The 70,728-nt window shown below is 47.1% G+C and overlaps 3 protein-coding genes, 1 long non-coding RNA gene and 2 pseudogenes across 4 annotated transcripts; 3 read left to right on the top strand and 3 right to left on the bottom strand.

Annotated features, from left to right (window-relative positions):
* Positions 1-410: 410 nt before the first annotated feature.
* LOC139038767 (uncharacterized) lies at positions 411-8,897 on the bottom strand. Its single transcript, XR_011491928.1, has 2 exons — positions 8,131-8,897; positions 411-4,761 (listed from the first exon to the last, which is right to left on the bottom strand). It is a non-coding gene; the product is annotated as an uncharacterized lncRNA (long non-coding RNA).
* Positions 8,898-16,814: 7,917 nt separating this feature from the next.
* Positions 16,815-19,763, bottom strand: LOC139038644 (myeloid-associated differentiation marker-like). The gene is made up of 3 exons (XM_070477534.1): positions 19,215-19,763; positions 18,999-19,103; positions 16,815-16,844 (listed from the first exon to the last, which is right to left on the bottom strand). Exons 1-3 carry the CDS (start codon positions 19,761-19,763, stop codon positions 16,815-16,817), a joined length of 684 nt encoding a protein of 227 aa, XP_070333635.1.
* Positions 19,764-23,315: 3,552 nt separating this feature from the next.
* On the top strand, positions 23,316-25,334 carry LOC139038766 (myeloid-associated differentiation marker-like). The gene has a single exon (XM_070478365.1). The coding sequence runs from the start codon at positions 23,316-23,318 to the stop codon at positions 24,252-24,254; it is 939 nt and encodes a 312-aa protein (XP_070334466.1). The 3' UTR covers positions 24,255-25,334.
* A 7,709-nt stretch (positions 25,335-33,043) lies between these two features.
* LOC110152119 (myeloid-associated differentiation marker-like) lies at positions 33,044-43,279 on the bottom strand (annotated as a pseudogene).
* Position 43,280: 1 nt separating this feature from the next.
* LOC110152120 (myeloid-associated differentiation marker-like) lies at positions 43,281-46,717 on the top strand (annotated as a pseudogene).
* Positions 46,718-52,320: 5,603 nt separating this feature from the next.
* LOC110152121 (myeloid-associated differentiation marker-like) lies at positions 52,321-53,264 on the top strand (the record flags this gene model as incomplete). The annotated part of the gene is made up of 1 exon (XM_020915675.2): positions 52,321-53,264. A coding segment is annotated over one exon (720 nt), but the record flags the coding sequence as incomplete, so codon positions are not given.
* Positions 53,265-70,728: the final 17,464 nt, after the last annotated feature.

Below are 70,728 nucleotides of genomic sequence, written 5' to 3'. Positions count from 1 at the left end.
CCCCAGAGCTCTGCTCTTTGTCTGAATGTCCTATACCCACGTAAGGCAGAATTAAAAGCTGAGCAATTCTATTCCCTTTAGAAAACTTCCAGGGAAGAACGGTAGAGACCATAACCTTCAATTCTCCTTCATAATAACTGGCTATAACTCTGGTATGAATTGGAACTCCCCGGGAATTCAGCACTAATCTTCCTAACAATAATCCAACTATCCCCTGTGGAAGCGGTCCCAAAATTCCTCTGGAAATAACAGTTGGTGTCTCTCCAGAAGTAACAATAGTATCCTGACTACTACTTATATCAACGACTGTGTTTCCTTGGGTTGCTGGGGATAATTCCATGACACAGCATGGTAATTCTTGTTGTGGTCTGAGTGCCAGTTGGAAAAGAATTTCCAGACATAAGACAGAATGAGAGGGAAATAAAGTTTATTAGAATGGGAGACACTGTTAGAACAGCAGGCCAACTCAAGGGAGAACCAACATTGAACAGGGGTCTTCAGTCCACTTTTTTACCCAGGGTACAAGGAGTGGGATAGGGTCTTGTGGGTCATTTGCTGATTGGATGAGGCACATATACTGGGTGGAGGGAAGAGTAAGGCAAATACCTTCTCCCTATGGGGTAGGAGGGGAGACAAGTTATACTGCTCAGGAGGACTTGAAATCCGTTAATAGTTACAAGAAGGGGGAGCGAAGGACGACAAGGGTTTGGTTTTTCCATTCCTGCATTGCAAGACTCTCCTTGGTTTTATCCGCTCTTCTGTCCTTGGGTCACCTCATTCCTCCCTCTCTTTATTTTTAAGGCTAATTCTTTGGCCTCTTGATACCCTGCTCATGTCTAACTGTCTACCTATTTCCCTTCTCAGGCATTTGGGAACCCAGTCTCAGGGGAAAAGGGGCGATGACCACTCTGGCTTCTTCAGGCTGTGCAGGGGCGTCGTGGGGCTCTGGGTTCCCTTTGCCTACTCTGTCAGGGTGCATTTATGGAGGGAGATGAGAGTCCATGGAATGATAAGGTGACTTGTTTCAGCATTGTCTAGGTGTTGGTCAGGGAATATTCTTGTCATACTACCACTTGGAGGTTTGTTGTATTCTGGAAGAAACAAACTTAACAAGAAAGTTAGAGTTATGTGGCCCAAAGATTAATAGAAGTAGAAAAGCTGCCCAGGGGCTACCAGGAGAACCAGGACCAGACATTGGTTCATGACTTCAGTGTTTCTCTAGCTACGAGAAGATGCAAGAATTTGGGCTCATAAAATCTTTACCTGAAAACATCTGACTATCTGAAGGCCGGTTCATCTGGGTTTTCCCCAGAGCACAGAGTGCCTTATTCCTGATCTCCACCCTGAACTCCTTTCAGGGGGTGTGGAAGGTCAGCAACTTGCAGTGGTCATGATGTAATCTTTGTAGAGGCAGCTGGCAAGTGCCAACTTCCAGTCAGCAGGGTCCCTTCATAGCCACATATTTGACCATGTTTGGGGGGCATTTCATGGCCATTGTGTCCCACGGTGCTGGGAAGGCTCATTCCCAGGTCTAGGGAAGATTCCATTGATAGGCCACTTAGTGTGCTGTTATTGGACCAGGCCTTGCAAGTAGCAAAAGTCTCTGGACCACTGTCTTACTAGCTTCTTGGTCCAGGAAAATACTCCCTCTTGTTGCTTCTTCCCATATCTAGAGTTACATTATTACAATCATTGATCTCGTATGGAACTGCATATCAGCATTATATCACAGGCTCAGTCACACATTTGTTAACATAAGAAATAATCTTCTGAAACAAGTGACATATATATATGTGAAAATAATATAACTATAGCCAGCAGTTATTAGTAAAGTCATAAGTAAGAATTATAAGTCAAGAACTTTCATTAGGTAGAGCCTGGTATACCCCAGGTCATCTGACTTCATTTGTTAAATGACTATGCTATGCATGCTAAGTCGCTTCAGTCGTGTCCGACTCTGCACGACCCTATGGACAGCAACCCACCAGGCTCCTCTGTCCAGGGAATTCTCCAGGCAAGAATACTGGAGTGAGTTGCCATTTCTTTCTCCAGCCTAGTGTTAATCTCCTGGTTGTACACCATGGAGCCTCCGATCTTTATCTAAAGATTGGTTACTGAGACAAGCCTTAGAAACAACTTAGAGTGTCATTTTTAATAACTTAATTAAATCTGTTAGCAATATAACATAACAAGTAACTATTTCAGAAGTGAGTCTCAGTAAACACTAGACCTTAATTAACAAAACTAGAAACTTAGTTTAACAATTTACAAAACTTAATATTCAGTGATTTTTTCATTATGGAGACATTAACCCTGTAGCCAGGGAAGGCTTTAACCCATCAAATAAAAATGAGGTTTGTCAGGGAGCTGGGAAAAGCCAAGCGGCCGTCTTGGATTTCCCATAGCCCTGACTCTTTGATTTTCAGCTATTGTTCACCCATTTTTAATTCCCCAATTTAGGAGTAGACTGTTGCCATGTTTTAAGGAGGTTAGGATAGCACAAGTCTAACAGTGAGGGGTTATCTTTTGTAGGAGCAGAATGAGCTTTTACATGCACCATAATCTTAAATAGCACTTATTTACTTTACTAAAGTAACAAAAGATTTTAAAAACAAATATAAATCACTTAAAGGCAAAGAAATTAATAATCTGTTATTGAAAGATTCAGTCTAAGAAAACTTTGTTCTCTTAACATAGAGAGTAGACTAAATTCCAGTCTGTTACCAATTTACCAGATAGCAAACAAACCAAATTTATCAGTTAATCTTAGAAAAGTCTTTTCCATAAATCTTGAAGAACTAGCAGTATTTTTCTAAAGGCATGAGAGTGAAACCATACAAGGCATGTTTAAAATCTAATTAAATTGTAATTAACAAAGTAGCCTGGTCATTGCTGTGACTTGTAACACTTTAACATGATAACTAAAATTATAACTGACAACATTTTACCAGGACATATCAGATTTTCACAAATTTCACATAATTTCTAGGATATCTATATAAGAAACATCAACCATACAATATAACCTGAGAAGATTCATCACTCCTCCAACAATACTTCCCATGCAATTTAATATGTCAAATGAACTCAGGTAGTTTAATAGCTCTTTGGGATGTGTCAGGGGCCCTCTGAAGCATCCCAAAGTCAGCTAGAAGTCAAGCTATTTAGGCAATGTTGTCAATAAATATCAAAAGGGTTTATAATACTCTGTCAGATAGAATCATATAGATCACTGTGAAATAATATATTCACTTAGCCAAAGTAAAAAAGATTTCAAATGTAAACATAGAACAGATCACTTCAGAGGTAAAGAAACTTAAAATCCATTATCAAAGAAGCAGTTCAACATCTCAAGAAAACTTTTGTTTATACACAAAACTCTTCCCTTGGGGTCCAGTTTCTATAAAACCTTCTTATCACTTTCTGTACCCGTTTGTTCTCCCATCTTGGAACAGCCAACTGTAAGTCAGACCTACTTCCTTTTCCCTTCATAAAATGTAACTTCATTCCTCATACCTTCTTTACTGAACACACACATCCTACTTTCCTTAAGCAACCAAGAATTGACCTTTATATTAGCATTCTATAGATGGGTGAACATAAATACCAGTGATAATTTCTAAAAAAATTCTAGCAAACATCTCAGGATGGCATCAAATATTATTTATTAATAGTCCAAAATCTTTCGTTTCTCTGTAAGTTAGTATTCAGTCATGAATGTTTCAGAATCTTATTTTATTTGGAAATGACCTAGCTAGTCAATAAACTTCTGTTATTAGTTTATCACAACCCTAGAAATTCAGGTTACCAAAATCTAGGGAAACTGTTTTAGACAGACATTTTTAATCTTAATAGAGTTTAAAAGCTCATATCTCATTTACATTTTTTTTTAAGTTTTTTCACTTGAGGTAGCTTCCTTGCTGACAAACTTGTGACATATATAACAATATAACAATATTTAACTTATAATAAACCTAGGTACAATGAAAATATGCTTAATGTTAATGACTCTTTGACATGTCTATATTAGATTAGCAAACAAACATTAATACTAGATATTTAATATTGAATATTTCCCAGTTCATGTGAATCTGAAATACACTTAGGTGAATTTCTCTTCTACTTAGAAGTTGTCTGATTTGTAAGCGCTTACTTTTCTTTAGGCCAATTAAATTAGAACTCACAACTTCAGCAATATTATAAAAAAACAAAAGACACACACTGAGACATACATAAATCCAGACAGACAGACAGACAGGGATTTCATAGTTTTCTGCCTGAGATTTAAAATATCTCTTAGAACCAGCGTCCCCCCTTTTTTTGCTTGAAGTTCTAATTTGCCCAAGGCTGAGGTCTCAGGCAAAGTGAGCTGTGTATTTCAGGGATGTAGAAAGAGTTAACTTCAAGCTTTTCCCTAGGCAGGGCTTTTAACAAGCTAGTTGTTTCTAATTGCATATGCAAAAAGAACCGGTTTTGCAGTGTCCAAGAAAAAAAAAATTTCATTTCAACCAGTTTTCTCCGGAGTCTAAAGAATATCATGGCCATCCTGTGTCAAAAAGTCATCTTTCCTTTCTGTAGTCATAGTTTTACACCTAAATTATAGACCAAATATGCTCAAATTGACTCTGATATCAGGGGTAGATCAGTTGATAAAATTCTTGGATTGTCCTTCTGGTGGGAAGTGAGGTGTTTGTCCCATCAGAAGAGTCTGAAGGGTTAAGGAAATTTGCAGGAGTGCGGGAAGCTTGGTCCTTCTCCACCCTGAGAAACAGGAATAGTTAGAAGGGAACTCGTTAGGATGTTTAGGAGTGGGAGAAACTTGGTTCCCTCCCCACCTGAGAGAGAAGCATAGAGGAGAGTTTTTGATCCTTCAGGCTTTTGAATATAGGAGAAAGACCTGGACCAAAGGGAACTTCAGAATTCTTTCCTAGAGATTATGTGGATATGAAAGGTGGAGTAGGGGTTGTCTAGGAAACCTGATGGAGACAGACAGAGAGGGAAGGAGATAGGGAGGCAAAAAGACACATGTGGCCTGAGTCGCTCAAATCCAAATTCTGAAGGAAGGGCTGTAAGGAAATTCTGAGTCCTTCCTCTGCTTTTGACAAAAGCTAGTGTGCCGTTCAGAGGCCATTTTGGGGGGGGGGTCCCCAGTTTGTATTGGGGCCAGGACTTTTGCAGGGTCAAAATTTTCCAGTTTCTGAGAATGTAGCCAAGGGGTGAATCTGAGAGAGGCTCCCAAGACATACCAGAACCCACCCTTAGCCTCTATGCAGTAGAACGGGGGTACTGAGAGCCACCGACTGGCAAAAAGTCGTCCCTTTTTGTCTCAGTGACGTCTCCGTGCAACTATCAGCACAAAAATGGTTGACCGTCCCAATAGTCGTGTACAAGAGTGAGAGGTGACCTCTGAGAACCGTTCAGCTAAGGCAACACATGACCTGGGCAGAGAAAGATAGAGATCCCAGGGAGCAGCTCGTGACTCACCACTGGGGGATTCCCTGAAACATGGAAGGCACTCTTGGGATGGCTCAGAGGCAAATCAATCAGGACCGAAAGGGAAAGAAGTGAAAGTGACAGGGGAGAAGGCTGAGGAATCCGCCGTACAATGCGCTGGGGGAGGCGGTGGCCAGGGGACAATGGTCTGTCTCTGTTTTGCTTCAACCACTATGTGCCTGACATGGTGCACGGAAGTTGTCTTGCTGGGGGCGGATGCCCTTGTGGCCTGATCCGTTCTGCGTCCCCCTTATCCTCACACAGGAGTCTTCATGTGGCAGGCATCCTAATGCCTTTTAAGTGCCTGAGCCATGCCCACACAATATTGGTTGGCCTAGTCCTCAGTTGGAAAGAAGACAAAGGAGAGACCCTCACCCATTCGGGTGGCAGCTACTGGGGTTCAGTGAGCTGCGGGGCCTTTGGAACACACCAGAGGGTAACCCTGGCCAGAGTTCCTCAGTTGCTTCCACAGCACTTGCCTGTTCGCAGGGGGTCCCTATGAGAAAGGAAAAATGAGGAGGTGGGGAAGAGACCCCAAGTCCCCATATAGGCCACCAAAAATGTGGTCTGGTGTGGGTTGGAAAAGAATTTCCAGACATGAGACAGAATGAGAGGGAAATAAAGTTTATTAGACTGGGAGACACTGTTAGAACAGTGGACCAGCTCAAGGGAGAACCAATATTGAAGAGGGGTCTTCAGTCCACTTTTTTACCCAGGGTACAGGGAGTGGGATAGGGGTCTTGTGGGTCATTTGCTGATTGGATGAGGCACGTATACTGGGTGGAGGGAAGAGTAAGGCAAATACCTTCTTCCTATAGGGTAGGAGGGGAGACAGGTTATACTGCTCAGGAGGACTTGAAATCCATTAATAGTTACAAGATGGAGGAGGGAAGGATGACAAGGGTCTGCTTTTTCCATTCCTGCATTGCAAGACCCTCCTTGGTTTCATCTGCTCTTTCATCCTTGGGTCACCACAATGCTGACTGTTATTGTTGCTGGCAGGAGTAGTTGGGGAAGACATCTGTGGAGTCTGAACAGGACAGGCTCCCTTGTTTGATGGGGCTGGGAGCTTAACCTGGGAGCCATTTCCCAAAAGCGGGGTGCCATCCTTATGAAATTTAGAACGGCATTGATTTGCCCAATGATTTCCCTTTTTACATTTTGGGCAGAGGCTGGGGACATTCCCCTTTTGTGAATTACCTTTTTGAAAGTTCCCTTTTTTGAACTTACACTCAACCCTAGTATGTCCAGGTTTCCCACAATTAAAACAAGTGCTGGGGAATTTAGGAAGTTGTAATCTAGCCATAGCTTGAGCTAATAAATCCGCTTTAAAGGATTCGGTTCCCACTCCCTGGCATAGCTTAACATAATCATTTAAACTAGCTTTTCCTTTGAAAGGGTTCATTACTTTTTTGCAATCAGTGTTAGCATTATCATAAGCCAACAATTGTAATAGGACTTCTGCTGCCTCAGCATCTGTGACTTGCTGGCGGATTGCCTTTTGTAATCGGGCAATAAATTCAGTATAGGGCTCCTTAGGCCCCTGGACAATTTTTTGAAAGGAAACAGAAGTCTGGCTTTTTGACTCTATTTTCTCCCAGGCCCTCAAGCAACACCTTCGCAATTGTTTTATGGCTTGATCTTTCATATGTATTTGATCTTGCACTCTCCCCCATGGACCTATCCCCATAAGTTGTTCCAAGGAAATAGGGATATTATGAGCCTGATTGTGTGCAGCCTGAGTCTCAGCATGATCCTGCCACCAAGTTCTGAATTGAAGAAACTCCCCTGGGGTCAAGACTGTTTTTGCTAATGCCAACCAATCTGCTGGAATGAGACGATTGCCCTCTGCCACACTCTGAACTATTTCTACCGTAAATGGGGAATTTACACCATAATTTTGTATTGCTTGTTTTAATTCCTTTAGGATTTTAAAAGGAAAAGGCTCACGAACAGCCTCATAGACTCCATTAGGGTTGTTAGGATCGACACCAAGAGCTACACTCTCATGAACAGTCATAGGAAAGGTAATATGAAAAGCCTCTAAATCTCCTTCCCGTTGTGCTTGTAAAATTCCTTTCCGTATGGATGAAAGGTGAGGAGTGGGCATAGACTCTCGACTGAAAATGTTTCCTGCAAAAGCAGGTGGTAGGGGTGGAGGACAGTGGGAAGGAGGTGGAGGAAAAAATCCCTCATCACCCTCCTTGGGAGCTGAGGGAGCAGGTTTTGCAAATGGCTTGCCCTTGCCCTCTGGCTTCACATACTCTGGACTTCGAGGCTTTTCAAAAGAGTCATCATCACTTTCATCAAAAGAATCAGAAGCCTGTAAAAGTTCCAGTACTGACTTAATTAATGCCCACGTACTCCAAATAGAAACAGGGAGCGGAGTTCCTTTTGCATGTTCTTTCTTCAACTCAGCTCCAACCTTTTCCCAGGCTTTTAAAACTAAGGTCCCTATTGATGGGAACCAGCAGCAGTATTTATCCACTGCTTGTAACAATTCTAATAATTGCCCTTCACTAATAGAAACTCCTCCCACCTTCAAGAGGTGTCTTAATAAACAAATATATGGGCAATAGTGTTCTGCACTCTCAACATTTCCCATTTTAACCCTGATTAAATGCCTGAAAGACTTACCAATGGAGATTTCCAGAGGCCTCTCAATCGTCCCAGGTTCTGCGTCCCTGTAGTTTCACTTGCACTCGTAGAGGTCTTTTGCTCCAGCCCCACGCTGGGTGCAAATTTTTGCCTTAACGGTCCGGGAGCGAGCCACGAGAATGAAGACAGAACACAAAATCTGGGGCAATGTGTCAGGGGACCTGCATCCTCTATTAGACTGAGGTGCAGAGTCCACTCTGAGTCCAGCTTTTATTCCAAATTGCAGACTACAAGACTTTCTTTGATCTTATCCTTCTCAAGACACATGCTGTTTTAAGCACGTACTCCTAGATGTCATGGATTTCATTGACATAGTCCAGATATCCTTGTTTTTACCCCAGGCCGTTCCCTTCCGGGCCAGTCTTGGGAACAGTCAGCAAGTGCGTAGGCAGCGTTCATGCCTGGCGCTGACCCGGCATTCCAAGGTCCATGCTTTCATGATCCCAGTCATACTCCCTTCTGTGTCTGGCCTTGGGGCTTGTAACAAGGCTATTATTCTAAGAAAAACATGAAAGATAATCATTAACATAGTTTCTTAATATATGCTATTTTTCCATATTCTATTTCTGTGGAATTTCTCAAGGCTGGGGAAGCACATAATTAGGAATTCCCAGTACAACTCCCTCTCTCCCTCCTTTCACCCTTCCTCATTCTCCTTTCTGTTCCCTTCCCTCCTTCTGCTCTGTCTCCTTCTGGTTTTTGTGGTTACCCACATCCTGTTTTGCCTTTTTCTCTTGCTGCTCTCATTTTTCCTACATTTTCTGCTTTCCGCCCCTTTTCTGGTCATCCTTGGTTTTCTCGTCTCCTGTGTCCTGACTACCTCTCCCCATTTTCCTTCTTCTGACCCATCAGGACCTGATGGTCCTTCTTTCTCTGCCCACCGCCCCCTCCCACTTCCTAAGGTGCTGATTCCACGGCACACAGCCCTCTGTTCAGCTGTTCACACCCTAGGCCTCTGGTGGTGAAGAAGGAATTCATAGGGCCTGGACCCCATCTTAGGCCTGTTCATTCTGATCATGCTCGGCCACCTCTCCAATGGACTCTGAACTCTGTGTTTAGTGCCTATGGAAACCACAACAGAAGCATAAGACACCCTCCAGACAGGGGAAACGTGAAGATTGTATCCAGGTTTCTGATCGCCTAAGAGAACACATACACTAATCACCTCTTCCTCCAGACAGGCCATAAATTTTTCTGTACCTATCAGAGTGTAACCTCGGGCTTATTGATTATTGGCTAATTGTTTAACTGTCTGAGCACATGGCACATGAATGATGGGGTTATTGGGATTGTATTTACCCTTCCTTTGTTTATGTAAGTCTCAAGGAATTTGGGGTGGTGGGTTCGGACATGTACACATGGAGTATAAAAGATTTTCACAAATGCTGGTCGGGGTCCTTGGCTAAGAGGAGACTCTGCCTTGGGCCTACCGGTGTAATAAACTGCACTCCACTATCTGCATTGTCCTTCTGAGTGAGTTAGGTTCCTGGAACGCGTGGCTGCAACAGTGGGGCCTCATTGCCAAAGTGTGTCTGTCCCCCTGACAGTGCCTTAGTTGGTGTGTGTGTCTGGCTTTGGGAGTGGGATGGATATATAGGGATTGGGCCCTGTTTCAGAGGAGAGGGATGTATCGTGTGTCTCCCCTTTAATTTAAAACAAAATCTCTGGAGGTCAATAATTTCCAGTGGGTGAGAGTCTTGAAGCAGAGACCCTGGGTCCCTGGGCGCCCCCTGCTGCTCAGCCCCACCTGAGATTGGCTCCAGAATTTTGGCAGGCTCATTAAACACTGGCTGCCTAGAGGGGATCTTAGAGGAAGCTGGAGGTGAATGTCTTCCACCCCAATATTCTCTGGTGAATCAAAAAAAAGGAGCCAGTAGAGAACCCCAAGGTCTTGAAGACCCCTGTCCACAGTGTTGGTGAGGGACAGTGCTGTAGCCCTCCTGTCTCAGTGATGGAAGCATCATGTCCTGCCTTTGCAGGGAGAGGAGCATGGCCACTGCAGCCTTAAAGGTGATGCTAGCCTGCAGTTTTCTTCTTATCTCCTGTTCAGGGGGTCAAAAATTACTGGGTGACCCTGTTTGTAAAGGGGAAGTCTCTTTTCAAATTTTCCTGGACAGGTGGTTTAGGGGGTGAAGTTTACTGCTTCCGTTGTAATAGGAATTGCAGCGCCTGACTGTGAGGTGACACACACGTGTTTCTGTATGCCAGGTGCTTTCTGCTTCTGCTTCCTGTTTCTCTGAGCCTCAAGCATAGTACAATCTATATCAGTGTATATTATTTAAAAAATATTTCTGAAGTTTCTAGTTCCCATCAGCCCCTGCAGTTAATCACAGAGAAAACCTTGTCCCTTCTCCCATATTGATAATGTCCTTTGTAATCTCAATAGAAAGATGGAAGGAAGAAAAAACTCTACAAGATAAATTCACCTATACTAGTGCCCCAAATTTGCTCACAGCAGAGACAGAGGAGGTCAGAAGGGTCCTAGCCACTTTGCACCCTCACCCAAACCTAGGTTTCTGGGAACCACTGCTACTGATTCCCCACCCAAACCTGGACCACAGCCAGGGGTTGTGGCCCAGCCTGTGACTCAAGAGGTTGGACCCCATCGAGTGCCAATATCTCGTCCCTCTAGCTCTTAAAGGGGCCATAGCAGCACCGGATGCCTCTCTTTAAAGGTGTGTGCCTGTGCACACTCAATGTGTGTTTCTGTGTGTGTTTGTATGTGTGTCTGAATATATGTGCCCACTGTTCCCCTGCATTGAGATGGGCAGCCCTTTACAGTAACTGGTGGCTATGAAGGCCCCACAAGTCTCCCATGGACAGAGCAGTCTGGTAGGCGACAATGCTTGTGGTTGCAAAGAGTTGGACATGACTTAGTGACTAAACAACAGCAACAACCTACAGATATATGAAAAAGCAACAGGAAGGAAGCATTTCCTCAGGACTTGGGCCCAGACCACCTCTTCTCTGGGAGCCCTTTCAGCCTCATACACAGTCAGATGACTTTAAGATTCCACTTGGTAAACAAATACTATTGTGCACCGAGTGAGTGTGTGCCAGGCGCTGATCTAGACACTGGACAGAGAGCAGAGAACAGAACCAAGAGTTCTGCCCTCATGGAGCTTGCACTCTAGTACAGGAGATGTGCACATCAATATATAACGTCAAGTCCGTGGGTGATAACTGCCACATAAAAGGAAAACAGGTGAGAAGAGTTATTGGAGTGCCTATGCGGGGGACAGGGGCAAGGCTGTTATTTTAGGTGCGTGGGCAGGGTAGATATTTAAGAAGGTACTGAATGAAGCGAATAGGCTGTATAACAACAACTCACCAATCCCTGCCTCCGGAGCTGATCTCTATTGGGATCCACAGTCATAGCAAACTGCCTCCTGATCTCTGCTTCTGGATGTCTCAGGACACATCACACTCAACATGTCCAGTCCCACCTCTTCAACGCCCCATCCCCAACATACACTGATCCTTCCTCATCTTTCCCATCTCAGTCAATAGCACCACCTTCACAGACGCTCTTCATAAAATACTTGTGAATCCACACACTCGTCTTCATCTCTAGATCCACCTGAGGGGATCCATCCATCCCCTCACCTGTACTCCTGCCATAAGCTTCTAGTTGCTTTCTCTATTTCCATCCTTTCCCTCAAAGTCTGATTTGGAGTAAAGTCAAAGTAAGATACTTTGAAGGCTTCTGTTTGCTCTCTTAGGATGGAACACAGATTCCAAAACATCACCTCCAAAGCCCTGCAAGTTCAGGCCCCTTTCTACCTCTCCAGCCTCCTCACCTCCCTCCCTCCAGCCACTGACAACTGCTTCCGATTCCCCTTTGTTATCTCAGGGCCTTTCACCTTACATGTCTACACACCACCCAAACCTGAACTGAGATGAGAACTCAGCCTGGCACACGGTAGTCAGTCCAGTGCCCAGTCAATGCCACTCTAAGCCTCAGTTTGCTCATCCAGAAAATGGAGATCATAGCTCCTGCTTTTAGTCATAAAGGTTGTTAACTGCACCTTGAAGAGAACATCTCTGGCCACTTAAGCAGAGAATAACTGTACTAGAAGGATGCAGGATAGCTTGGAGAATGATTAGGGAGGGACCAGCCTGACTACAGGCTGAGACGAGGAAGGAGGGGTGCTGGGCAGCCAAGGGCAGCGGGTCCAGGCACTGTGGCCATTGGAAGCACACACTGGATGCTACTGTAGGCCCCACAGAAGGAATTCTGATCTGTTTTTGTTTCTGTGTATCACCTGTTCTGTGTGTCCAGGCCCCACTTATGGGGCAAGTCAAACATTTATCTGGCCTTTCAAGATTCTTATCGAGGGTGAGGCCCAGTCTCTCGCCAGGACTCACACAATGAGTTTGTTCTCAAATATGGCAGGAAGTTCACATTCTCAGTGGTTCCCCTCTATGGCAACATCCATCACACAAGGCCAAGTATTGTTAGGAATATTAAATGAGACAAACTATGACTCAGCGATTCTCAAAAATGTCCCCAGATGGCAGAAGGATGGAATGTCTCCCACTCAGGAGGTTCATCCTGGAGCCTGAGCTGTAAGCTTATATTATATTCATTTAACAAACCTTTGTCATGTGCCAATGGGGTAGTTATGGACCCAAAAGTTATAAGAGGTATAGCATTCACTGCATATCAGGTCCAGCTTTAAATTCATCTGTTCCTTCCAGCAGCCCATGAAGTTTGTACTCACTGTCTCCATTTTCACAGGTACAAAGAGCTTAACTGGCCAAGATCATATACTGAGTAAGTGGCTGAGCTGGGATTTGAACCCAAGGACTTGAGTTCAGGATATTAATTTCTGATTGGCATTGACTTTGTACCTTATACCCAAGAAAGATAGAGTAGTCAACATTTTCTCAGCAGCAACAGACTGACTGGCTGACTTACTACCTCCATATCATTTCATCTTAAGGGATATTATTAGTATTATCCCCATTTAAAAGATGATGAAACTGAGGCTCAGAGTGTATATATACATCATTTGCAACTCCCTGACAGTGTCAGGATTTGAATAAAAGTGTCTGCCTGCAAAGCTCAGCAGGTAATAGAACCTCAGGAAATGCTGAGTCCCTTCCCTCTACTCTTGGGTCCAAGAATCATCTCCTGGCTTCTGTCTGTCCTGCTCTGATCACAGTGCCCCACTCAGAGGTCCTGCAGCAGCGCTGCCATCTCGGCCAGACCACTTCCTGTTGACTAGCCAGCCAGAGCATGCCAGAGAGTGTGGAGACCTTATATAGGCATTGATTAGAGCCTCACTGCCTTCTCCTCAGCTCACATGACTCCCTACAGGCACCTTCAGACAGGAGCCAGCCACACAGACAAGGGACACATGGATTGGCAGCCAGCACTACCACCCCCAACCAGGCTGGACAGCCAGGTGCCTGAGGCCACAGGAGAGAAGGGTCCCTCTTCTCTCCACTCAAAGCTGGACTGAGGAAGTCATCTCCATGATTTTCCATGAAAAGCCAGAGAATGGGAACAGCTGTGTCCCGGGCTCTGTTTTGGATGCGGCTCGGGACACAGTCTGGCGGGGCATCAGCTGGTGTCATCCTGTGCAGAGAGGACTCTGGCCACTGCCCCAGGAGACAGGGAGCCCAGGCCAGGCAGGGAGCAAGGGAAGGGCCTGAAGCTTGGGCACCGGGCAAATGGGGGATCTTCTCCATCAACTGTTTGTGCTAAAGGGCTGGGGGAGGCCCTCATCACACAGCAGGTGGGCTTGGGGGCCACAGTTCCCCCTCCCCAGATTCCTGGACCCAAGGCCCCTCCCTTCCTTCTGCCTTTGGAGATAGGCCTATGCGGGCATCTCTCAACGCCCCCAGCTGCTCTGTTTTGGAGTCAGAACCACATGTGACTGTCGCCCGGCTGTGGCCCCTGATCTACCTCGCTCTCACTCTGGGCTTCCCTTTCCTCTTCCCCTGCTGAGATCAGCCTCTTTGTTCTCTCAGCAGGAAAGACTGTGTGTTTCCTAAAGGAAACAGGAGCTCTGTAAACAGAAAGAGAGCATCCAGGCTGCTGAACTGGATTTTGAAGGAGAGAAAGTGAAGAAAGTGCAGGAACAAGGGAGTCTGGGAGACTTCAGACTCCTGGAAGCAGTGGAGTCTGCTCCTGGAAGCAGTTTATTTTTGAAAAGCATCGCTGGAGATTTGGACCCCTGGGAAGTGACTGAGAAAACCCATGTTATGAGAGAGAAATATGTTCACCGCCAAGCAGAGGTCGTGGGGAAGGAGGGTCTGTGTAATCAGGAAGGATGTGACCAATAAACCAATAAACTGACCAATAAACCCAGCAGCCAAGAGGAAAGAAACAAGCTGAGAGGGTAGACCGAGGGGAGGGCTATGCTAAACAGAAGACCTTTAAATTTCCATTTGTGCTCCAAAGTGAAGAGACTGGACCTTGTCTTGGAATTGTGACAAATGACCTTTAACTCTCCAACGGGTGGGATGGAGCAGCTGCCCTCATGAACCACAGGCTTGGACAGCGAGTCTTTCTGGTGAGCTGGCCCTCAGCAATTCTTTTACTAAAGCATAGAGGCATTTCCCTCCTCCTGGAACAGTCTCTCAGGAAGCTCTGAGGGCTGTTCTGAGGAGATAAGGAGGGGCGGGCAGTGTGTATGTGACTTGGGGGAAGGAGGACATGCAACCGGCACACAGCTCCGTACAGGTTACTGTTCTTCATGAGGAACAGATATCTTGCTTAGTGGTTTTAGTGCTTTTCTGAGTATGGGAGGATGCAAGAAACTGGGCTCATAAAAAAGTCTCCTGAAAATATCTACGTTTCTGAGGGCCAGTTCCCAGAGCACAAAGTACCTCGTCCTGACCTTTTCCATGACTTCCTCTCAGAGCAGATTTTAGGTCAGTGAGCTGCAGTGGCTAGTGACTTGATTCTTGTAAAATCTGGTGGTGGGTAACATTCCTTATCACGCAATCTGCTCTGCTTCTGTCTTAATTTCAATCAAGATTTGGGAGAAATTTTGACCATTTTGTCCCCGGGTGCTAGGAATGCTCACTCCCAGGTTGGGCAAGGATTTCATTGATAAACCACTAAAAGTGCAATTACTCACCTAGTCCTGTTAATAGGAGCCAAATCATCTGGACCACCTGTCTTACTAGTCCCCCAGGCTCTGGGAAGTGGCTCTCTCTTGTTGCTTCTTCCCCAGTCTAGTCACACTGTTACAATCATGGTTGTTATAGAACTGTATATGAGGTCAAGTGTTTCAGTTAGCTGGTTATTATCATTTTTGTCAGAGGCTCAGGGACACATGTGTTAATGTAAGAAACGATGCTCTTCTATAATGGGAGAATACAAGTAATATAGCTAATGACATTAATAAAATCATAGGTAGGCAGTATCATATAAAGATACAAGGCTGAGGTTAGAGGAATAAAAATTGATCTTTGTTGGGAGCCGCCGGGATGCACCCAGTCCGTAGTCATGGAACGAGAGAGGAACCTGCAAGGCAGCTCTCCCTCACATGGGGCTGCCCCGGGGGCCCAATATGTCCCCTCTGGAGCTGCAGGGATAAGAAAGGAACCTGCAAGGCAGCTCTTCCCCTCGAGGTTGTCCCAGGGGCCCAGTATGTCCCTTTCTTCCTTCTGTCTTACTGTTGTTGGGCTTTCTATTAGTTTTTGGAAATGATAATATATAGTAATAAGGCCTCACTGGAAAAGTCCAAGCCTTTTTGGAAAAGCTCAAGATTGCTCTGGCTCAGGACACGACCATAAACATCAAATCATAAAAGAAAAGACCACAGGTATAGTTTGGCTGCTTGCTTAAAAGATTATAATGTTCTAGAATAGAAAAGTAGAGGTATTTAGATTTAGAAGTAGATATACTGCTTTAGTTTACTTGCTCCTTGGTTGAGAGGGTTTTTACTATTGCTATTTCCTTGCTGCTATTTGTTCATTGTTTCCCTTTCTTTAAACAACATGAGATATTATGGGTATTTTTGTAAAATTAGAAAATGGGGTATATAGGATTTTAATAGAATATTTATCATATTAACCAGCTTTACTGCCATTATCTTACTATTAATAGAGGTGTTTTGCTGCTTTAGAGGTATTTTTGCTGTTTAATAGTTAATCATTGTAAATTGAGATTTTGTAGTTTCAGGTAAAGAAAAATATCAGGTTTTTCTCATGGTACTATTTTCAGAAATGTCAAACATGTTACTGTGACCCTTCCCATGTATTGTTTTATTGTCCAAAGAATTTACACTATACCTGAGATTTGTATAACGTTGTTTTTGTTAGAGTGAGAATATTAGGCCATTGAGGCAAGAAGACTATGTGTGGGACATTTAAGTATAAACCCTATAATTGGAAACGTTCTAGATGAATGCTTAGGGGAAAAACATGGGAAAAAAAATATTGACGGAAGCACAAACCAATATCTGATGTAATATGTGGTGACTTAAGGGGGAGGTAACATTCATTCTATAAAAACTGAGCTATCCTAAAAAAAAAAAAAAAAAAAGCTACCTCTTCTACGCAACGTCTGTGTGTGTGTGTGTGTGTGTCTGTCTTCTTCCATGCTGACGCCACTCATCCCTTGGGTATTCCTGGTCCTGCCGGGGCTGGACCTCGGCAGATCTTTATGGTGGTTCAGGTATTTCTGCCCTTAGGAGGGCTGGTTAACACATACCGCAGATGCACACGGCACACTAGAGGGGAGGGGGGAGGTCAAAACAGGCAGAGAAGGCCTTTAAAATGTTTTTTGTCTTACCTGAAAACATTAATTTTATTTCATTGCTTCTTAAGATTTATCTGCGATGGGGACCACCTCCTGGAGCCCTGCCCATCCACCCCACCTTCCCGTGGGTGAAGATCACATGCTTCATCCCAGTACAGGAGTGAGGGGCAGCAGTGGGGGTCCTCCCCTTCCCTCCCCCACAGCTCTGCTTGCCTGGCCCCTCTGGCCCTCGAGACACTAGCATGCTGGGCTCTGGGGCTTTGTGGCTGAGAGCAGGCGAGGAAGAAAGATTGTGGTGTCTTCATGGCCGCCAGCTACTGTAGTCTGCTGGTCCCAATGCACATGTGAGCACAGACATACAGGCACATATACAGGCAAACACACACACTGGGCATGCATGCAGGGACAACATCTTTAAATACAGTCACCTAGGGTGGGGTCCTTTAAGAGCTAAGGGGACAGAAAGTCTAGTATTGGGGGCACAACTGCTAGTCATTTTGGGCTGGGCCATGTCCCTAGGTTCTCAGGAAATGTGGGAGTGCAGACACATTGGGAAGGGCTCCCAGAGATGGGGGTTTGGGTAAGAATAAAAATCTGCTCAGTTTTTCTGAGTTCTAAGAACATTTGGGACAATTAGGCTATGGCTGGTTTGTTTTTTTTTCTTTTATATTTGTATTGAGATTTTAAAAAGAACGTTATAATATGGGAGAAAGGACAGGCTTCTCTCTATGAACAGCAAGGTTTGATGGCATTCAGAAATTCCAGAGAATTAAAAAATATATGTATAGTTACATTTATTTAGATCAAAAGATATGTGGGTCCCAGAGAAGCAGGAAGCAGCATCAGAAAACAACTGACACACAGAAACACACGTGTATGCAGTACACATTCAAGCAATGCAGTTTCTTCAACTATGGCATCAGCAATACCCACCCACCCAACACCACCCCCCAATAAAAATTGGAAAAGAAAATATCCGTATAAATATATAGTCACCTGGTAACTTTTGCCTTTGAGAGAGTGAAATAGAAAAGAAAAAAATCCCAGGCTAACATCAGCTTTAAGGCTGCAGTGGCCATGCTCTTCTCCCTGCAGAGGCAGGACCTGCTGTTTTGATCACTGAGGCGGGAGGGCCGCATCTCTGCCTCTCACTGACACTACAGACAGCTGTCTTTAAGACCCTGGGGTTCTTCACCAGCTCTTTTTTTATTTCCCAGAAAGTAGTTGGGATGGAAAGAATTCATCCCTGGATTCCTGTAAGAAGCCTTCTAGGTAGCAGGTGTTTAGTGAGCCTGCAAAAATTCTGGAGCCAGTTTTAGGTGGAGCTGAGTACCAGGTGAGGTCTAGGGACCCAGGGTCTCTGCTTCAAGACTCCTGCCAGTGAAAATTATAGACCTCCAGAGATTTTAAGCTAAAAGGCAAGTGCACTGAATGCTCCTCTCCCATGGGAGATGGGGGCCTGAATCTCTAGCTACCCACCCTCACCCCCAGCCCTTCCCCCCCACATCTCCAAATAAGACACTGTTAGGGGGACAGACACACTTTGGCAATGAGGTCCCTCCAGAGGCCCAGGGTGTGAACAGCTGCACAGAGGGCTGTGTGCTGTGGAGTCAGCACCTTAGGAGGTGGGAGGGGGCAGTGAGCAGAGAAGGAAGGAGTGTCAGGTCCTGATGGATCAGAAGAAGGAAAATGGGGAGAGGTAGTCAGGACACAGGAGACGAGAAAATCAAGGATGACCAGAAAAGGGGCAAAAAGCAGAAAATGTAGAAAAGATGAGAGAGGAAAAAGAAAGAAGTAAAACAGGGCTTGGGCCAACAAAGAAAACAAGAAGACAGAGCAGAAGGAGGGAAGGAAATGGAAAGGGAAGGAGATGAGTGGGGAAGGATGTGAGAAGGGAGAGAAGGAACCAGGAAGAGAACATCCCGAGCTCAGTGAAGAAACTGCAGGTGAAAATAGAAATCAGGAGCCCTGGGGCCCATCCTTAGTCACTACAAAAGCCTCCAAGGCCAAGTACAGCAGGTCAGCCAAGTAAATCAGCAGGTCAGTGGATGTCAAGATGGCCACAGTCCAACATTCATCCCAGACGCACACAGAGCAGGTGAGGTTTTTAATCACAGCAGCTCACATCGCTGGACCTCAGGGGCTGCCCGCCCAGCTTTTCTTCAAAGGGGTAGAACGGCCAGAGGACCAGAGAGCTGGTATAGAGGAGGATGGAGAGCACGGTCTCCCTCTATAGTAAAGGATGGTACACAAATAAGTGTGTTTCATTGTCATCTTTGAAAAACAGGGTGGATACGGTCCCTAGGTAGAAGCAGGTGGAGCACAGGATCATTTGTCTTACCATGGCAGAAGTATACTGGAAACAGGTGTCACAGTTGATAAGGATGCTATAAGTGAAAGCAAGAATGACACAGACCAGGAAGATCAACAGACTCCCAAGCACACCCGGACCAGTAGGCACAAAGCAGAATGTATCACCAGTCAGGGCACAGGTCCAAGCCACTTTGGTGGCATACAGCACAGAACTGACGAAGGAGAAGGCAGTGGCAGTGATGGCCTGGTTCCAGGTGGGACCCTGGAGCAAGAGCTGAACATAGTTGATGGCAAAAATGACGAGGCAGCAAAGGGTGAAATAGAAGGCATAGTGGTAGAGAAGGTCATAGCAGATCAAGGGGAAGTGGGATTGGAGGACACACAACTCCACCATGAAGACAGTGAGGGTCGCACTGAAACAGAAGCACCATGGGAACACAGACCAGTTAACTGTGCACTCACTCCGAGTGTCCATGCTGGCCACCAGCAAGCAGGGCACGCAGGTGGAGAGCAGCTGCCCCAAGTGGAGGAAGAAGCCCACGGAGGTGCTGGAGCCCAGGCCTGAGGAGGTTCTCATGGTGATGGTGATGGTCAGGCAGGTCGCCAGCACTGATATTGTAATCTTGCTTATTTTACGATAAAATCTCTGAACTACACAGCTCTGGGTTTTGATGGACTGGTTCAGTTTCACTTTGCCTGTTTTGTTGTTTCTTTGTTTTCATTTTTCCAGGAATATATGACCACTCACCCCTAGAGAAGATGTGCTGATTTGGACAATGTAATGACCACAAATTCAGGTTCTCCTTTCACCAAGGTGCCTTATGTTTAATGCAAAGTGTCCAAAACTAGAAGCACAGCGCACCCCCAGCACACAACCTACAACCATTTCCTGTTTCTCTTGTGTAAATCCCAGCTGAACCTTGCGGTGTTGGGCGTTGGTTACCACCTTCTCCCCTGGTTGCCAGCTTCCTTAAGATAAAGTTACTTCTCTTTCATCCAACACTTACCTCTCTGTATTGACTTTTCAGCAGACTAATCAGAGCCTGGTGACAGTCAGAGCCTTTGTGCACCAGGTAGGAGTCAGGTCCCCTAGTCTCTGCCCTCTAGCTACACTTGGGTTGATGAGGGGGCTGCTGCTGGGAAGGTGGGGAGGATCTACAGTTAAGTTTTACAGCTGCTAAACTCGTTAATTTCTGGAATTTCCCTATCCCTCCCCACTCATTGTGGACAGCTTGTTTCACTTTCTGTTGAGAGAAAGAAACTGGCTTCTAAAGGAGCAGCTGAGCTCTTGACTGAGTGAGTAGAGGGTCGTGCACCCTGGGAGCCCCCCATTCCCACCCATTTGGACATAATCTTTGCTCTATGGAACTCAGACATAAAGAATCTGCCAGCAATGCAGGAAACGAGAGTTTGATCCCCAGATTGGGAAGATCCCCTGGAGAAAAGAATGGCAACCCACTCCAGTATTCTTATTGGAGAACCCCGTGGACAGGGGAGCCTGGCAGGCTACAGACCATGGGGTCGCAAGAGTCGGACACGACTAAGCAACTAATACTTTCACTTTGGACACCGCAGGAGTGGGAAATGACTCGCTTGCCACTCTGTACTAGTCTCTCCCAGAGAATTAGTCTGTTCATTTGTAATCTGCTCTAGGGGAGCAAGTGATGTGAAGTGCATTGGGGGGTGGGGCTGGGGCGTCTTTATCCATCCCTTCTAGAAGCTCACTGGGATGGATCTTGACAGATTGGCAAAACCAAAGCTATAACCCTGTAACCAAGAAAAAAATGGTTTTTAAATTATAATACAGCCTGGCTCAGATATGTTTCTGATTCTGAAAAGCAGTAGTCCTGGGTAGGTCTCTAAATTACTCCCCTTTTTGCAGTTAGAACTGATTTGTCAGAGATCTGGTTAAGTGGGAGGATATGCCATATTTGAGCCTTCCTGTTACTTATAATAAGGATTTTTCCAACAAGGGCACTAAATTAATTGTACAAAAGGGAAACTAAAGTGTGAAAAGCCTGCACTCTTTACAGAGGAGTCTCTGCAGGCAAAGGAGGGAGAAGAGGGGGTCAGCTTCTTAGGGAACTGAATTCACCCCGACCTCTGTGGTTCCTATCCCAATGCCCCAGGTAGAGGTTGCCCCAAGGTCTGTGCCCCCCTCCCAAGTCTCTGGAAGGAGAAGGGCTTCTAGAATGGGGGCGGGGCACACCCTTAGCATCACCACAGCATGAATAAGAAAGAGGGTCTGAAGTAGTCTCTCCATTTAAGACCTACCGGTCACTCAGCTTGGCCTCAATGTGTCCTCGAGGGTGGGTAGGGTTGGATTTCCACTAAGACAGTTCTCTGCAGGAGGACAGCTAGTTGGCTATTATTGGACTTACAGTTTTCAACCTCAGACCTACTAAACTGGACAATTGCCAATCCTCTTTATAGAGATTATCCACAAAAAATGGTGGAAACGTTTATTAGTATATTTTCCAACCCGCTGCCCACCATGGGCTGATGCACAGACGTGGGTGATGATTGTGTTTACAGCGGAGGTGCAGCACCTTGTCCCGGGCAAAGCCCAACATTCATCTCTCAGTGTTCGGCCTCTTGAGGAATGAGCACACAAGCCTGAGTTGGCTAACACAGCTAAGGCGCCTCCAGAAGCTAAAAGAGACAAAGGGGCCTCCCCGGGGCATCAGAGACAACACAGTCCTGCTGACATCTTGTTTCAAAACGCTGACCTCCGGAACTGTGAGAGAACACGTTTCTGTTGTTTCAAGCCACCAGGCTTGTGATAATTCACTGCAGTAGCCCTAGGAAATCAAGATGAATTTCCAAAAATAAAAAGTGTATTCTTTGTCATATTTTTTTTAAGTTTTCAGAAAAGCTTGCTGACCTTCTTCCCTAGAGCATGGTGGTCACATGGATCCCAGGACTCCTTGTCGTATCCTGTGTCCCCCAGTGTCTGAGATTCACAGGGAAGGGTCCACTGATCTAGAGAAGGGGGGTCAGTCCAAATGCCCACAAGAACGAGGAGGGAAGGAAATAAGTAAAGGGGATGGAGAGGACTAGGGCCCCTGGAGGGGCCCAGCTGCACCCATCTGGTATGGTGAAAAAGCAAGATGCTATGTGCATGATATTGCCTCACTTTCTCCTTGGAAGAAAAGCTATGACAAACCTAGATGGCATATTCAAAAGCAGAGACATCACTTTGCTGACAAAGGTCCATATGGTCAAAGCTATGGGTTTTCCAGTAGTCATGTATGAATGTGAGAGTTGGACTATAAAGAAAGCTGAGCACCAAAGAATTGATGTTTTTGAACTGTGGTGTTGGAGAAGACTCTTGAGTGTCCCTTGGACCGCAAGGAGATCAAACCAGTCAGTCTTAAGGGAAATCAGTCCTGAATATTCTTTGGAAAGACTGATGCTGAAGCTGAAACTCCAATACTTTGGCCACCTGATGCGAAGAACTGACTCATTTGAAAAGACTCTGATGCTGGGAAAGATTGAAGGCAGGAGGAGAAGGGGACAACAGAGGATGAGATGGTTGGATGGCATCACAGACTCGATGGCCATAAGTTTAAGTAAGCTCTGGGAGTGGGTGATGGACAGGGAGGCCTGGCATGCTGCAGTCCATGGGGTTGCAAAGAGTCAGACACGACTGAGCAACTGAATTGAACTGAACTGATAAATTTTCTCATGTCTGTTCAGGTCAGATTCTCTAGCCAAAAGAATTCATAAAAGTTCTTTTCTTTTTGGAGCCTTGAAATGTTGGAATTGTAGATAAGGGCCATATTCCACTGTGTCTCCAAAAATAATGGCACACAGCCAAAGAGATAAAAAGTCTTTACGGCTTGAGGCAAAACCAACCAGGCTGTGAGGTTTGGAATGGAATAGTCTTGTTACAAGGTCAAGGGTGATGGGTGGGGAATATAATTCTGGAGCAGCAGTGCTGTTGCCCAAGTGATTGAGTTATTGGTTCTAACTCCACAGATCCTGAGCCTCAGCAGTCACAGGCCCCCTGAGACTTTTCCAAGCATCTGACTTAATCCGTCTCCAGGGTGTGCATGTTGGCTGGTGGGTCCTCAGTGAAGACCACTGCCATATTGGTAACAGTGACCTGCCTGACTGTCACAACGCCATGTCCACCGGTAGGACATCTCCAGACAAGTGTGGCTTGTACATCGTGTTCAGCTGCCTCCGCGTGCCACAGCTGGTCTGCATCATCTCGGCCTTCTTCCTGGTGCTCGACAAGGGGATTCGGTGGGGGGACATAAGTAATCGGATCATGTTCAGCTGGTGCTTCTGTATCATCGGTACCCTCACCATCGTCATACTGGAATTATATAGGTTCCCGACTGACTTTCCTTTCTGCTGGTACAACTTCTCCATCACCTATGCCTGCTATGCTGCCCTCACCTGCCTCTCAGCCGCCATCTTCTACCCCATCACCTACATCAAGTTCTTGCCTTATGATGCCAGCCGAAACCGGGCCATTGCCGCCACTGTGTTCTCCTGCATTGCATGTGTGGTTTATGTCATGGAAGTGGCCTGCCTATGGGAATGCTACAAGCTCAAGGAGATCCCCTGCTACGTGCACACCATGCCAGGCCTGCTGAAGGTGCTGGAGACCTTCATGGCCTGTGTTATCTTTGTTTTCATCAGCAACACCTCCCTGTACACAGACCAGCCAGCCCTGGAGTGGTGCGTGGCCGTGTACTCCATCTGCTTCATCCTGGCAGTTGTGGCCATGCTGATGGACCGGGATGAATGGGAGAGCAGGCTGCCCGTCTCCTTTCCCATTTTTCATCTGGGACTGACCTTGCTGTCTATCCTCCTCCACTTCACTGCTCTGGTCCTCTGGCTGCTCTACCACTTTGATGAGGAGTATGGTGGGCAGCCCCAGCAGTCCAGTGATGTGAACTGCATTGATAGAACTACCAATGGCATGTGCACCTGGGACCAGCGCCTGGCTGTGGCCATTCTAACAGCCATCAACCTGCTGATTTACATGGCTGACCTGGGGTACTGGGCCCACCAGGTTTCTGTAGGGGCTGGGGGTCAACCCACAGACTCCTGATCCTCTCTGCTCACAGATCTCTACTGAGCTCCGACATCCTCTGGTGCCCTCTTCCTGGCTCCGTCTCTCCCTCCTCACATCCTTCCCCATTCATCTCACTCTCTTTTCTGTTTCCTTCCCTCCTTCTGCTGTCTCCTTCCTGTCTTATGTGATAGCCCCTGTTCTCTTTTGCTTCTTTCTCTTGCTTTGCTCATCTTTTCTACATTTTCTGCCTTTACCCCCATTCTGAGTGTGTTTTCTCACCGTCTGTGTCCTGACCACCTCTTCCCATCTCCCTTCTGATCCGTCAGGACCTGAGACTCGTTCCTCCTCTGCCCACCGCCCCCTCCCACCTTCTAAGGTGCTGACTCCATGTCACACAGCCCTCTGTGCAGCTGTTCACACCCTGGGCCTCCAGAGGGGCCTCATTGCCAAAGGCTGTCTGTCCCGCTGGGGTGCCTTAGCTGGTAATTGTCTGTGTGATTTTTGGAGGGTGAAGGTAGGTGGTAAGTCACTGGACACTCTCTCCTAGTGGAGCGTTGGAGTCTCTGGAGGTCAGTAATTCCCAGTTGGCAGGAGATTTAAAGCACAGGCCCTGGGCCCCGGAGCCCCACCTGGTGCTCAGCCCCACCTGAGACTGGCTCCAGAATTTTTGCAGGCTCACTAAACACCACTCCCTAGAGGGCATCTTAGAGGAAGCCAGGGCTCAATACCTTCCATCCCAACTATGCTCTGGGGAATCACCAAAGGAGCTGCCGAAGAACCCTAGGGTTGTGTTGGTGAGGGACAGCGATGTGGCCCTCCTGCCTCAGTGATCAAAACTGCAGTCCTGCCTCTGCAGGGAGAAAAGCATGGCCTTTGCCAGCCTTAAAGTTGTGGTAGCCTGCTTTGTTTTTTTTCTGTCCTCTTCTTTTTTCTGATTGGGAAGGCAAAAATTACTGGGTGACCCTGTTCTTAAAGGGGAAGCTTCTTTTCAAATTTTCTTGGACAGATTGTTTGGAGAGGGGAGGGAGTTGCTGTTCCCATCGTCAAAATAACTGCATTGCTTGAGTGTGCAGTGACACACAGTTCTTTTTTTTTTTAATAAAGAGGTTTTTTTAATTATTTATTGGTTGAGTTTTAGCTGTGCTGAGACTTCACTGTTGTGAGTGGGCTTTCTCTAGTTGCAGAGCACTGACCATAGTGCACACAGGTTTCAGTAGCTGTGGCACATGGGTTTAGTCACATGCTGCATGTGGGATATTCCCAGACCAGGCATTGAAGCCATGTGGCCTGCACTGGCAGGTGTACTCCATCCACTGTGCCGCCAGGGAAGTCCACATGTGTGTTTCTGTGTGCTGGTTGCCTTCTGCTGCTGCTTCCTGATTTTCTGGGACTCAGGCATAATGCCATCTATAAAATGCATACAATTTTTTTTTTATTCCCAGAGCTTTTGGTTCCCATCAGCCCCTGCTGTTAATCGCTGAGAATAGCATTGTCCCTTCTTCCACATTCATTTTTAATCTCATAATAAAAGTGAAAGAAAAAGACAAAGACAAAAAACTCCAGAACCAAATCCACATACTCTAATTACACCCAATTTGTCTAGAGCTCAGAAGGTCCTAGCCAATTCCCACCCTCACCAAAGCTAGGTCTCTGGGAGCCCCTCCCACTGACTCCCATCCACAACTGGACCAGATCCTGGGGGTGTGGCCCAGCCTGTGACACAAGAGATTGGGCTCCACCCCAGTGCCAGCTTCTTTTCCTCTAACTCTTAAAGGGGCCATGAGGGCACTTGGATGCCTCTCCAGAAAGATGTGTGCCTGTGTGTATGCTCAGTGCAGGTATGTGTGTGGACATGTGTGACCATGTGCTTCCCTGCATGGAGACCACAGCCCTTTACAGTAACCGATGGCTGTGAAGGCCCCTCAATCTCCTGTCCTCAACCACAAAGCCTCAAGCGCAGCATCCTAGAGTCACCAGGACCAGAGGAGCCAGGCAAGCAGAGCTGTGGGGGAGGGGAGGGGAGGGGGAGGACCCCTTCTGCTGACCCTCACTCCTGTACTGGGATGAAGCGTGTGATCTTCACCCGGGGGCAGGTGGGGTGGAGGGGGAGGGCTCCCAGGAGGCCATCCTCATCACAGGGAAATCTTAAGAAGGACTGAAATAAAATTTTTATTTTAAAGCAAGATAAGAAAAGTTTAAAGATAAAAATTTTCTCTTTTTTGGCCTCTTCCCTCCATTCTAGTACACTTTGTGCATCTGTATTATGTGTTAACCAGCCTTCATCAAGGGCAGAAATACCTACTCAAACATAAAGATGAGTTTCTCTGGTACACACATGTAACTCCTTAGAAGGCAACACTACTTACTTATTTAGGACCTTATTAACGTCACTAGCTATGTTACTTTATTCTACCTATTTTACAAGACTCTTGTTTCTTGAATTAACAAATGAGTGATTGAGCCTATAATAAACAATCATGATGACCAAGTGACTTGAAACGATTGATTTGATGTAAAATTCTATAAGATCCATGACTGTAATAGTGTGACTCTGGATACGGGAGGGAAAGAGGCAACAGGAGGAAGCCGTTTCCTGGAGCTGACAGACTAGTAAAGCAGGTGGTCCAGAGGATTTGGCTACTGTTACCAGGACTGGGTGAGTAACAGTACATTCAGTGGCCTAACAACAAAATCCTGGATTGATTTTGGAATGCACATTCCTAGAACCCTGGGACAAACTGGCCAAAAAAGCCTCCCAAACCTTGTTTGAAATTAAGATCAAAAGGAAGGGGATTGTGCAGTAAAGAATGTCGCCCACCACCCAGTTGTACAAGAATCAAGTCATTAGCCACTGCGGTCACTGACCTACAGTCGATCCTGGAAGGAATTCAGGGGGGAAACTCAGGATGAGGCATTTTGTGCTCTGGGAAAACCTGCCCTCAGATAGCGATAGTTTTTTAGGAGAAATTTTTAAGAACTCTGTTCTTGCATCTTCTCATACTTAGAAAAGCATGAAAGCCATTAGCTAAAGTATTTTTCCCTGGGAAGAGCAGTAAGCCTCTACCAAGCTGTGTGCTTGTTTGCATGTTCCCCTTCCCCCAAGTCACATACATACTAGTCTCCTGCCTTATGTTTTCAGAACAGTTCTCATAGTTTCCTGGAAAATTGGGACCCAGGTTATAGTTGTCAGGTTGGCTTGAATAAAGTTTTCAGTTTCTTTCTTAGATTGACTAGTGATTAATTTTTTTTTCATTGAGAAAAACAAGTATGCATTTACCCCTGTAAGTCTAGGTACAGGATTTTCATATTCTTCTATTTTCCTAAATCAAATTGAAAACAACCCTGGGACCTTACTTCCCAGGAAGATGAAGGTGCCTCTCTGCTTTAGTAAAAGAATTGCCCAGGGTGGGCTCACCTGAGGGGCTCACTGTCCAAGCCTGTGGTTCATGAGGGCAGCTGCTCCATCCCCCCTGCTGGGGGGTTAAGTGTCATTTGTCACAATTTCAAGGCTGGTCCAGTCCCCTCACGGTGGAGCTCAAAAGAGAGTGTAAAGGCCCTCTGCTTAGCCCAACCCTGTTGTCATAGAGAAGGAGCAGCTGGACCCCAGGGAGGGGAAGGACTTGTCCAGAGTCACCCTGTGTGTGGCAGAGTCAGAGTCAGGACCCAAGTGTCTTGTCCCCAAGCTGGCTGGCTGTCGACAGCCCCACGCTGCTTGTGATAAGTGTGGCAGCAGCATCCTCCAGGCTGGGATTCTGCCCCTTCCACCCTCGTTCTGCAGAAACCTGCCCCATCCCCCCGAGGAGGGCACTCACTGCTGCTGAGTCAGTTTCCTCATCTGCTAGATGGGGGCTGGGTGCCAGAGACCCCTGTTCCCTCCCAGCCCCCCTCTTCCCGGGGCCCCTGGACTTGCCAGTCTTGGAGACTCAGACGTGGAGATGGAAGCCTCTGTCCCTGCCCCACGACCGTGCTTCCTCCTCTGAGAGCTGGCTGTGCAGGAGGCATGCAGCTCGAGACGGGGCTGGTGCCACGACACATGCCACCCTCTGGATCCTGACGCTCGCTCACCTCAGCACCTACCTGGGAGGCAAGGAGGCATTTTCCCTCCCCTGGGGACATCCAACCCCCAGAGCCAAAGCTGGAGGTTGAGTTAGAGATTTCCTTCGGGAAAGGTTTTACTTTGGGAATCCTGGTGCCTCTCCTTTCGAGGAAGCCTGAAGCCCTGGAAAGAACGAGGGGCTAGGAGTCAGGGAGCCTGGGGTCAGCCTCCAGGCCAGGCCGCAGCACCGCCCTGGCTGCCCTGAGCCTCAGCGCAGTGGCCGAGTGAGGGCATCTAAGGCTCCTTAGAGACACCCCCTACCCGTGTTAAAGACGCAGCCCCTCACACCTCCTGCCAGAATGTCCCTTGGCTGGCTCTACCTGCAAGTCAGCCTTGGGGAGAGAAGACTCAATGACAGGGTAACAGGCAGGAAGGCCGGGGTCTCCAAATGGAGGACATGGGCTCAAGTGTCAGACATTTTTTATCTCTCTCTTAAGTGGCAGGAGGAAACAAACTAGCGATATTTTTTTCCCTTCTCCATACCAATTTAAAAGGAGGCTTCTCTTAAAATACTGTGTTGCCATAATGACACCCGGTTCCACCTGAAGTTAACTATTCTGAAACCTTGAGTTAACCAATGCATTTTTCTTACAGAAATGTTTGTCTTAAGCTATGTTAATATATAATGCATTTACCCCAGACTCTGTCTTCAAGTCAGTTCGCCTAATGGCTCAGAACCAACTTGACAAACCATTGTGTTATACTCAGACATTGTTCCCCTAATCTGTATAAACTAAACTATTTATATGGTAATCTGCCTTTCTACAAGACTCAAGTCAGTCGTTTTATGGCCCGGTCTGACCTGTCTGGTGCCAAGATTATCCCCAAATACATCTTATGGATGAGGGGCCTGGTACCATTCTCTCAGTTTTAAGGCATTCCTTTCTTTCATTAACAGACTTCTAGTGGCTATATAACATGAAGTTAAAAAGGGGTACTCTTTCTGTCCCCTTCTGATACCTATGTCAGAAGCTTTCTCTATCTCCTTTATACTTTAATAAAACTTTATTACACAAAAGCTCTGAGCAATCAAGCCTTGTCTCTGGCCCAGGATTGAATTCTTCTCTGGAGGCCAAGAATCCCAGTGTCTTTTCATGGTTCAGCAACAACCTATCACCAAGTGCTCTCCCCGGTGGCCACTCACAGCCAGATGGGTAGCCCCACCCAACCCAACAGCTTCCAAAGTCCATTAAAATAATAATAATAATAACAACAACAACAGAGGTCATGACCCTAAACCCTAGAGCCAGAGCAGGAGAGAACCCTGAGAGGTCAGGCTACACATCCCCGCTCTCCCAGACGCGGTTCCCAGGTGGTACCACCTACATCACCTGGTTCAGTGGTACAAATAGCAGGCACTGCTGTTGTAAAGCAGCGTCTCCCTCCCCTCCCCCGTCCTTGAGTGAAAAGCACAGTAGTTTGGTGTCATGAAAGTGAAAACGAAACTGTTAGGCACTCGGTCGTGTCTGACTTGTTGTGACCCCATAGACTGTAGTTTGCCAGGCTCCTGTGTCCATGGAATTCTCCAGGCAAGAATACTGAAGTGAGTTGCCATTTCCTTCTCCAAGGTTTGAACTTGGATTTCAATCCCTTGGGTTCTTAACCTCACCTGGAGCCCCTCATCCCTGCAGTGGGCTATTTAGGACATGTCCTGCGGGGCTATGTCCTCTCTCTGCATGAACAGGCAGCCCAGGGAGATGATGGGGTGAGGCTGGACCAGTGACTGGAGTTCCCTTGGAGGTGCTCAGCCCTTAGGCCAGTGGCTCATCCGTGGCTGCACCGCACAGTCGCCTGATGTGGGCAGCGCTTCTCAAACACGAGCTCTGTGCCCCCTGCACAGCCAGCTCTCTGGGGGAAGCGCTGACACGTGGGAAGCACAGGCTGATGATCTGGACAGACCCCAGTCAGTCCACCTGACTCCGTGTCTACCTCTGTGAGCTCAGGGTCCCGTCCATCAAAGGGTTGAGGAGGGGGCTGAGGTCCCCCATAGGCAGGGTGCCCAGCACCAGGCTGGGGGTGGTGGGGATCCATGAACAGCACCATCACCCCTGATCTTAATAAAGGCAGAGCTGCCCCTGCTGCCCCTCTGGACCCCTGACCTAGCTGGGTCCCCACACACCTGGTGTTGATGCTGCAAATGCTGGGTTTTCTCACCGAGGTTGTGATGGAAGGAGGCATAGGAGGTGATGTTTGTCGAGGGGCTGCTTTGTCACTGGTTCCGGGCTCTGTGCGTCACACATGTCATCTTTCACAGTCCTCCAGTGACCCCAGCCTGGCTTCTGAGCCCCGGCTCTGTCCTCCCCAGCAGGCCACTGGGAGCAACTCCTCAGAGAGCAGACCTGGGACAACCCAGGAGCCCTGCTGTCACCTATGGCTCTATGCATATCTGGGCAACTCCCGCCTCAGTCGTCTCGTCTGAGAAATGGGGATAATAGTCCCGACTCTGTAGCCATCATGGAAACAAGTGGGCTCACGGTGAACTCTGCTCCAGCCTGTTTAGGCATCCGCGTGGAGGTCACTGCCTCCTGCTCTTCTGCCCTCAGTTCTGAAAAGAGCAGGTCAGGGTCCACCCCAGGCAACAGGGAGAAGGGAGAGCTGTGCTTCTCAACAACCTTCGCCTTTCGGTCTCTTCTTCCTAAGCCCTTTAGCTGCCCCACTCTGCTTCTCCAGGTTAGTTCCCCAGCCCCTCTTCTCGCCATCCGCCCCCTACCTTCTCTCTGCTTCGTTGCTTCTGCCATCCTGTCCTGGGCCGGGGGGAGGGTGCGCGTCGCCACGTTGTCCTTCATCTCGGCTCACAGAACACCTGCCCTTGTGCCCTTCTTAAGCCCTCGACACCCTGGGGACAGTCTGCTGCAGGCCAGGAGGCTCCACGAGTGCCTCTGCTGTCCTGGGTGGTAGGAACCAGCCCCTGGAGACCAGGATAGACCCAGCAGGATGGCAGCGGGAGGAGAGGAAGGGGGAACAGCCTGTGGAGGGGGAGTGCATCTGGCATGGCAGTCCTGGCTGGGATGTGCTCTCACTTGAGCCTGTGGGAAGACACTGTGCGTCCCCTCCTGCCCCCGGGGGGAGGGGGGGGGGGGGGGCTGCGTGTGAACCTAGAAACGGGGAGGATGATGAGTGTGGTCAGGACCTCTGCTCCAAGTCTCACCACCCCAGTGCCTAAGCAGCTGGTCCAGGAACAAGCGAGTGACCCCGGCCTGATGCTTGTCAGGACTGAGAATGCAGGCTGCACTGGGCAGGTGCCTCTCAGCCCAGCTGATGGTGTCTGTGAATAAACACTGACCCATGGGAACATGTTCAGGGCTGTGTCTGAACCACAGGGCACCAGGTTGAGCCCTGAGCCCTAGCCCACCTCCCACCTGCCACCTGACTGCTTTCACCTGGGCCATGGACGCTGGCCTGGATGTGCCCAAGGACAGAGGAGTCACTGTCTGGGAAGCACTGCTCGGAGGGTTGGGTCCCTGGTTTATACTCACAGGACTTTCCCCACTGAAGTTTCCAGCCAGGATAAATCCAGTGTCACTTCCACATGGCGACCTGTCACCCATCTTCACCTCATCCTCATGTCTGTCTCAACCCTGAGTTCTTGACTGTCCAGGTTACAAGGCTCCAGTTTCTTCAATACTTTCCCCATATGTGGAATCTGACCCTATTTCCTTCTGCCCCACCACCCGGCCCAATATTGGCCTCCTCCTCCCTTCTCTGCTCACTTTAACTTTAATCTAGTCACATCTGCAAAGATCTTTTTCTTTTCCAGATAAATAACATTCACAGGATATGGGAGTTGACAAGGTTATCGCTCCAAGAAATATTTTTCCAGCCTACCAGAGGGGCTGATTGTTTTTAAGGAAATATGTATTTTTAGACTATTCCCCAAGGGGAAATTCAGTAAGAAATTAACAACAGCAGAAAAGAAATTGCTAGATAAAAATGAAACTGACCTGAATCAACCTGTATGAATTTTTAGTGGACTGTTTCAGGAAAGTCGGTAGGCCAATTTTGTGTCAAAAGCTTGTTTTCTGTTATTCCCTTATCACCTCGATTAGCAAAAACACTGAAATATCTGTGTAGATTGTGTAAGGTTTAAGTGTGGCAAGGAAACAATGTGGAAAAAAGATACTTTAGGTAAATGTAAATTATCTAAAGCCCGGATTGCAAATTTAAATTCTGAGAAACAGAATTTGGGGTAATAAACATCACAAGGGACAAGGAGATCGTTTATGAATAGTTTATGAGAAAGTAAACAAGAAGACATAACAAGCCCAAACATAAATGCATCTAACTATATAGGCTTGGAATATATGAAACAGGGCAGTCAAGTAGAACTTTTTAAATATTTATTTATTCACTTATTTGGCTTCGTCGGGTCTTAGTTGCATCACATGGGACCTTTGGCTGTGGTGCATGGAGTCTCTAGTTGATGCACATGGGCTCAGTAGTCATGGCATGCAGGCTTAGTTGCTTCATGACATGTGGAATCTTACTTCCCCAACCAGGAATTGAACCCACATTCCCTGCATTGCAAGGTGGATTTTTAACCACTGGACCACCAGGGAAGTCCCCAGTAGAACTTTCTGCAGTGATAGAAATATTCTATACCTGCCTTGTTCAATACAGTAGCCTCCAACAAGTGGGTATATGGTGCTTGAAATGTGGCTGGTAAGACTGAGGACTTGCATGTCTCAATCTATTGAATTTTATTTAGTTAAAAATAAGGGGACTTCTCTGGTGGTTAAGACTGCACTTCCACTGCAGGGGGCACAGGTTCAGACCCTGTTTGGGGAACTAAGATCCCACATGCTGCATGGCTTGGCTAAAATAAATAAATAAATAAAACAAAAGGATATGATTAAAAAAAATTAAATAGCCGCATGCATCTACTGTCCAATATACTGTACAGAAGAACTGGGTTCATGAAGTAAGTAACCCTGAAGTGATAATCACAAGTTTCTTCACATTAATAACCTTTACCCTTTTTCTCTTTATTTCCTGTTCTGACTCCAAAAAAGTTGGACCATTCGGACTGTTTGATAACAAGTTAACAAATTTACTATTTACATAAATGGTTTCATACACTGTCACCCTGATTCACATTTTATCATGTTCTGGGCATTAAAAAATATTTTCCCCCTTTGGACCTTGGGTCAGTATTTGGATGTTCCTTTGGGCTGAAGTCAAGCAATAGTAAATGGCCTTTTGCAAACTTATCATCTAGGTTCCCTTGACCCTTGGCTCCTCTCCAACTGTGACCTTCTCTTTCCCTTCATAGGCACTAGCTACCCCAGGAGAAACCTATATTTACTGTCTTTCCTTCTCTTTCTCTGTCTCCAATGCACTGGCTTCTGTCCTGAGGACTTCATGAAAAAGCTCTAAGCAAGGCTGTCAATGACTTTCAAATGGTCACATCCAGTGGACACTTTTCAGTGCTTATTTCATGTGATCTCTACAGTATTTAACCAAAAGTTTATGTTTAAATTTCTCTTGTTTTTCCTTAAAATGTTAATTTTATTTCAATGCTTCTTAAGATTTGTCTGCCATAGGGACTACCTCCTGGGAGTGCCCCCTGCTCCATCCCACCTGCCCCTGGGTGAACAACACATGGCTTCATCCCAGTCCAGGAGTGAAGGGCAGAAGTGGGGGTCCTTCCCCTCCCCTCCCCCGCAGCTCTGCTTGCCTGGCCCCTCTGGTCCTGGTGACACCAGGATGCTGGGCTCTGAGGCTCTGTGACTGAGGACAGGAGACTTGTGGGGCCTTCACAACCACCGGTTACTGCAAAGGGCTGCTGGTCTCAATACAGGGGAGCACATGGGCACACAGCATGCACACACATGTGCACTATGCATACATACAAGGACACACCTTCCTGCAAAGGCCCCTTTAAGAGTTAGGGGGATGGGATGTTGTCATTGAGGTGGGACCCCACGTCTTGTGTCACAGGCTGGGCCACACCCCAAGGCTTTGATCCAGGTGTGGATGGGGAGTCAGTGGGAAGGGCTTCCAGAAACAGATTTGGGTGAGGGTGGAAATTGGCTGGACTCTTCTGCACTCTAGACAAATTGGGGCAATTAGAATATGTGAATATCTTTCTCATTTTTTTAATTTTGCTTCTCTCATCGTTATATTGAGATTAAAAAGGGACATTGTGAATATAGGCAAAGGGACAAGCCTTTTCTCTATGACTGACATCAGGGACTGATGGGAACCAGAAGCTCCAGGGAATTTTTAAAAATTATATACACTGATCTAGATCACATTATGCCTGAGTCTCAGAGAAGCAAGAAACAACAGCAGAAAGCAACTGGCACAGAGCAACACACAAGTGTGTGTCCCCTCACACTCAAGCACTGCAGTTGCTTTGACAGTGGAAGCAGCAACCCCCACCCCCACAAACCACCTGCCCAAGAAAATCTGAAAAGAAACTTCCCCTTTTAAGTACAGGGTTACTCAATAATTTTTACCCTCCTGATCAGAAGATAGAAAAAAAAAATCTCAGCCTAACATCGCCTTTAAGGCTGCAGTGGCCATGCTCTTCTCCCTGCAGAGGCAGGGCCTGCTGTTTTGAACACTGAGGCAGGAGGGCCACAACGCTGCCCCTCAACCAACACTGCAGACAAATGTCTTCAAGGTCCTGGGTTCTTCACCAGCTCCCTCTTTTTGATTCCCTAGAGAGTAGTTAGGATGGAAGGCATTAACCTGGCTTCCTCTAAGATGCCCTCTAGGCAGTGGGTGTTTAGTGAGTCTGCAAAAATTCTGGAGCCAATCTCAGAGGAGCTGAACACCAGGTGGGGCCCTGGAATCCAGGGCCTCTGTTTTAAGACTTCTGCCCACTGGAAATAATTGACCTCTTGAGTTTTTTTTTTTTTAATTGAAGGGAGGGCACAAGTACACCCCTCACTCCACTCGGATAATTGGGACCCAATGCCTAGTTACCCGCCCCACTCCCAAACCCACCCACACACACCAAGACACCGCCAGGGGTACAGACTTGCTTTGGTAATGAGGCCCCTCCAGATGTCCAGGGTGTGAACAGCCACACAGAGAGGTGTGTGCTGTGAAGTCAGCACCTTAGGAGGTGGGAGGGGGTGGTGGGCAGAGAAGGAAGAAGTCTGGTCTTGATGGATCAGCAGGAAAATGGTCAGGACATAGGAGACAAGAAAACCAAGGATGATCAGAAAAGGGCCAAAGGCAGAAAATGTAGAAAAGATCAGAGAAGCAAGAGAAAGACAAAACAGGGTGTGGGCAAACACATAAAACAGGACAAAGAGCAGATGGAGAGAAGGAAGAAGAAAAAATAGAGAGAAGAACGGGGAAGGGTGTGAGAAGGGGAGCTAGAAAGATGACATCAGAGCTTAGTGTAGAAACCTCCATTGACAAGAGGGTTGATCCTCAGTCCTTGACAAAAACCTAGCGGGCTGAAATCACCAGGTCAGCCACATAAATCAGCAGGTTGATGGTTGTCAGGATGGCCACAGCCAGTCGACAGTCCCTGCGACTCGAGCAGTGGGTGAGCCCCAATATGTACAGGTGCCAGAATCCCTCGGGCTTGATCTCAGTCTCCTCATTTACTGGGTGAGCCACCAGAGGACCAAAGCAGAGGAGTAGAGGAGGAGGAGAGCAGGGTCAGCACAACCTGGACGGGCAGCCGGTACTCCCAGTTGCCCAGGCCCAGCAGCATGGCCACGGTCGCTTGGGCGAAGCAGAAGTAATAGATGGCTAGACACCACCAGTAAGCTGGCTCCTTCGGGTGCCGGGAGGTGTTGAAGATGAAGGCGAGGATGACACAGGCCACAAAGCTCTCCAGCACCTTTAGCACGCCCTGCAGGTGAGGTCCTTGAGCTTGTAGCAGTTCCACATGCAGGACAGTTCTACACCATAAAAGAAGCACGTAATGTAGGTGAATGATAGGGCAACGTTGACCCGGTCTATGAAAGGGCCATACAGTGAAAACCCGAGGCTCCGTATAGACTGGACCACGTATAGTGAGAAACAGACATGAGCAGCGAAGCAGGCATCTGTGAGGGGCATGTGGTATGAGAAATGAAAGTGGAACTGGATGTAATATAACTCAACTATGACTACAATGAGGCTTATGGGCAAAGAGAGGAACCAGATGAGCAAGGCCCAGATATTTACGGCCCTGGCACCTACGCTCCACTTCTGAAGGCCAGAAATCACCAGCCAGAAGGCCACACAGGTGGAGAACAACTGCAGCAGGTGGAGGCAGAGCCACACCAAGGCCAAGTAGTCCTGGTCTGGGGATGTGGACCAGGTGGACATGGTGTTGTGATGGTCAGGCAGGTCACGGTCACTGGTTGTGGCAATGGTCCTCACTGAAGATCCACCAGAGAAAGAGCAAGATCTGGAGATGGATTGAGTCAGATGCCTGAAAACGACCCAGGGCCCCGTGACGGCTGAGACTCAGGACCATCCTGAAAATGACCCAGGGCCCTGTGACAGCTGAGGCTCAGGACCGTCCTGAAAACGACCCAGGGCCCTGTGATGGCTGAGGCTCAGGACCTGTAGAGTTAGAACCAGTGACTTAAGACACTTGGGTAACAGCACAGCCACTCCAGAATGATTCTCCCCACCCATCACTGGTGGCTTTTTCAGGAGACTTGTTTTATCCTAAACCTCACAGCTGGATTGAGGGTGGCATCAAAACTGTGTGTATATTTTTATCTCTTCGTGCTAAGTGCCATTATCTAAAGGAATATAGAGTATGCTGCTCCTTTTCTACAATCACAAACCTTCATGTTTCTTGAAAAAGAATTAACAAAAAAATAGTTTGGTAGCAAATTTTGACCTGAACAGACCTAGGACAATTAACGATTTTTGTTTATTTCAATGAAAGTGAATGTTCAAAAGTACAGTTGCCGAAATGAATGTGTTTGATCACAAATTGTTTTTAGACCCCAGTGGGGTGTGATGTCATATAGAGTAGATGCACATTGTTACTAGTCGGAAGCAGAAAGTTTCTGAACTCAGAAGCATATCTGTCCCAAAGGGATTTCAGAAAAAAGACTGTGGATTGTACTGCTAACCTCATTTTCAATGAAAACAGTAAGACTTAGGCAATTAAGGGCCTCCCCTAAGATTGTAAGTTTAGGAATGGGAACCCAGATAAAAATGCCAAAGCTGTGGGTTTGAACCCTTGACTCTACAGCCCACATGACAGCAGGGCCCGTGGGTGGGAGCCCAGGACCAAAGCTCGGGGCTCTGGGACCCAGGACCCACCTTCAGGGCCATGGCCTCCTTCCACAGCAACCTGAAGACACACGTGTCCCGGCCTCTCCTCCCCGCAGCATCACTAGAAGGGGCTGCCATCTGAGGGGACACAGCCCCACCCAGAGGAGGGCAGCTCCAGGGGTGAGCAGGGAGGAGGCATGGGTGAGAGCAAGGCCGTGGGGACAGGATGACATGGGAGTAGGGGCTGTTGTGAATCCCCTCCACCCAAGTTTGCCTTCACATGTGATGCTTCTCCCTTGGGGAGGGGAGATCTCAACCCAGTGTGACTCCAAGGAGGAGTGTCTTGGAGAAATCACAGAACAAATTAACATAATGTCTGACTCTTAAGCTCCAAAGCAGCCATCCATGTGCAGTCTGGAAAGATCTAGGAGTACTCCTACCTGTGTGGGTTTTCCCAGCCTGGGAGACTGGTTAGCAGCTTCGAAGCTGGGAAGAAGGGATTGGAAATGAACAAGGATGCTGTGTCTGATGCTGATGTATAGTCTTTCAGGGCATCCCAGGGAGGGGGTGGGGATGGATAGATGATCAGCCCCCTTTTAAGGGCAGGAGCTGAAAGAGGAGGCACCTGCTGGACCCCTGGGAGGGGACAGCCCTGAGGATGCACCCGGGACTGGGGTGGGGGTGGGGTGGGGGGGCAGAGTGGAGATGACTAGGTGGGGATTCCAGGGTCCCGGTGGCCCTGAGGCAGCCCTGTAGGTGTCTTCTGACCCAGAAGAGATGCGGGCATGGAGCCAACCTTCCCCATGGAGTAGGGGCCTGGACTGGAACTGAGACAGGAGAACAGGGGCCTGAAGGGGTTTCAGGGCTGTGACAGGGACACGTGGCCAGAGCGGCAGGGACCCTGGAGACCATGGAATTGCCCAGGTCACCTGCCCAAGGCAGTCCCGCCAGCCAGCGCTGCAGTCCTGCTCACACAGGGGCTCCTCCAGGGTCCAGTGTGGGGGGAGTGAGGCCCCTCCCAGCCCGCCCCCTCCTGGGACAGCTGCCCTGTTTCCAAGGGGCTCTTTGCTGAGAGGCCCCAGGGCTGAAGGGCCAGCACCCTGAGCCCCAGCCCGCTTCCTGCCATCAGGGGCCTGGTCACCTTTGCTGATAACAAATCCTGGGACAAGCTGAGGCTGGAAAGAGAGACAGAGCAAACCTGAGAACCACCCTGGACTCCCAGAGCTCCTTGAGCCCCAGTTGCCAGGGGAGCCCTGGAGCCTGCGGGCCTCCCCGTGGGCACTGCCGGGGTGGGGAGGGGCACTGGGTGAGGAAGGCTGGGGTGTCCTGCTCGATGTACCCCCGTTTGATCCCGGTTTAATTACCTGAACTCATCCTGAGATTCCACCTAAGACTAAAAGACAACTTTGGATCCTTCTCATGCCACAGAGGGAGGACTTGGAGAAGGAGAGGATGAGGTTCCTGCTGTGTGGCCCTGGGTAAGGCCTGTGCCCTCTCTGGGCCTCAGTTCCCCCACCTGGAAAGCAGCAGCTTTGCCTGAGTCTCCCAGTAGCCCCTCCTCCACTCTCGTCTGTGAGCCTGGACGTGGTGCCCCCGTCAGAGCACAGCCTGGATGTGGCTGAGCCCTGCCTGCCCAGCGGCCAGGCGTGTGGACTGGAAGACAGGGAGCCTGGAAGGTCATGTTCAGGACAGAGGAAGGAGGAGGAAGTGCCAGAAGGGCAAAGAAGGTGGAAGGGAGAAATTGTGGGAGATTCCTCAGAGCTGGATGAACCTGGGCAAGTTACTCACCAGAGCCTTAGTTTCCCCATCTGTGCAGAGGGCTCAGTATCTACTTTACATTAATTAAATGCGTGGAAGCATGTGAAGGGCTTATCAGAGGCCTGGAGCATGGCACACTCAATCTATGCCATTTACCTGTCTCCCTCCCCCTCACACAGAGAAGGCAGTGGCAGCCCACTCCAGTACGCTTGCCTGGAGAATCCCATGGGCGGAGGAGCCTGCTAGGCTGCAGTCCATGGGGTCGCTAAGAGTCGGAGAAGACTGAGTGCCTGCACTTTCACTTTTCACTTTCATGCATCGGAGAAGGAAATGGCAACCCACTCCAGTATTCTTGCCTGGAGAATCCCAGGGACAGCGGAGCCTGGTGGGCTGCCGTCTATGGGGTTGCACAGAGTCAGGCACGACTGAAGTGACTTAGCAGCAGCAGCAGCAGCAGCTCCCCCTCACAAAGGACCCAGAAGGTCCTGGACCCACTCTGGACATCAGCACATGCAGCTTGATTTGCTGCAGATCAGGGACAGCTTGTACTGGAGGTGGTCCAGGGATGTATTTGTTTTCCCTTCACAGTGTTTTCAGAAAGTGATGGTAGAGAATCAACATTATTTTTTTCCTTAAGTATTTGGTAGCTGCACAGTGCTCCAATTTCACATGAAAATCCAGATTTCCAGCTCCTTTTCAAGCCTCAGGAGATCTGGTTTCACTGGGCTGCATTCCCTAAAAAGGGGGTCACTGGAGCTGAGCAGCTGCTATGTCCTTTATGTTGTTTTTCATTCTCCATTTAATTTTCTATATTTTCTTTTTCTCATGTATAACTGAACTGAGGAACATAAAGCAGGACTATGATCATCTCCCATGTGCCTATTTTCCCCTCTTGGGTGTGGCCAGGCTTCCTGCCTGCTCACAGAAGCATCCACCCCTCCATCCAGGGAGCATCCATGTCCTCAACCTCGTGTACAGCCTTCAGCACATTTCACATGCTCTGACATTACATTTGGACATGTGTGTACATATATGCACACAAGTTTATAAGGTATATCTGTATATCTTTTCCAGTTTTATACACATGAGAGTGTGTCATGCACACGGCATCTTGTTTTTTCACCACCCTTGAGAGATGCAGCTGGTCCTCTCCAGGGGCCCTAGTCCTCTCCAGCCCATTTACTTATTTCCTTCCCTCCTGGCTCCTGTGGGTGTTTGGACTGACCAGCCTTCTCTAGATCAGTTGACCCTCCCCTGTGAGTCTTAGACACTGGGGGACACAGGATATGACAAGGGGTCCTGGGATCACGTGACCACCATGCTCGAGAGTAGGAGGTCAGCAAGTTTTTCTGAAAACTTAAAAAAAAAAAAAATGACAAAGAATTTATTTTTCATTTCTGGAAACTCTCTTGAATTTCTAGGGCTACTGCAGCAAATCATCACAAGCCTGATAGCTTAAAACAACAGCAGTGTATTCTCTCACAGTTCTGGAGGTCAGAGTTTTGAAACAAGGTGTCAGCGGGGCTGCTCTGTCTCTGATGCCCCAGGGGAGGGTCCCTCTTCACCTTTTTTAGCTTCTGGAAGCCGGTTAGCCATGTTACCAACTCAGGCTTGTCTGCTTATCCCTCAAGAAGCCAAACACTGAGAGAGGAGTGTCGGGCTTTGTCTGGGACAAGGTGCTGCACCTCCGCTGTGAACACAATCATCACCCACCTCTGTGCATCAGCCTACGTCGGGCGGTGGGTTGAAAAAAATACTAATGAACGTTTCTACCATTTTTTCTGGATCACCTGTGTACGGAGGACTGGTGTTTTTGTGGTTTAGTAGGTTTGAGGTGGAAAGCAAAGTCCAATAATAGCCAACTGGCTGTCCTCTGGCACTCAGATCTCCTGCAGGGAATCGCCTTATTGGAAATCTACCCTCTCCCTCCCCCTCCCCTTGTAGTGGACACACCCTGGCCAAACTGAGTGTCCTGTCAGGTCTTAAAGGAAGAAACTATTTCAGATTCTCCTTTTCTCATGCTGGGGGGTGGGGGGGTGGGGGTGGTGGGGGTGGGGGCACTCAGGCTCTACCCCGGTTAGAACTCCCCTTGTGTTAGAACAATAGAACTCTTCTTCCGTCCAGAGACTGGGGGAGGGGGGTGCAGACCTAGGCAGCCCCTGCCTGGGGCATTAGGATAGGAACCACTGAGGTGAGGGAGATTCAGTTCCATAAGAAGCTGATCCCCTCTTCTCCCTCCCTTGCCTGCAAAACTCTGTAAAGTGGGCAGGCTTTTCACACTTTTGTTTCCCTTTTGGCTTCAATTTAGTGCCCTTGTTGGAAGAATTTTGCCTTTCACTGCCCTGTTACTGTTAACTATAGAGTAACAGGAAAACCTGTACATGGAGTTCCCTCCCACTTACCAGATCTTTGACAAATTAATTCTAACTCCAAACCGTGGAGGAATTAGAGACCCATTCAGGGGCCACCGTTCTTCAGAAACTGGGCCAGTCTGTATTGCAATTTAAAAAAAGAAACTTTTTAAAAACAAGGTCATAGCTCTAGTTTTGCCAACCTTCCAGGATGTGTCCAGTGGACTTCTACAAAGTCTAGAAGTCCACTGGATGGATGTAGGCCCCTCCACTTCACTTCACCCACTCCCCTGGAACAGATAACAAACAAACATACAAACTCCCCCTTGCGTAGAGACTGGTACAGAGCCAGGTCCCACTCCTGTGCTGTCAGATTGACCCCAAAGTTCCAAAGGGCAAAGAACATCCCCAAACAGGTGGGAAGGGGGCTTCCACCTCTACACCCCTCTACTCACTCAGTCAACAGCTCCACAGCTCCTTCAGAGGCCAGTTTCCTTCTCTCAACAGAAAGTGAAAGCAGGCTGTGAGGAAGTGTTAGGGGAAGCACGCTGATTAAAACCGTCCACCCTGGCCAGGCACTGTAGTAACCATTTGCATGAGTTGTTTTAGGACAGGAGGTCCTGGTAAGGAACAGGGAGCTAATAAGCCTCCACCAACCAGAAGAGTTTGGGAAAGGTCAAAAGGAGACACCATCTGTCCGACCACCTCCCAGAATCCTTCTCGCTGGCATCCATCTTGGCTGAACAAGGCGTGCACCACGAGGAAGGACTCTGAGTCACAATGATTGGCTAAAGACAACCCGGAAACTAATCCCATCACCATAAAACCTGGGACTGCAAGCCATGTGACCAAGCAGTTCTCCTGGGTTCCCTTACCCTCCTGCTCTCTACCCAGGTGCCCTTTCCCAATAAAATCTTTTGCTTTGTCAGCACATGTGTCTCCTCGGACAATTCATTTCCAAGTGTTAGACAAAAGCCCAGTTTTGGGCCCTGGAAGGGGTCCCCCTTCCTGCAACACATGGACTTATCCAGGCAAGAATACTGGAGTGGGTTCCCATGCTCTGCTCCACGGAATCCTCCCAACCCCAGGATCAAATCTGTGTCTTCTGAGGCTCCTGAATTGCAGGCAGATTCTTTACTCTTGAGCTAATAGGGAAGCCCCAGGTAAAATAAATAAAGATCATTAAATATCTAGTGTATGTTTAGGTCAAATTCTGTTACCAAATGAATTATTTAATACTTTTTAATTTTCAGAGCCTAAAGGCTTGGGATGTCAGATAAAGGCTATCCTACTCTGTGTTTCTATAGATAATGACACAGCTCAAAGGGCAAAAATATGTTCATGGTTTGAAGCCAGACCCAACCCAGCTGGGAGTTTTGGGATAAGACAAGTCTCCTGACAAGGCCAAGGGTGGTGGGTGGGGAGAACCATTCTGGAGCGGCTGTGCTATTACCTGAGTGTCTGAGACATTGGTTCCAACTCCACAGATCCTGAGCCTCAGCCCTCACAGAGCCCTGAGCCTTTCCCTGGCATCTGACTTAATACACCTCTGAAGCTGGATCTTTCTCCGGTGGGTCCTCAGCCAAGACCACTCTCATATTGGTGAAGGTGGCCTGCATGACCATCGTGACCTCCACATGATCGTCCTGAGGCCTGGACCTCTGGGCCATCATGGGCTACTTCCTCCGAACACTGCAGCTGCTCTCCACCTGCGTGGCCATCTCACTAGTGGGCAGCCTGGACAGCTGGACGGTGCCCACAAGTAACTGGTCCTTTGTTATCTTGTGCTTCTGCTTTGTGGTGACCTTCATCATCCTCATAATCGAATCACTGGCACTACAGTACTGCTTCTCCTTCTCTTGGGGGGATTTTCTTCTCTGCCATGCCTGCTACCTCGCCCTTTTCTGCCTCTTGGTCTCCATTATTTACCCCGCTACCTATGTTCAGTTCTTATTTTACACCCCCTCCTGGGACCATGCCATCGCTGCTACTGCGTTCTGCTTCATCTCTACTGTGGCTTATGCCACCGAAGCAATCTGGATCTTGGGCTGGCCCCAGATGGATGATTTCACTGGCTACATAGGCAGCTTGCCATTCCTGCTCAAGATGCTAGAGACACTGGTGGCCTGTGTCATCTTACCCTTCATCAGCAACGCCAGCCTGTACATGGACCACCCATTGCTGGTGTCGTGTGTGGCCGTGTACTCCATCTGCTTCATCCTGGGGATCGTGACCATCCTGTTGAACTTGGCTGACTATGAGAACAGGTTGCCCATCTCCTCCTCCACCTTCCATCTGGTGCTGAGCCTGCTCTCCGTCCTTCTCTACATCGGGGCTCTGGTCCTCTGGTCACTTTACCAATTTGACGAAAAGTTTGGCGGGCAGCCCGAGAGGTCCAGGGATGTGAGCTGTCAACATAGACTTACCAACTATGTGTGCATCTGGGACCAGCGACTGGCTGTGGCCATCCTGACAGCCATCAACCTGCTGATTTACGTGGCCGACCTGGTGTACTGGGCCCGCCAGTTTTCTGTAGGGACTGAGGACCAGCCCAGGGACTCCTGAACACCTCTGCTCACAGGAGGTATCTTTACCGGGCTCTGATGTCTTCCTGGTTCCCTCTCTCTCTCCTCAAATCCTTCCCCATTTATCTTACTTTCCTTTCTGTTCCCTTCCCCTCTTCTGCTCTGTCTCCCTCGTTTTCTTTGGTTTCCCACATTCTGTGTTGCCTCTTTCTCTTGCTTCTCTCATCTTATCTACATTTTTTACTTTTTGCCCCTTTTCTGATAATCCTTGGTTTTCTCATTTGTGTCCTGACCACCTCTCCCCATTTTCCTTCTTCTGATCCATCAGGACCTGAGACTCCTTCCTTCTCTGTCCACCACCCCTCCTGCCTCCTGAGGTGCTGACTCCACATCACTCAGCCCTCTGTGCAGCTGTTCACACGCTGGGCCTCTGGAGGGGCCTCATTGCCAAAGCGTGTCTGTCCCCCTAGGGGTACCTTAGTTAGTGTGTGGGGTGGATTTGGGGTGTAACTTGGTAGCTAAGGATCAGGCCTCACTTCCTCCTTGCGGTGGGGGTGGTATAGTGCACTTCTCCTTTAAGTTAAAAAAAAAAAATCTCTGGAGGTCAATAATTTCCCTTGGGCAGGAGTGCTAATGCAGAGACTTGGATCCTTAGGCCCCCCACGGGGCTCCGTCCCACCTGAGACTGGCTCTGGAATTTTTACTGTCTTACTAAAACCCACTGTCTACAGGCCTTGTGGACAAAAAAATATTGTGAGTCATTTCTGTAAACAATGAATGCTGCTGGCCATCAAGACTTCAGCCACTGCAGCAGCCCCCAGTGGGGGCAGCCCGAGGGGAATTCACGATGGAGAAAGACAGGGCACTGGCTTTAGATCATTATAATGCATAAGAAAGGAATGATTCTAATGCACTTTCTGGTCCCAAGAAAAACACTAAACCTTGAGATTTCTGTTTTTGTGGTTACTAATAATCCTTTGATGTTTGACTATATGTTTCCTTCTTTTTTTTTTCCAGCAAAAACTCCCAAGTATCCTGGCCCTTCCTCACCTCTTTGGAACAGTTCCGCAGAGCTATCTGTGATGTGTCTCCCAAGCTATAGTCTCTAGTGAGGTCTTCAAATAGAATGTAACTCACAACTTAGATTGTGAGGTTTCTTGTTTTCCCTTCAGTGAGCAGTTTTGGTGACTGATGAAGGAGGAAACCAGAGCAGACTTCTCCTAACTCTACAAGGCACTGGAGATTGGGTACCTTTTGTGTGCATCTGCCTCCTCAGAGAGTCCAGATGAATATGGGGGAGGTTATTGGATTTCCTGTTATTGGTTGCTGATGCAAAGTTTGATTTGGTGCTATTAAACTCTTCCCTGGAGGGGTAGGTTTTCCTCGACACTTAGTTCAAGAAGCAGTACCTGGGTTATTCTCAGGAGAAAGACACTAGGAAGATTTTGCTCGGTGGAAACACACCGATTTGAAATGAAATGATTTGAAATGAAATCCATATTTTAATGGCAAGAGGAGAAAAGATTAAATACAAAATTTTCCTTTCCCTGTTTGGGCCTCCTCCCTCCCCTTATTGGGTCTTGTGCATCTGCATTAACCATGCCTCCTAAGTAGATAACATTCCTTCTTTATCATATCAAGGATCACGGCTTCTTAGGAGATAACCTTTCTTCTCCTAAGGGGCCACAATGACCTGTATGCACCACACACTTTGTTGAGCTGATATGGATCATGCTAAGTGTCAGTAATACCTCACTTGATGGATAACCCTTTGTCTCAAAAGCTTATATAACTGTGCTTTGACCTCATAGATAGAACATTCACAGACTGTTCTGAAAGACTGTCTCCTAGGTTATAATTCCCATACTGGCCCAAATAAAAGTTTCCACTTGTTTCTTAGACTGTCTGTCGATTAATTTTTTTCATCACAATGGGTTATTCTCAGATGAAAGACACAGAGAAGTGTCTACAGAATTATATTTACAAGGTCTTGCTTAGCTGGAGAAGGAAATGGCAACCCACTCCAGTATTCTTGCCTGGAAAAGTCCATGGACAGAGGAGCCTGGTGGGCTGCAGTCCATGGGGTTACATAACTGAGCATGTGTGCATGAGGGTGGAGGGAGATGGGTTGGTAGCAATAAAGTGGTAGAACTAAAAAAAAAAAAAAAGGTCTTGCTTAATTGGAAATTAAAGGAAACATCACCCCAAAACGGCCAAATTGGTGTTCACTGGACTTTGCAAAATTAATTAGTTTTGCATGTGCAGCTAGAAAAACCAGCTTGATAAAATACATTTTTAGAATTCTGACCTTAAAGGATCAAAAGCCCTTTAGAGGGATCTTGCATTTCTCTTCCTGCTGTCTTTGATATGTAAACATAACTGATCCTCTGAGGCTTTTTTCCCCCTGTATTTTAAGAGTTTCCTATATTTTAAGAGGCTCTACCATCCAGAAGAAACACATGGCAGCCAGTCAAATAGATTAGAATTTTAAGGAGATTTTTTTGGTCTGGCTGTGTCAACACTCCTAGCCTCAATACTCCTAGCCCATAAGTGGCCTTTGTCACCTTCACCTTTTAGGTATAGGTGTCTGCCTATATAGTGAAGGCCCTTTACTTTCTTAGACTATTTTTGAAAGAAAGCTTTCTAGATCTTGTGAAGGCTATATCCTCTTCTGGGGGCATCTCTTTTATCTTATTGGTTTGAGCCACTATTAAAATTACTAGTCATCAATGGCCAAACAACAACAGATTTTATTTTCTTGGGTTCCCAAATCACTGCAGATGGTAATTGCAGCCATGAAATTAAAAGACACTTACTCCTTGGAAGGAAAGCTATGACAAACCTAGGCACCATATTAAAAAGCAGAGACATCACTTTGCTGACAAAGGTCCATATGGACAAAGCTATGGTTTTTTCAGTAGTCATGCATGGATGTGAGAGTTGGACTGTAAAGAAAGCTGAGTGCTGAAGAATTGATGATTTTGAACTGTGGTGTTGGAGAAGACTCTTGAGAGTTCCTTGTACAGCAAGGAGATCCAACCAGTCCATCCTAAAGGAGATCAGTCCTGAATATTCATTGGAAGGACTGATGCTGAGACTGAAACTCCAATACTTTAGCCACTTGATGTGAAGAGCGGACTCGTTTGAAAAGATCCTGATGCTGGGAAAGAGTGAAGGAGGGAGGAGAAGGGGACAACAGAGGATGAGATGGTTGGATGGCATCACCGACTCAATGGACATGAGTTTGAGTAAATTCTGAGAGTTGGTGATGGATAGGGAAGTCTGGCGTACTGCAGTCCATGGGGTCGCTGAGAGCTGGACATGACTGAGTGAATGAACTGAACTGAACTGAACTGATCTGATGTACCTTGAGTTGGAGCTGAGACACTTCCCTAAAGCCAGGGCCACGTGGCCTACAGGGTCAGAGAAAGGGCAGACAAGGGAAACTACGGGCTCCAGCTGGAGGGAAGGATAAGGCTGACATCCACCTTCCAAGAGCTTGTACTTTTTTTTTTAAAGTCACCACAAGAGAAATAGAAATCTCAAATCTTCTCTTCTTATGGGTTTGAGCCAAAATATTCTTGATCCCTGAGCTCTAAAAACTCCAACCTAGGAGATTAACTCAATTTTTGTCCAACAGGTGATTGGCCAGAAGGATTCTGAGCAAGAGCAGTTCTTCTGGGTGAAGCTCCCAATCCAGGTGCCAGGATCCTCCTAGGAAAAAGGGGGTCCTGTAAAAGGGGGCTCACAGTTTAATGACAAAGTACACAAGGGATCAACCCACTGTGAGTCCAAAGAACTCCAGTGAACAGACACCAATCTGAAAGAGCAAATAAATACAGTTAATACAATTAATCACGTTAGAAAAAGTCACCATGAGAAAAGGACAGGAAGATGGGAGCAAGGAGCATATGAATTGAAGAGTGTCCTCCAAAAAAGTCATGTCTACTCAGAACCTCAGAATGTGGCCTTATTTGGAAGTAGGGTCTCTGCTGACATATTTAGTTAAGAATTCCAGCGTGGAAATGGTCCTGGACAGAGAGTGGGACCACAGTCCAGTAACTGGTGTCTTTACAAGAGAAAGGACAGATAAATTCACATACATGTAGTTGAGAGAAGATGTGCACGTGAAGGTGGAAACAGAGAGGGAGTTAGGTAGCCAGAAGCTAAGGGGTCTCCAGAAGCTAAAGGAGGCAAGGACAGATCGTCCCCTGGGGCATCAAAGATAGCACAGCCCTGCTGACCCCTTGTTTCAGACTTCTGACCTCTAGAACTGTGAGAGAATAACTTACTGTTGTTTTAAGATACCAAGCTTATAGTAGTCTGTTGTACAACTAATTTGTTACAAAACCAAGATAAATTTCTAGAAAATTTTCCAGAAATGCTTGCCTACCTCTTGCCCTAGAGCATGGTGGTCACATGGATCCCAGGACCCCTGGTCATATCCCCCAGGGTCTGTCCCCCAGTGTCTGAGACTCACAGGGGAGGGTCCACTGATCTAGAGAAGGAGGGTCAATCCAAACACCCACAGGAGCCAGGAGTGAAGGAAATAAGTAAAGGGGATGGAGAGGACTAGGGCTATTGGAGAGGACAGAGGCAGTCGCCTCTGTCTGGGGTGGTTTAAAAGCAAGATGCCGTGTGCATAAGATCTTGTGTTTATAAATCAGGAAAAAAAGGTTACAGATATGCCCTACCAACATGTGTGCATGTCTGTACACACATATCTACATATGATTTCAGAGCATGTGAAATATGTTGAAGGCTATACACGAGGTTGAGGACATGGATGCTCCCGGGATGGAGGGGTGGATGCTCCTGTGAGCAGGCAGGAAGCCTGGCCATGCCCAAGAGGGTAAACCAGGACATGGGAGATGATCATAGTCCTGCCTTATATCAATCAGACATGAGAATGAGAAAAACACAGAAAATACTAAGCAAAGATGAGCCTGAGGAACAACATAAAGTAAAGGGCTTAGTAAGTGCTCAGCTCCAGGCACCCACCCCCACTGCTTCCTAAGGGCACACAGCCCAGTGACACCAGATCTCCTGAGGAGTCCAAGAAAGCTGGAAATGGAGATTTTCACTGAAATTAAAATGTTGAGTAGATAACAAACACTTAAGAAAAAAATAACACCGATTCTATATGATCTCTTCTAGAAAACACTGCATAGGGAAACCAAACACGCCTCTGGACCACCTGCAGTACAAACTGGTTTGCAGCCCCTAATCTGGAACAAATCAAGCTTGCGTGTGCTGATGTCCAGAGTGGAGCCAGGGCCTTCTGCGTTCTCTGTGAGGAGGAGGGGGACAGGTAACTGGCACAGATTGAGTGTGCCATGTTCCAGGCCCTCTGATGAGCCCTTCACATGCTTTCATACATTTAATTCATATGAAGTCAATATTAAGAGCATTGCACAGATGGGGAAACTGAGGCTCTGATGAATAAGCTTGCCCAAGGTCATTCATCTATGAAGCATCCCCTCCAAGCCCCACAGCCTCCTTGTCACTCTTAGTGTCCGTCTCACCTCCTCCTCCTTCCTCTGTCCTGGCCGTGACCTTCCCAGCTCCCTGTCTTCCAGTCCACATGCCTGGCTGCTGGGCAGCCACACCCAGGCTGTGCTCTGACGGGGACACCATGTCCAGGCTCACAGATTAGTGTGGGGAGACTCAGGCAAACCTCTTGCTTTCCAGGTGGGGGAACAGGGGCCCAGAGAGGGCACAGGCCTGACCCAGGGTCACACAGCAGGAATCCCCATGGTTCTCTTTCCCCAAGTCCTCCCTCTATGCTATTAAATGGATCTAAAGTTGTCTTTTAGCCTTAGGTGTAAATTGCATGGTCATTTTGTCTAGGTAAGTTGGGAACAGCTTTGGGGACAGACACCCCAGCTTCCCTCACCCAGTGCCCCTCCCCACCCCGGCAGTGCCCACGGGGAGGCCGCAGGCTCCAGGGCTCCCCTGCAACTGGGGCTCAAGGAGCTCTGGGAGTCCAGGGTGGTTCTCAGGTTTGCTCTGTCTCTCTTTCCAGCCTCAGCTTGCCCCAGGGTTTGTTATCAGCAAAGGTGACCAGGCCCCCGATGGCAGGAAGCGGGCTAGGGCTCAGTGTGCTGGCCCTTCAGCCCTGGGGGCCTCTCAGCAAACAGTCCCTTGGAAACAGGGCAGCTGTCCCAGGAGGGGGCGGGCTGGGAGGGGTCTCACTCCCCCGACACTGGACCCTGGAGGAGCCCCTGTGTGAGCAGGACTGCAGCCCTGGCTGGTGGGACTGTCTTGGGCAGGTGACCTGGGCAATTCCATGGTCTCCAGGGTCCCTGCCACTCTCACCACGTGTCCCTGTCACAGCCCTGAAACCCCTTAGGCCCCTGTTCTCCTCTCTCAGTTCCAGTCCAGGCCCCTCCTCCATGGGAAGATTGCTTCCATGCCTGCATCCCTTCTGGGTCAGAAGACACCTACTGGGCTGCCTCAGGGCCACTGGGACCCTGGAATTGCCCCCAAGTCATCTCCACTCTGCCCCCTCACCCCCGCTCCAGTCTCGGATGCATCCTCAGGGCAGCCCCCTCCCAAGGGTCTTGCAGGTGGCCTCCTCTTTCAGCTCCTGCCCTTTAAAGGGGGCCGACCATCCATCTATCCCTTCCCCCTCCCTGGGATGCCTGAAAGGCTCCCCATCAGCATCAGACACAGCATCCTTGTTCATTTCCAATCCTTTCTTCCCAGCTTCGAAGCTGCTAACCAGTCTCCCAGGCCAGGAAAATTCTCACTCAGGTAAGACTACTCCTAGATCTTTCCTGACCTACACCTAGATGGCAGATTTGGAGCTTAAGAGCCAAACATTATGTCAATTATTCTGAGGTTCCCCCGTGATGCCCTATTGTGAGTCATGCTGGGTTGTGGTCCCACTTCCCCAATGAGGAAGAATCACAAGTTAAGGAAAAATTGGGCAAAGAATTCAAAATATTCCCTACTTCCCACGTCATCTCATCCCCACAGCCTTGCCCTCACCCCATGTCTCCTCCCTGCTCACCCCTGAAGCTGCCTTCCTCTGGGTGGGGCTGTGTCCCCCCAGATGACAGCTCCTTCTAGTGATGCTGCAGGGAGGAGAGCCGGGACATGTGTGTTTTCAGGTTGCTGTGGAAGGAGGCCGTGGCCTGAAGGCGGGTCCTGGGTCCCAGAGCTCCCACCCACGGGGTACCTGCTGACCATGTGGGCTGTAGATCAAAGCACTCAAACCCACAGTTGATACTTTTATCTGGGATTCCCAGGTCCTAGTCATGCCACCTTAAGGAAGGCACTGGATTTCCCAAGAGTTAGTCTTCTCATATGCAACATGGAGTGAGCAGTACTATCCATAATCCCTTTTCTGAAATCCCTAGGTCAGATCTGCTCCAGGACTCAGTAGTTTTTAGCTTCAGTCATGTAACCTGGTGCATCTCCCTACATGCCATAATACCCAATGGGGTCTACAAGCACCTTTTATCAAACATCTTAGTATTTCTACAACTGAACTCTTGAAAATTTACACTAAGTGAAATAAATATAGACCACAAATGGTCTCATGTCTGTTCAGGTCAAATTTTCTTATGAAATGAGTTTTTTCTTTTTATTTCTTTTCCAGTTTCAGAGACTTAAAGGTTTGGGGTTGTAGGTAGAGACCATACTATTCTGTATTTCTGTAGATAATGGCACATAGCATAGGAAGACCCAAAATGCTCATAATTTGAGGCCAGACTCAACCCAGCTGGCAGCTTCAGGATAAGAGAAGTCTGACAAGACCAAGGGTGATGGGTTGGGAGAAAAAACTGCAGAGCAGCTGTGCTATTATCAGGGGTCTGAGTCATTGGTTCAAACTCCACATATCCTGAGCCTCAGTCCTCAAAGGGCCCTGAGCCTTTTCGAGGCATCTGACTTAATCCACCTCCACAGCTGGACCTTTGTCCCGCAGTGAAGACCACAGCCATATTGCTGACATATACTTGCACCACCATCATAGCACCATGAGCTTGTTCTCAGGCCTGGACTCTGTGACCATCGTGGGCTATTTCCTCCGCCTGGGGCAGCTGCTCTCCACCTGCGTGCCCTTCTCGCTGGTGGCCATCGAGGACACTCTGCAGGAGGGCATAGGTAACGGGTGCTTCATCGTCTGGTGCTTCTGCTTCTCTGCATCCCTCCTTATCCTCCTAACTGAGTTATGTATATTCCGGTCCCGCATTCCCCACTATTGGGATGGTTTTCTCCATGTCTACGCCTATTACTTTACCTTCATCTGCCTCTCAGCCTCAATCATCTTTGGCATCACCTACATCCAATACCTGCCTCAGGGTCCTGTCCAAAATCATGCCATCACCGCCACTGCCTTCTCAGTCATGGCTTCTGTGCTTTATGCCATGGAAGTGGCCTGGGTGTGTGCCCGGCCTGGCAATATATACTGCTTTGTGCCCACCTTTCAAGGCTTGATCAGAAGACTGGAGAAGGCCGTGGCCTGTGTCATCTTTGGCTTCATCACTAACATTGACTTGTACCAGCACCAGCCGGCCCTGATTTGGTGTGTGGTTGTGTACTTCATCTGTTTCATCCTGGGGGCCGTGAACTTCTTTATCAACGGGTGTGACAGCGACGACAGAAGGCTGCCCACCCTCTACCCTGATTTCCTGGTGGGGCAGACAGTGCTCTCCATCCTCCTCTACACCACCGCTGTGGTCCTCTGGCCACTCTACCAGTTTGACGAGAATTTTGGGGGCCAGCCTCAAAGGTCCAACGATATGACTTGCAATGCTGAACTTCCCCCCACTCTGTGTGTCTGGGACCAACGATTGGCTGTCGCCATTCTGACAGCCATGAACTTGCTAGCTTATGTGGCTGACAGCGCATACATGGCCTTGGTTTTTGTAAAGCAACACTCTGCCCACGAGTTTTGATTCTTCTTCTTAACAGAAATTTCATTACTGAGCTCTGCCTTCCCTGATGTCCTCTTCCTGGCTCCCTCTCTCCCTCCTCACATCCTTCCCCACTCATCTCACGCTCTTTTCTGTTCCCTTCCCTCCTGCTCTGTCTCCTTCCTGTCTTGTGTGGTTGCCCACATTCTCTTCTGCCTCTTTCTCTTGAAATTAAAAGATGCTTACTCTTTGGAAGGAAAGTTATAACCAACTAGACAGCATATTAAAAAGCAGAGACATTACTTTGCCAACAAAGGTCCATCTAGTCAAGGTTATGGTTTTTCCAGTAGTCATGTATGGATGTGAGAGTTGGACTATATAGAAAGCTGAGCACCGAAGAATTGATCTTTTTGAACTCTGATGTTGAAGACTCTTGAGAGTGCCTTGAGAATGCAGTCCCTTGGACTGCAAGGAGATCCAACCAGTCCATCCTAAAGGAGATCAGTTCTGAGTGTTCATTGGGAAGGACTGATGTTGAAGCTGAAACTCCAATACTTTGGCCACCTGATGCAAAGAGCTGACTCATTTTAAAAGACCCTGATGCTGGGAAAGATTGAAGGCAGGAGGAGAAGGGAACGACAGAGGATAAGATGGTTGGATGGCATCACTAATTCAATGGACATGAGTTTGGGTGGACTCCAGGAGTTGATGATGGACAGGGAGGCCTGGCGTGCTGCAGTCCATGGGGTCACAAAGAGTTGGACACGACTGAGCAACTGAACTGAACTGAACTGAACTGAACTTGCTGTTCCATCTTTCCTACATTTTCTACTCTTTGTCCCTTTTCTGATCTTTCTTACTTTTCTCATCTCCTGTGTCCTGACCACCTCTCCCCATTTACCTTCTTCTGATCCATCAGGACCTGAGACTCCTTTCTTCTTTGCCCACCACCCCGTCCCACCTCCTAAGGTGCTGACTCCACAGCACACAGCCTTCTGGGCAGCTGTTCACACCCTGGGCCTCCGGAGGGGCCTCATTGCAAAGCATGTCTGTACCCCTGGCAATGCCTTAGTTGATGTGGGTGAGTATGGGTCAGTGAAGTTGGGGAGCACGGTGGATAGGGATTGGACCCTCTTTCTCCCAGTGGAGGGAGGTGTCCACTCCACCTCTCCTTTAAGTTAAAAAATAAATCTCTGGAGGTCCATAATTTCCAGCAGCAAGAGGATTAAAACAGAGACCCTGGGTCCTTGGGTCCCACTTGGTGCTCCAGGTGTTCCAGCTCCACCTGAGAGTGGTTCCAGAATTTTTGCAGGCTCACTGAACACCCACTGCCTCGAGGGCCTCTTAGAGGAAGCCAGGGGTAGATACCCTTCCATCCCAACTACTCTCTGAGGAGTCAAAGTAGGAGCTGGCAGAGAAACCCGGTGTCTTAAAGACACCTGTCTGCAGTGCTTGTGAGGGGAAGCGATGTGGTCCCCCTGCCTCCGTGATCAAAACATCAGGTCCTGCCTCTGCAGGGAGAAGAGCATGGCCACTGCAGCCTTAAAGCTGATGTTAGCTGGATTTCTTTTCTGGTTAGAAGGGCACAAGTTACTGGGTGGTCCTATTCTTAAGGGAGAATGTTCTTTTCATTTTACTTTTTCTGGCGTGGTTTGAACGGGATGGGGATTGCTGCTGCCATAGTCAAGGAAACTGAATTTGTTGAATGTATGCAGCACACACGTGTGTTTCTGTGTGCCAGCTGCTTTCTGATGCTGCGTCCTGTTTCTTTGTGTCTCAAGAAAACTGAGATCCAGGTAAAGGTGCATCATTTTTAAAAATTCTTGGAGCTCTGGGTACCCATCAGCCCCTGCAGTCAGTCATAGAGAGAAGCGTTGTCCAGAGGTGTTTTCCCTTGTACCACATCTATAATGTTAGCTTTTAAACCTTTAGCTCAGAGAGTAAAGAATCTGCCTGCAATGCAAGAGCCCCGGGTTTGATCCCTGGGTCAGGAAGATCCCTTGCAGAAGGGAATGGCAACCCACTCCAGTATTCTTGCCTGGAGAATTTCATGGACAGAGGAGCGTGGTGGGCTACAGTCCCTGGGGTCGCAAAGAGTCGGACACAACTAGCACACACACAAGATAAAAGTAAGAAAACACACGAAATCCACAGATCCTAATTACCCCAAATTTGCCTGGAGCTCAAAGCTGCCAAGCAGACTTCCTCCTCACGCAAGCAAACCATCCTCTCAAGGAAACCCTCCATGAGTCTCCAGTCCCCTGGCCCCACCCCTCCAGCCCACCATTTACCACCCCAGCCAAATCCTAGAGAATGGCCCAGTGTTAGGAAAGAAGAGGTGGGCCCCACCATAATGCCCAGCATCTGGTCCCCTAGCTCTTAAAGGGGCCCTGCCAGCTCCCGGGTGCCTCTTTTTAAAGGCGTGAGTGTGTGTCTTTGTACATGCTGAGTGTGTGTGTGTGTGTGTGTGTGTGTGTGTGTGTGCTCTCAGCCACAGAGCCTCAGAGCCCAGCATCCTAGTGTCACCAGGGCCAGAGGGGCCAGGCAAGCAGAGCTGTGGGGGAGAGGAGGGGGAGGACCCCCTCTGCGGCCCCTCACTCCTGTTCTGGGATGAAGTATGTGATCCTCACCCAGGGGCAGGTTGCATAGGTGCGGAGGGCTCCCAGGAGGTGATTCCCATGGCAGAACAGTATTAAGAAGTAATGTAGTAATTACCATATTTTTAGGAAGACAAGGAAAATATAAATTTATTCTCTGCTTGTTTGGCCTCCTCCCTCACCTCTAGTGTGGATTGTGCATCCATGTTATATGTTAACTAATCTTCCCTAAGGGCAGAAATACCTGCTCAGCCATAAAGATGAATTTTTCTTCTTCTGATGTAGCCATGTAAGTCCTTAGGAGAGAGCAATGCTTACTTATGACTTTATCAGTACCACAGGTTCTATTACTTGTATTCTGCCTATTTTACTTTTATATGACTTTTTCTTGTATTACCAAATGTTTAACAGAGCCTATGATAAAAATAATGATGACCAAGTGACTTGAAAAAATTGACCTGATGGATAGTCTGAAAGATCCATGATTGTAACAGTGTGACTCTAGATATGGGAAGAAGCAACAGGGAGGGAACCATTTGCAGGAGGCTGTGTGACCCAGAGGAACTTGCTACTGTTTCTAGGACCGGGTGAATAAGAGCATTTTGAGTGGTCTATCAGTGAAATTATTAACTCTTGAGACAAAATGGTTAAAGATGCCTCCCAAATTTTATTGAAAATAAAACTAAAATGGACGGGATTATGTAATAAAGAATGTTGCCCACCACTCAGGTCGACAAGAATCAAGTCATTAACCACTGTTGTTGCTGACCGAGTATCCATCCTGGAGGGAATTCAGAGTGAAGATCAGGATGAGGTGCTTTGTTCTCTGGGAAACCTGGTAGAACCAGCCCTCAATTAAATATTCACAGGAGAAATATTTATGAACTCAGGGTCTTGCATCTTCCCATACTTAGAAAAGCACTAATACTGTTAACTAAGGTATGTGTTCCTCTCAAATAGCATCAGTCCTTCCAATGAACACCCAGGACAGATCTCCTTCAGGATGGACTGGTTGGATCTCCTTGCAGTCCAAGGGACTCTCAAGAGTCTTCTCCAACACCACAGTTCAAAAGCATCAATTTTTCAGCACTCAGCTTTCTTCACAGTCCAACCCTCACATCCATACATGACCACTGGAAAAACCATAGCCTTGACCAGATGGACCTGCTCTATACAGTCAGCAAAAACAAGACCAGGAGCTTACTGTGGCTCAGATCATGAACTCCTTATTGCTAAACTCAGACTTAAATTGAAGAAAGTAGGGAGAACCACTAGACCATTCAGGTATGACCTAAATCAAATCCCTTATGATTACATAGTGGAAGTGAGAAGTAGATTTAAGGAACTAGATCTGATAGACAGAGTGCCTGATGAACTATGGATGGAGGTTCGTGACATTGTACAGGAGACAGGGATCAAGACCATCCCCATGGAAAAGAAATGCAAAAAAGCAAAATGGCTGTCTGAGGAGGCCTTACAAATAGCCGTGAAAAGAAGAGAAGTGAAAAGCAAAGGAGAAAGGAAAGATATTCCCATTAGAGTGCAGAGTTCCAAAAAATAGCAAGGAGAGACAAGAAAGCCTTCCTCAGCGATCAGTACAAAGAAATAGAGGAAAACAACAGAATGGGAAAGACTAGAGATCTCTTCAAGAAAATTAGAGATACCAAAGGAACATTTCATGCAAAGATGGGCTCAATAAAGGATAGAAGTGGTAGGGACCTAACAGAAACAGAAGATATTAAGAACAGATGGCAAGAATACACAGAAGAACTGTACAAAAAAGATCTTTACGACCCAGATAATCGCGATGGTGTGATCACTCACCTAGAGCCAGACATCCTGGAATGTGAAGCCAGGTGGGCCTTAGAAAGTATCAGTATGAACAAAGCTAGTGGAGGTGGTGGAATTCCAGTTGAGCTATTTCAAATCCTGAAAGATGATACCTTGAAAGTGCTGCACTCAATAGGCCAGCAAATTTGAACAACTCAGCAGTGGCCATGGGACTGGAAAAGGTCAGTTTTCATTCCAATCCCAAAGAAAGGCAATGCCAAAGAATGCTCAAACTACCGCACAATTGCACTCATCTCACATGCTAGTAAAGTAATGCTCAAAATTCTCCAAGCCAGGCTTCAGCAATACGTGAACTGTGAACTTCCAGATGTTCAAGCTGGTTTTAGAAAAGGCAGAGGAACTAGAGATCAAATTGCCAACATCCGATGGATCATCGAAAAAGCAAGAGAGTTTCAGAAAAACATCTATTTCTGCTTTACTGACTATGCCAAAGCTTTTGACTGTGTGGATCATAACAAACTGTGGGAAATTCTTCAAGAGATGGGAATACCAGACCATCTGACCTGTCTCTTGAGAAACCTGTATGTAGGTCAGGAAGCAGCAGTTAGAACTGGACATGGAACAACAGACTGGTTCCAAATAGGAAAAGGAGTATGTCAAGGCTGTATACTGTCACCCTGCTTGTTTAACTTATATGCAGAGTATATCATGAGAAACACTGGGCTGGAAGAAGCACAAGCTGGAATCAAGATTGCCAGGAGAAATATCAATAACCTCAGATATGCAAACGACATCACCCTTATGGCAGAATATGAAGAGGAAGTAAAGAGTCTCTTGATGAAAGTGAAGGAGGAGAGTGAAAAAGTTGGCTGAAAGCTCAACATTCAGAAAACTAAGATCATGGCATCTGGCATCACTTGATGGGAAATAGATGGGGAGACAGTGGAAACAGTGTCAGACTTTATTTTGGGGGGCTCCAAAATCACTGCAGATGGTAATTGCAGCCATGAAATTAAAAGACACTTACTCATTGGAAGGAAAGTTATGTCCAACCTAGATAGCATATTTGAAAGCAGAGACATTACTTTGCCAGCAAAGGTCTATCTAGTCAAGGCTATGGTTTTTCCAGTAGTCATGTATGCATGTGAGAGTTAGACGTTGAAGAAAGCTGAGTGCCAAAGAATTTATGCTTTTTGAACTGTGGTGTTGAAGATGACTCTTGAGAGTCCCTTGGACTGCAAGGAGATCCAACCAGTCCATCCTGAAGGAGATCAGTCCTGGGTGTTCATTGGAGGGACTGATGTTGAAGCTGAAACTCCAATACTTTGGCCACCTCATGCAAAGAGTTGACTCACTGGAGAGGACCCTGATGCTGGGAAGGATTGGGGTCAGGAGGAGAAGGAGACAACAGAGGATGAGATGGCTGGATGGCATCACCAATTCGATGGACATGGGTTTGGGTAGACTCCGGGAGTTGATGATGGACAGGGAGGCCTGGCGAGCTGCAGTCCATGGGGTCGCAAAGAGTCAGACACGACTGAGCGACTGAACTGAACTGAACTTTCTGGCTTGATAGTCAGTCACCTTTGGCTACTTTACTCCCATCCCTGCTGTGCCCTTTGCAATGCATAACAGCTACTTCTTTAGGACAATATATAGCAGTTAAAAGTCTCTCAATCTCTCTGAAATGTTTAATAGGTTCTCCTGTTACTGTTTTAAACTTTCTTTCCATATTGCAACATGAGCATGTAAAGTCAAGAAAGCATATTTAGAATCAGTGTAGGTATTTGCTTGCTGCCCTTTGCTTAACTCTAGAGCTCAGGTCAGAGCCACAGTCTGCTAACTAAGCACTGGTTCCCTGGGGGAGAGATTTTCTTCTAAAACCTGTTCAGCCATCACCATGGCGTAACCTGCTTTACGCTTCCCATCCTGAACTAAAGAGCTGCCATCTGTAAATATTTCCATTTCAGGATTGTCTAATGAGGTATCCATTATATCTTCCCAAGCTGCATAAAGTTAGACATTGGGAACAATTGTGATCAGGTGTTTCATTTTCCTTCTCAGGAAGGAAAGTGGCAGAATTTAAATTTCCACAAACTTTAAGCTTTGTTATTGGTCCTTCTGACAACAATAACTGATATTTAAGAAGTCGACTGTCTGTCATCCAAGTATTAACCTTAGAGTTTAAGATTCCACTCACATTATGAGAAGTACAGTTAAGATTTTGTCCATTAATTATTTTGAGGGCTTCAGATGTTAATAAAGCCATTGATCCAATTACTCTTAGACAGTGTGGCCACCCACGTGAAATTATCTAATTCTCTACTTAAATAAGCAATAGGTTGCTGGTGATGCCCTTGGGGTTGTGTCAAAACTCCCAAGGCCATACCTTTTCTTTCAGTAACAATCAAATTAAATTCTGACCCTATGGGCAAGCTCAAAGCGAGAGCTTGCAGGAGAGCAGTCTGAAGAGGCTTAAAAGCCTTTTGAGTATCTGGAGACCAAATCAGTTTGTCGGTTTGGGCCTGCTGAGTCTCAGTTATAAGTTTATATAAAGGCCGGGCAAGTTCCCCATAACCCAGGATCCAAATGTGGCAGTAGCCTGTGATTCCTGAAAATCCTCTGAATTGTCTCAAAGTCATAGGTAGGGGATACTTTAGTATAGGCTTAATTCTCTCGGGGCCTTTGGCCCTAGTCCCTTCTGATATGATTAGGCCCGGATATCTAACAGATTGTTGACAAAGCTGAGCCTTTTCCCTTGATGCCTTGTAACCGCAGCCTGCCAGAGAGTTTAAGAAATCTTCTGAGGCTTGTGAACAAGCTTCTCCTGTCTCAGCACAGAGCAGAATATCATTTACATATTGTAGTACCACTGCTTTGAAGATATTAAGGTTTTGTAGATTTCGTGACAAAATTTGCCCAAATAGGTGAGTGCTGTCACGAAATCCCTGCGGCAAAAATGTTCAGGTTAACTGAAAAGCTAGCTGCATAGGGTCTTCAAAGTCAAATAAAAATTGACTTTCCTCCGCCAAAGGCACTGAATGGAAAGCATCTTTTAAATCAATTACTGAGAAATATTTGGCTCGTTCAGGAATTTCAGACAGTTGAGTATAAGGATTAGGCACCACGGGTGTAAAGGAACTACAGTCTCATTTATTATTCATAAATCTTGAATTAGTCTCCATTTACTAGTTGATTTCTTTATACCCAAAATAGGAGTGGTACATGGACTGTTACAGGGAATTAATAGCCCCTGCTCCTTTAAATTCTCAATGATAGGTTTTAACCCTTCCTTAACCTCAGGTTTCAGTGGATACTGCTTCTTATACGGAAATAAGTATGGGTCTTCTTTAAGCTCTGGGGATCAAATCTATCCCAGTTTTCAGGATACAGTTCAAAGGAGTGAGGCTGGAATTGCTAGTTCCCATCTGTAAGAGAAAGAAAAAGGCATTGGAGATCCCTGGCCTTCCTGCCTGTTACCCTCTCAGATAGATGGGTGGATGGGTGGATGGATAGGTGGGTGGATGGATTGATCGGTGGGTGGATGGATGGAAGAAGGCATAAACAGAATGTGGTCCCTTCACACAGTGGACTATGACTCAGACATGAAAGGAGCGAAGCTCTGACACAGGCTACAATGTGGATGGACTTGAACACACAACGCTCAGCGAGAGAAGCAGACACAGAAGGATGCGCTGCCTTAGTCTGCTTGGGCTGCCATAGCAAAATAGAAGGCTGGGGGCTTCAGCAAGAGGAATGCATTTCCTACAGCTCTGGAGGCCAGACGTCAGAGATCAGGGTGTCAGGATGGTCAGGTTCTAGTGAACCTCGGTTCTTGGTGGGGGCCGGGGTCTTCACTGCATCCTCACATGGAGGAAGGGCTGAGGAGGCTCCTTGGGGGTCTGTTTCATAAGAGCATTAATCCCATTCATGAAGTCTCTACTCTCATGACCTCATCACCTCCTCAAGGCCCCCTCTCCTCACGCCATCACCTTAGAGGTTAGGTTTCAACATGTGTTTTTTGAGGGGGACACTAACATACAGCCCAGAATAGTCACAAATTATAGAATTCCACTTATAATAAACATCCAGAACAGGCAAATCCAGAGACAGGGAGTCAGTAAGTGGGGCCTGGCGCTGGGGGAGGGGAAGGGCAATGGGAGGACCTGAATAAACCCTGCCCTTTAGGATGTTCAGGAATAAACCAGTTCTGACTCCATGTTGGAACTGTGTCTTTGACTTGCTCTCGATTACTTTTTACTATAATCACACAATAATGGCCTGTCTCAGAGAATCCTGCCCCTCTGCCTGACTGTTAAACTGCCTTTGTTCAGAACCCTGTCCACCTGTGGATGCCAGGAAGGAAGAGATTAACACATCCCCCTGCCTGAGGTTTGGCATTCTCCCAAGGTATTTGCAAGATTAACAGCTTTTTTGGTTTGTTTCCTCACCTCCTCCTCTAATTCATAAAAGAACCTGGCATCCAGAACCCAACAAGAGGGTTATTTGGAGGCATTAATCATCAAAATTTTGGTCAGCCGGCACGTAGGATGCAGTCGTATTCCTTGCCTCAACATCCAGTGTCATGTGGCGGGCACAGCAAGCTTGGACCCCTGACCCCTGTCCTCAGCTGATTTTAATCTGCATCCTAAGCAACTCTGTGCCAGCGGCTAAGAGAGGGAGGCTATTCACACGCCCCTCCCAGGGCACGGGGCTCACATGGGCAGACCCCTCCCAAGGCAGGGGCCCGTCTGGGCAGGACTCAGCACACAGGAACTGTGCATGTAACCCTCATTGCAGAGCGCCCCCAGGCCTCCTCCAGTCAGAGCTGGCCCTGAGCAGGACCTGGACTAACATACAGCCGCTCCTGGGCAGGGCAGTGACCCTGGGCTTCACTCTGTGTGGCCTCCTTCTGGCAGGCCTTCCAGAAGCTTCAAATGCACCTGGGACCCTGGGTCCATCTCCACCCACCAACCCTCCTCTCCCTGACTCCTGGGTTCCTCTCTTTAGGAGATTTTCTTGAAATTCTCTCCCACTCGTGGGCCAGAAAAAATGATTAGAAATCAAACCAGAGCTGCAGCCCCATGTCCATCTTGACCCTCAGGCCCACACCTCTTCCTTGCTCCTGGCCGGCACAACAAGACCCATTTTCTGCAACTGTGAGCGCCCGATGGGCGAGGGTTGGCTGCCTGGACGAGTCGGGCAGCCCTTCCCGGCAGCGCCTGGGCTGAGGTCTTTGTAAACAACCCCCTTCAGGCACTGGGCTTCTCTGGTGGCTCAGTTGGCAAATGAAATAACCTGCAATGCACGAGGCGCGGGTTGGATCCCTGGGTCAGGAAGACCCCTCGGAGAAGGGAATGGCAACCCAGTCCAGTTATCTCACCTGAGAAATTCCACAGAGGAGCCTGGCAGGCTACAGTTCATGGGGTTACAAGAATCTGACACGACTTAGCAGCTAAACCACCACCACTTCCCTAGTAACTCAGCTGGTAAAGAATCCGCCTGCAAGGTAAGAGATCTGGATTCAATCCCAGGGTTGGGAAGATCCTCTGCAGAAGGGAATGGCTACCTACTCCAGTATTCGGGCCATGGACTGTACAGTCCCTGGGGTCGCAAAGAGTCAGACACAACTGAGCAACTTTTATTTGAAAAAAGCCACCCCCTCCAGGCAGCAAGAGTGCCTGCGGCGGCACCTGACCCCATCTTCTCTGCCCCTCAGGAGCTCAGCTGGTCTGCTGAGAAGGAGTGAGGGGGTCACACTTTGTGGGCTAATTTCTTATTTTGGGTTTCTTTTTGTTTGTTCTAAGAGGTGGGTCCCAAAAGAACTTGCTGTGATGAATGACAAAGTTTCTGCTGCCTATATTTTCCTCAAGAATTTCATAGTATCTGACCTTATAATTGGATCTTTATCTTGAAAATCTGTTGCTAACTCATGTCCAAAGCTTTTGTAATCCTATGGACTGTAGCCTGCCAGCCTCCTCTGTCCATGGGATTTCTCAAGCAAGTATACTGGAGTGGGTTGCCGTTCTCTTTTCTAGGGAATCTTCCTGACCCAGGGACCCAAACCCGAATTTGTTGCATTGACAGGTGAGCTCTTTAATACTGAGCCCTAATAAGGTGGGATCTTTATCTTTGTTGGCCAGTCACTCAGTTGTGTCCGACTCTTTGCAACCCCATGGACCATAGCACATCAGGCTTCCTTGTCCATCACCTTCCCCTGGAGTTTTCTCAAATTCATGATCATTTGGTCAGTGATTCCATCTAACCATCTCATCCTCTGTCATCCCCTTCTCCTCCTGCCTTCAATCTTTCCCAGCATCAGGGTCTTTTCAAATGAGTCAGCTCTTCACATCAGGTGGCCAAAATATTGGAGCTTCAATTTTAGCATCAGTCCTTCCAATGAATATTCAGGACTGATTTCCTTTAGGATTGGCTGGCTTGATCTCCTTGCAGTCCAAGGGACTCTCAGGAGTCTTCTCCAACACCACAGTTCAAAAGCATCAATTCTTTGGGGCTCAGCTTTCTTTATGGTCCAACTCTCACATCCATACATGACTGGGAAAATCATAGCTTTGATTAGAGGGAGCTCTGCGGGCAAAGTAATGTTTCTGCTTCTTAATGTTATCATTATACTGCTGCTTGATTCACTTACCATGCACACATACAGCATCTCTCTTTTCCTGGATTCTTTTACCATAGAGGAATTGCAGGTCTAGTAAAGTTCCCTATGCTGAACATCAGGTCTTTGTGGAGTATCTATTAGAGATACAGATTTCTGTGTATATGTTAAAGATACAGATTTTGTTATATATTTTAGACATACAGACTTTTGTTTATATCTGGAGGAAGCAAGGAAGGAGATAATCTTGCTGATTATCTATTACAGATATAGATTTCTGTTTATGTTAGTGATACAGATTACTGTGTAATCTTAGATATTCTAAAATTTTTGTATTTGTGGGAGGAAAGTAGTAAAAAAGTGAAAGTGTTAGTTGCTCTGTCTTGTCCAACTCTTTGCCACCCCATGGACTGCCACCCATGCCAGGCTCCTCACCATGGAATTCTCCAGGCAAGAATACTGGAGTGAATAGCCATTTCCTTCTCCAGGGGATCTTCCCAACCCAAGGATCAAACCCAGGTCCCCTGTATCGCAGGTAGATTCTTTACTGCCTGAGCCACCAGGGAAACCCATTTCTGGGAGGAAAAGGAAACGAAAGAAGAAAGGAGGTAATCCTTTTGGATTATCTATTTTAGATACAGATTTCTGAGTATATGTTAGTCCCAACCTCCTAATTCATCCTTGCTCTTTCAACTTTTTTGGATCCCTCTGTCTGTGTTTGAATTCTCAGAGTCTCTTTTTGTGCTGTAAAGTAGTTTGTCTACTTCCTTTTAAATTTTGCCTAGTATTCACATCATATGCTATTTTCTCCCTCTGTCTGCCTAACTAATGTCTGACCCTCCAAGGTCCATCCTTGTGGTGACCAGTGAAATAATTTCACAATTGCAGCGGCGGTCTCTCATGGTTGAGTTTGGTCCATTGTATGTATGCACCACATCATTTTTCAGCTTTAATGTGTCAGTAGACATTTTGCTGGATCTGTGTCTCGGCTACTGTAAGTAGTGCTGCAGTGAGTGTCGGGGTGCATGTGGGTTTTTGAATGATGGTTTTCTCGGGATATAGGCCCAGGTGTGGGAATGTCAGATCCTAGGCTTAGCTTTCCAGAAAGTTTTTTTTTTTTTTTTCTGGCACAGGGAGGCTGTCCTTTCTAGTGGCCGTTGCCAATGTCCATTCCCACCTACTGGGTCTTCTCCTGGCTCGCTCCTGCATTGTTGTTTGTGACATGTGAGAATGGCCATTCTGAGCAGTGGGATTTGATTTGCTGTTGTCACTTTAACTTGCATCTTCCTGTAATAATTAGGGATGTTCAGCATCTTATCCTGGAGAAGGAAATGGCAACCCACTCTCCAGTGTTTTTGCCTGGAGAGTTCCGTGGATGGAGGAGCCTGGTGGGCTGCTGTCCATGGGGTTGCACAGAGTCAGAGGCAACTGAAGCGACTTAGCATGCATGCATGCATGCATTGGAGAGGGAAATGGCAACCCATTCCAGTGTTCTTGCCTGGAGAATCCCAGGGACAGAGGAGCCTGGTGGGCTGCCGTCTATGGGATCGGACACGACTGAAGTGACATAGCCGCAGTGGCGGCAGCATCTTATCCTGTTGCAGGGTGGGGATTTTTTTCCCCCCTTATACTTTTCTTTAAAGGGTGTCAGGAAAATTTACGTGTTGCAATTGGCTTCTTGAACATCCGTTGTGTTTGGAATTTACGTCTGCAATGTCAGCTCTAGATCCTTTCCTGAGGGCAGCTGTCATTCACAGCCCCACAGGCCTTGTTCATTGGAGGTGTGGGTAAACACAGCCGGTCAGGTTGTACTTACAGGAAATGTCCACGTGTCGGCAGCACTGTTTCACGCGCTCCTCTCGTTTCTAGGGCAACCAGAGCCTTAGGGAACGTCTGCTTCCTGGGCTGGGAGTTAGAGGACTGTGCCTGAGTAAACACCCAAGGGCTTGTGTCCCCTGCCTCTTCCCCCTAACGCTTCACTCTCCACCGTCCGAGTCATCCCTGCCTCGCCCACAGAGCCCTGCTGAGGTGCCTAGGAGGCTGCACTCTCAGGACAGAGGATTGAGCTGGGGACCCCAGCCCCAGTCGACCTGCAACTAGGTCGACTAGGTCGTCTAGGTTACCTTTCAAAGTTCAAGGCCAGAGGGTCAGGCGACCATCCTCTGGTTAAACGAAGGACTCTGGTCGCAGCCAGAGCAAACCTCACAGTACAGGTTCAAGACGGGGCTCAGTTAAGGGCACCCTGCCGGGCTGTTCAACCCTACTCCTGGCCAGTCACGGATCCAAGGCCATTCAGACTCCAGGGATGGAATAGCAGCCCAGGTCCGGGAGGTGGGTGGAAATTAACTAGGCTTTGCTTTTCTTTAATCTAATGGCGATGGTATACGGGGATATAGTTGACCTGCCATATGGTGCTTGTCGTCAGTATACAGCCACCTGATTCAGTACAACATACATTAGCATCCAGCATATCTGTTCTTTTATGGATTGTTTTGCCCTAAAGGTTCTTGCAGAATTTCAAGCAAAGTTCCCTGTGGTGAACATCAGGTGTTTGTGCAGTATCCGTCAGAGATACAGATTTCTGTGTAAATGTGGAATTAGGAAGAAGGAGATAGTCCTTGTGGATTACTCATTACAGATACAGCTTTTTTGGGTATATGTTAGTATCAACCTCCTAATTCTTACATGGTGTTTCCTTTTTTTTTTTTTTTTTGGAATTCTTTGTTTTTCGATTCTCAGAGTCTCTTTGTGTATGGTAAACTATTTCCTCTGTATTTCTTTTTTAAAATTTTGCCTAGAAGGGACATCTTCTGTTATTTTCTTCCTCCGTTGCTGACTTCACTTAGTATGTGATCCACAAAGTTCATCCTTGTGGGAATCATTTTCAGAATTTCATAATTTCAGTGGCTGTTTTTCATGTCTGAGTAATAGCCCATTGTATATATATATACCACATTTCTTTCAGATTTGATTGTCCATGGACATTTCTTGGGTCTGTGTCTTTGCTATTTGAAGTAGCACTGGTGTGAACGTTGGGGCGCATGTGTCATTTTGAATTATGGTTTTTTGTAATATAAGCCCAGGTGTGGGTATAAAAATCCTAGGCTTAGCTCTCTTGAAATTTTTTCTTCTGGACTGTGGAGGCTGTCGTTTCTAGGGGCTATTGCCAAAGTCTGTTCCTAGGGAAGGGGTAGGGGGATTCCATCATCTCCCTGCTCTTTCCTCCCTTTCCTGTTTGTAGACAGTCAGATTCCCATTCTGTCAGATGGGATTCGATTTCTTGTCGTTTTGATTAGCATTCTTCCTGTAATAACTCAGGATGCTGAGCTTTCTGTCCTGTGGCCGTTTGTGGTTTGTTTGTTTTTTTTTTTTTTTTTTCATTTCTTTCTCTTAAAGGGAGTGAGGTAAATTTACCTTTGCAGTTGGCTTCTTGAAAGTCAGTTGTGTTTGAAATTTATTTCTGCAATAGCTTCCCCAGGTCCTTTCCTGAGGGCAGGGGTAATTAATACTTCCAGGTGAAAGTGAAAGTCATTCAGTCATGTCCGACTCTTTGCAACCCCCTTGGAATTCTCCAGGCCAGAACACTGGAGTGGGTAGCCTTTCCCTTCTCCAGGGGATCTTCCCAACCCAGGGATCAAACCCACGTCTCCCACATCATGGGCAGATTCTTTACCAGCTGAGCCACAAATAGCTCCAGAGGCCTTGTTAATTGGAGGTGCTAGTAAACATGCAGTGGGCAAGAATGCTCAAACTACTGCACAATTGCACTCATCTCACACGCTAGTAAAGTAATGCTCAAAATTCTCCAGGCCAGGATTTAACAGTGTGCGAACTGTGAACTTCCAGATGTTCAAGCTTGTTTTAGAAAAGGCAGAGGAACCAAAGATCAAATTGCCAACATCTGCTGGATCATTGAAAAAGCAAGAGAGTTTCAGAAAAACATCTATTTCTGCTTTATTGACTATGCCAAAGCTTTTGACTGTGTGGCTCACAATAAACTCTGGAAAAAGAGATGGGAATACCAGACCACCTGACCTGACTCTTGAGAAACCTGTATGCAGGTCAGGAAGCAACAGTTAGACCTGGACATGGAACAACAGACTGATTCCAAATAGGAAAAGGAATACGTCAAGGCTGTGTATTGTCACCCTGCTTATTTAACTTATATGCAGAGTACATCATGAGAAACACTGGGCTTGAGGAAGCACAAGCTGGAATCAAGATTGCAGGGAGAAATATCAGTAACATCAGATATGCAGATGACACCACCCTTATGGCAGAAAGCGAAGAGGAACTAAAAAGCCTCTTGATGAAAGTGAGAGGAGAGTGAAAAAGTTGGCTTAAAGCTCAACATTCAGAAAACTAATATCATGGCATCTGGTCCCATCACTTCATGGCAAATAGATGGAGAGACAATGGAAACAGTGACAGATTTTATTTTCTTGGGCTCCAAAATCACTGCAGATGGTGACCGCAGCCATGAAATGAAAAGACGCTTACTCCTTGGAAGGAAAGTTATGACCAACCTGGACAGCATTTTAAAAAGCAGAGACATTACTTTCCAACAAAGGTCTGTCTCATCAAGGCTATGGTTTTTCCAGTAGTCATGTATGAATGTGAGAATTGGACTATAAAGAAAGCTGAGGGCCGAAGAATTGACACTTTTGAACTGTGGTGTTGGAGAAGACTCTTGAGAGTCCCTTGGACTGCAAGAAGATCCAACCAGTCCATCCTAAAGGAGATCAGTCCTGAATATTCATTGGAAGGACTGATGTTGAAGCTGAAACTCCAATAATTTGGCCACCTGATGCTGGGAAAGATTGAAGGCAGGCAGAGAAGGGGATGACAGAGGATGAGATGGTTGGATGACATCACAGACTCAATGGACATGTGTTTGAGTAAACTCCAGGAGTTGGTGATGAACAGGGAGGCCTGGTGTGCTGCAGTCCATGGGGTAGACTGGGCAAGTTGTAGTTACAGGAAATGTCCACAAGGCGGCAGCACTTCTTCATGCCCAACTCTGGTTCCACCTGCAACCCCAGCCTTAGGGAAAGTGGGCTTCCTGTGTCTTTAAATGAGAGTGAAATGTGCTTGAGCAAACTTCCAAAGGCTTGTGTCTCACTACTGCTTCCCCCTAAAGCTACACCCCTTCCCTCTAGCCTCATCTGAACCTGGGGTACAGCTCCCTGCTGAGGCTGCACTCTTAGGAAGGAGGCTTCAGCTGGGACTCCAGCACCAGTGAACCTGGATTCTTGGTGACTTTACCCTGGTCCTCAAGGCCAGAGGCTCAGGCACCATCGTTATGGGGCACTAGGGATTCTGGCTCCAGCCAGGGCAAGCCAGACAGTGCAGGTTTAACAGGGGTGTCAATGAGGGCACCTCCTGGCCTGTCTCAACCCCACCCCAATCCAGCCCTGGGACTCAAGTCTACTCAGGTTCCAGGAATGAGATATCAGCCCAAGTTAAGGAGGTGGCAGGGTATAAACTAGTAATTCCTTTTCTTTAATCTCATGGGATGCTGTGCTGGGACGGTTTTCAGTTTCGTGCTTGTTGGCAGTGTACAGCCACCTGAGTCAGTTGTGACATATACAGACAGCTTATCTGTGGTTTTCTTCAATTCTTTTTCCTTAGAGGATATTGCACAAACTCAAAGTTCCATGTGATGCTCCTCAGGTCCTTGTGGAGTGTCTATTAGAGACACAGAGTTTCTGCACAATGTACAGAAGGAAGGAGATAAAGCCTTTACTTATTTATTTTTTTGGCTCACTTTGTGTTGGAAATCTCAAAGTCTCTTTTTGTCTTGTAAATTAGTTCCCTGTATCTGTTTTTTTTATTTTGCCTAGAATGCTATTGGACAATAGTGAATGGACTCATTTGCTATGGTCTCTGTCCGCTGACTTCACTTAGTGTGTGATCTTCCAAGGTCCACCCCTGTGGCTAGCAGTGGAGTTACTTTAGTTTCAGTGGCAGTTTCTCTGGGGAGTAACAGTGCATTATCCACATGTACCACACCTTTTTTAAGTTTTAGCCCGTTGGTGGACATCTTGCTGGTCCTGTGTCTTGGCTATTGTAAGGGGTGCTGCAGTGAAGGTTGGGGTGCACGTGCGTTTTTGACTGTTGGTTTTCTCAGGATATCAGCCCAGGGTGGGAACGTCAGATCCTAGGGTTAGCTGTCTGAAGGGGCTGTCTCTACCCCACCCTAGTTTTTCCTTCCTCTCTTTTTTTGGCTAGATGTGTGTTTCAATCCTTACCAAATTTTTTTCCGGTTGTTTGGTATAATTTGAGTACAGATCCCTTATCTGATATGTGGTTTGAATACAGACTGAATACAGTCTCTTCCAGCTTGTGGTTCATTTTTTGATTTTCTAAATAAGGTGTTACATAGAGTAGAAGTTTTAATTTTTATAAATAATTTTATAATTTTTAATTTTCTGAGGAAGGTTTTAACTTTCTGAAGAAGTTTTCAATTGTATGAAAATGAGTAATTGAATGGAAGTGAGTAGTTCTATGAACATTATTATGAAACATTTATTTTAGGAATGTTAATAATTTTATAAATTTGTTCAATTATAGAAGTTATGCAAATTTTGATATTCAATTTATGAAAGTTATTAATTTTATGGAAGTTTTAATTTTGTGGAATATTTGTCTACTGAGAGATATAAATATCTATCTACCTAGACAAGTAAATATCTACCTACAGAGAGATAAACAATTCTCTAC

This window comes from Odocoileus virginianus, chromosome 16, assembly GCF_023699985.2.
Source record: "Odocoileus virginianus isolate 20LAN1187 ecotype Illinois chromosome 16, Ovbor_1.2, whole genome shotgun sequence".
NCBI classification, from domain to species: domain Eukaryota; kingdom Metazoa; phylum Chordata; class Mammalia; order Artiodactyla; family Cervidae; genus Odocoileus; species Odocoileus virginianus.
This window is presented reverse-complemented; position numbering and strand designations above follow the sequence as displayed.

Excerpts from the sequence above, each read along its gene's own strand:
- LOC139038644 (XM_070477534.1), bottom strand. The coding sequence starts at position 19,763 with ATGAGAACCTCCTCAGGCCTGGGCTCCAGCACCTCCGTGGGCTTCTTC. Across the intron at positions 19,104-19,214 it reads TCCAGTATACTTCTGCCATG|AGGGAGACCGTGCTCTCCAT; the intron begins GTAAGACAAATG and ends CCTTTACTATAG. Across the intron at positions 16,845-18,998 it reads AGCCCCTGAGGTCCAGCGAT|TGTGCCGTGTGCATCTGCGG; the intron begins GTGAGCTGCTGT and ends CCTCCCCTCTAG.
- LOC139038766 (XM_070478365.1), top strand. The coding sequence starts at position 23,316 with ATGTCCACCGGTAGGACATCTCCAGACAAGTGTGGCTTGTACATCGTG.